The sequence below is a fragment of the Simochromis diagramma genome, unplaced genomic scaffold (genome assembly GCF_900408965.1).
Source record: "Simochromis diagramma unplaced genomic scaffold, fSimDia1.1 OVJJ01000079.1, whole genome shotgun sequence".
Classification (NCBI taxonomy): Eukaryota; Metazoa; Chordata; class Actinopteri; order Cichliformes; family Cichlidae; genus Simochromis; species Simochromis diagramma.
Genome location: NW_024387075.1, coordinates 2077183 through 2134444, shown reverse-complemented (window position 1 = coordinate 2134444; position 57262 = coordinate 2077183). Strand labels below are relative to the sequence as shown.

The 57262-nt window shown below is 38.8% G+C and overlaps 3 protein-coding genes across 3 annotated transcripts; 1 reads left to right on the top strand and 2 right to left on the bottom strand.

Annotated features, from left to right (window-relative positions):
• The first annotated feature begins 7382 nt into the window (after nucleotides 1–7382).
• LOC120742300 (mucin-5AC-like) lies at nucleotides 7383–10947 on the top strand. Its single transcript, XM_040045557.1, has 5 exons — nucleotides 7383–7551; nucleotides 8844–9635; nucleotides 9729–9791; nucleotides 9881–9959; nucleotides 10049–10947. Exons 1-5 carry the CDS (start codon nucleotides 7479–7481, stop codon nucleotides 10224–10226), a joined length of 1185 nt encoding a protein of 394 aa, XP_039901491.1. The 5' UTR covers nucleotides 7383–7478; the 3' UTR covers nucleotides 10227–10947.
• A 721-nt stretch (nucleotides 10948–11668) lies between these two features.
• Nucleotides 11669–27232, bottom strand: LOC120742299 (excitatory amino acid transporter 2-like). Its single transcript, XM_040045555.1, has 11 exons — nucleotides 26878–27232; nucleotides 23990–24129; nucleotides 22091–22243; nucleotides 20056–20306; nucleotides 19852–19960; nucleotides 19121–19247; nucleotides 18347–18580; nucleotides 17424–17618; nucleotides 16851–16985; nucleotides 14213–14423; nucleotides 11669–13303 (listed from the first exon to the last, which is right to left on the bottom strand). Exons 2-11 carry the CDS (start codon nucleotides 24117–24119, stop codon nucleotides 13232–13234), a joined length of 1617 nt encoding a protein of 538 aa, XP_039901489.1. The 5' UTR covers nucleotides 24120–24129; nucleotides 26878–27232; the 3' UTR covers nucleotides 11669–13231.
• A 9301-nt stretch (nucleotides 27233–36533) lies between these two features.
• Nucleotides 36534–54222, bottom strand: LOC120742336. The gene is made up of 11 exons (XM_040045612.1): nucleotides 53740–54222; nucleotides 52445–52615; nucleotides 52150–52275; nucleotides 48637–48751; nucleotides 47899–48116; nucleotides 42234–42431; nucleotides 41919–42113; nucleotides 41596–41662; nucleotides 40647–40912; nucleotides 39233–39573; nucleotides 36534–38668 (listed from the first exon to the last, which is right to left on the bottom strand). The coding sequence occupies exons 1-11, from the start codon at nucleotides 53822–53824 to the stop codon at nucleotides 38093–38095; spliced, it is 2358 nt and encodes a 785-aa protein (XP_039901546.1). The 5' UTR covers nucleotides 53825–54222; the 3' UTR covers nucleotides 36534–38092.
• Nucleotides 54223–57262: the final 3040 nt, after the last annotated feature.

Here is a 57262-nt window from a genome sequence, read left to right as displayed (position 1 = left end):
TGGGGAAGAGAGACTTCAAAGAGCCCTGTGGGCACTCTGTGAAAGTTCCCACATTGGTCACTTTTTAATCTGTCAGACATCAATGAGGGTTTTCCTCTAGCTGAGGTAAGTGGAGGAGTAGGATTTGTGCAACTGTTACCTAAAAATGGCCAAATAATAAATACATAGATAAATGCTCTAAATACCATTAGCTAGATATTTGATGATCTTTCCTACACTGACCCAAAATATACAAAATTTATACACTGAGACTTTCCTGGGTCAAATATGATCCATATTCATTCAGATGGATTTTAGAACCATCACCGTGGAAAAAAGGTGGCAATAGGGAAGCTTGAAAATGCAAAACTACACATGCCATGTCTGTGAGTATCTTTTTATCCAGCAGTGGTGACAGAGTTCACTGTCATGGAGTATAGGAGTGATGATATATGATCATGTATTATGTCATAAGGAACAGATGTACACTGTATTGCCAAAAGTATTCACTCACCTATCCAAATCACTAGTAGTGTTCCAGTCACTTTCGTGGCCACAGTATTTTAATGGGAACGAAATATCTAACAATAATATTATAGTATAATATAATATTGCCAAGCAAGCTAGAAATGTATTTGAACAACAAGGAAAACAGAATTCCAACTTAATTAAACAAAAAGGATAACATGTAAATATGATAAGATAAAAAAAAACTTGTTCTGGGAATTTATTTTACATTATAACCAAGTATAATCTTTTTTTTTTTTTTTTGACTGAGGGAATTGTTTATATGCTGGCATAATTCCTCCATGTTAAACAAGATAAAAACATGATTACTGTGCTATGCTACTTATGCATAGAAATGTATTCTATGCATAAGTAGTTTTTCATTTTCATTAACCTAATCCTATATATGACCAAGCAAGAGTAAAGTCAGACTATCCAGTAGGGTTTATTTTTTATTTTTATTTTTTAATAAAGCAGAAAGCCTGTGAAAGAAAAAAAGAATCAATGGAGCAACTTGACTTTTGTGACATATATGAACAAGCACCCATTGCTTGTTTGCTTTAAAGCAGTACTTCTTCATAAGGTGAAATAAAGTAATATACAAAATTAACTTTTTGTTTATGGTCATTTAAGATTTGGTTGCCTAGTTGTGAAGTATGATGCAATTATCTGTTTTACTACCAAAATGCTCCTACCGTTCCTATATTAAAGTAAGCACAGATGTTCTAATAATCCACCTCTGGGTTTTGGAGCAGTGTTGTTATGCTATTATAAACACAGAAGCAAAGGAAACAGTTTAAGTCATTTTTAATAAAATCATCAATCAATCACAAAAAGTGATTGCTTGCGTTGCTTTTATGTTGGAGTATAACCACAATGCAACCAGCGATGCGTGAAAAAATGCAAAGAAATGTGTCACAAACGAGTTGACTGATTGCACCATCTGATTATTTACAAACTCTCACCAGTTCTCTGAGGATGTGTGCAGTAAGCCAGTGTTGTAACGTGATCGGAGACAGGTTGCTTCCCGCCAGGTGGGAACAAACGTGGCTGCCCAGAGGCTGAGCGAATTGCATGCTCAACCTTTGGTTGAGCCATTGGTTGCTTGCTGCACTTGGTTGCCAGATGTGAAAAAGTGCAAACCAATCATTAAGATGATGCCACCTATTTTTACTCTTGTGTGACTTTGCCACGAATAGCAGAGTTTTAGACAGTATCATACACAACATGTATTTAATCATTAGCATGTCTCTTTATAAGAAGTACTTTCACTCGTTCTTTTTCCAAAAGGGTCATCACAGTGGCATAAACTTTACACCAAATGTTCCTGATGCTGTTTTCCCAATTCCCAGGTTTGGGTCTCTGTCCATAATCAAACAAAGGCTCGTTCACTCGTAAAGCAAATGTGTTAACCACTACACCACAGAGCCATAGTGTTTGTATGCTTTACTGAAAAGCATTGCTTAAAAACATAATCTGTCCTGTCTTTAAAGGGAAAAAAAGATAATCTCTTACAAGAAAATACATATGATGAAAACACCTCAATAGTTTTTAGGGAATTCTGCTGATTAAGAAAACATGAGGAAAAATCTCTGCCGCATTTTAAAAAGCCTGAGCCAGTGGAGCAGAGGTTTGGAAACAGGGTTCCTACGTGAGACCATAATAAACAAGCTTTTTACGCCAAGATCGAAATATCTTTCAAATGCAGATAAATAAAGCAGCAAAAGAGCAGACAACTTCAGATTTGTCCAGACTTGGCTCCCTCACCAAGTTATGAGAATCTGAAAATTTCATCACGCATGGCCCCCGCAGTCTTTGCAGTCCAAAAAGAATATTAGAATAAAACACAGTTTGCCAATAAACCTCATACCAACTGTGAAGCATGGTGTTAGAAATTCTATGAGTTGGAGTCTCTTTGATTTCACACAAACTCCTGGCAATGTTGGGACAATCAGTTGAGGATCTTGTCAGCAGCTGTCCTTTCTCACATGTAGCTCACAGCTCACAGATAGTCTGCTTTACATGCCTGGATAGAACCCGCAGGAGGCAGGACACATGACGCCCACTCGCTCGCTGTGAATTCACTAAATGGACAATTACCTGGACTATTTTTACATGGGTTCAATTAGACATCACACAGACTTTGAAGTTGTGAGCTGGCGAGGGGAAAGACCGTTTAATGTCTGAACCAACTGAGTCTGACATTTGCATTCTAACATACAGCTCTGCTGGGTAATGTCTGCAAAAGTTCAAGGCTGCAGTGCATGTGTGAAAGTGGTTTCAGGTACTGGTCCGTCATTGATTCATCTATAAATTAGGCCTCATATCAAAGAGAGCTTGAAGATAATGCGAGGCCATATTTTTAAAGTATTTGACTGGAGCTTTCAGCAGAATAATGATCCTGAGCACACCAGCAACCAAGCTACAACAAGAAACATTTTTGAATCACACTGAAATGTTGTGGGATATTTAAAACCTTTAGTACATGCAAGAAAAGAAAAAAAAAGGGAAGGAGGAATGGCTGAAGATGTCAAAGTCAAAGGTCATATTAAAGATCTATAAGATAGTATGTTTGTTAAAGGGCCTGTCTCTTGATTTTATTTATTTATTAATCAAATATTCCTTTTGGTGTACCGACAGTAACAAAGTGGACTGGCTGTTTGTTTGTGCAGTTTCCATGATGTGATGACTTTTCCCATGTTACTTTACAACTTAAAGGAGTGGCACCCTACCTGCCATTTTTTGTTTCATGCCAGGTAATGTTTCATCACATGTTCAGTGAAGCACATAGTCGGCCAATTGCATGTTCAGCACAAAAAAAATAAAAATAAAAATGCCTGCCTAAACAGAAACAAAAACACCATTTAGTAATTTAGAACAGGTTATATACATGTTCCTTTTTCTGAAACATTTCTGTACATCCCTACCTAAATAAAACTACTGGCTGGTTGATAAGGAAGAAAATTATTTGGCAGAGTCCCATTCTATCTGCCCTCCAGTTAAACTGCTTTCCTTCTTGTTGCTTCCAGGCAATATGGGGCATCTCTGAGGTTGGAATGTCATCCAGATAGGGTCACAATTCATAACTGTGTACTTCCTCAGAATTGTTAGCAGGTCTGATCCGTTTTCCAGCGAAGATTAACCCATATAACAGAATTCCAGTCCAGAGCTGAACAAGGAAGTAATGGTTAGACCAAGCAATAGATTTTTTTGTTGCAAGAGAAATGTGAAACGGAAGAGGAGAATGTCATTGCCTTCAATATACGGCACTGTGCAAAAGTCTTGAGAAATCCATCATTTCTTTATGAGCAATGCTTTAGTGAAACTTGCAAACATTCAGGGAAATACCGGAAAACTGGACAGTAAGGTGAAAACTACACCTGTAGATCAATACTTGTAAACCTACAATAATTTGAACCAGCCAATCTGTGAGAGACACATGAAACTGTTCACTCTGGTGGCTCAGAGACACTGCCCAGTGTTATATAAACAACACAGAAAAAGGTGATCTGCAGTGTGTCCAGCTGACATCAGCAGCAGAAGCTTGAAAGTCAATATTTGGTGTGATCAGTTTTATTCTTCAGCACAGTCTGAACTCTCTTAGGCAAGCTTTCTTGTCATTTCTCCATGTTTTCTGAAGAACATTCAAAGCTTTTCTTTTGATGTTGGCTACCTTTTGTTCCCTTCTAGGTAGATGTTCCCACACTGCATCAGTAATGTTGAGGTCCGAGCTCTGGGGAAGCCAATCCATGGCTCATATTGTTTCACTGTGTGTGTTTCTATCGAGGTATGCTTTTACTGCATTGGATGTGTGTTTGGGACCATTGTCATGCTAAATAAAACATATTTTTCTATGTACAGAATTCCATTAATTTTGACAAGATCTCAAACCATGACAGAGCTGAGAAGACATTCACTGTAGTACCTCATTCCCGACCTCCTTGATACATGCTGCAGATGATATGAGCCAACAATTTCTCATTTGGATTCATCACACCATGGCTTTTTGAAAGCACCCTTCCACTGAGGCCACTTTCTGATGAGGCTGCAGTGAACAGTAGATGGATCAACTGAAGAACCAGTGAAAACATTGTTCTGTTTTCATTTCCCTAAGGACATGACTTTTGCATCTACTGTATAGAAATTGTTTTTAGACATGACACTTTTTCTTTTGTCATATGCTTCTCTAGTTACCTCAAAATTTTTAGAGACAGTTGTAGAGACTCATACTCTGACTATAATAGGCCATTGAAAATCTCCATTCTGTCCCGGCTAACAGATGGATCCAAGTGCAGACGAACACGGGAGGTTCAATGTTCCAGCACCGACTACTCTGTGCCGCAGCGTTAAATAGTCCAGAGGGACGCTGCCTGATCAGCAACAGGTGTAATAATCACTGCTGGCACGTGGGCCAAGGGTGAGAGCCCACAATGAGCTCCACCCAGGCAAGCAGGAGAAAAAACAGAACAAACTTGTGGCCAACATGAGCAAGCCAGAGAGGCACAGGGACCATGACACTTTTTGGTGCATAAATCAACTATCAAATCAAAGTCGACTGAAAAAAATAGGAAAAATATTATTTTTTGAAAGATTACTTGTAATAAAGTGAAGTTTAAAATTTGTTCTTTGCTAGGCTTTCTGTTATGTGTAGAAACAACAGTTGTTCATCCATTTAGTTGGGTAACTTTTTTATGCATGAAGGATTTCACAGATCAGTCTTAAGTGGCTTGAAAACAAAAAATGGTAAAAGGACTGGACAGAAAATGACTGAAATAGTACTGTCCAAAGAAAAACTTTGAAGCGCCTTCAGAAAGCCTGGAGAATTATTTCTCATGGTCATTTTAAACAGTATTTTTTTATTTTGATGAGCATGTACACATAAGCAAAGTTTTTTTTAATTTTACAAATCTTAAATTCACAAAGTAAATTTTTATTTATTAGAGGGAACAAAGAATGGTTGCTAATTGGTCTGCACAAACCCAGTGAATATGCCACTTGAAAAAAGCCATGCTGTTTTGTAAGTGTGCTACTGTTTGTCCATTCATGTATCCCCACCCCAATATTAAGGGCTCCTTTAATATTGTCTTAAGGATGATGAAACCCATAGTTGGCTTTCATAGGTGTGCTTCAACGTTTTCAACATTTTGCCATTGCTTCAACTTCTCCAGGATCCTTGGGCAAGATGCTAACCTCAAGTTGCACTCAGATGGATACATATTTGTGTGACAGAAAGCCCTTACATAGAAAGAGCATAGAAAAAAGTGCTGGTGTGAGTGGCTGAATGAGGTAAAGTGCTTTGAGTGCTCTGATAGAGTAGAAAAGCGCTATATAAGAACCAGTCCATTTACCATAGCTAAAATCTGAAAGCTCAAAATACTCTTAAAAGTTCAACTGAACAATTTAATCGTGACTATAGTTCTATCAAACTATGTGAAAGACTAAGGCTTCCATGCATTGTACCTCATTATCATTGAATCACTTGCACCGTCTGGTTTGTGTTTTAGCCTGGTGATTCTTCCTACTGTGCATCATAGCTAATAAATTGTGAAATTCCATTCTTAACAGTAACAGAAACAAGCCTCTACTGGGTGTGGAATACAAGTCTGGACAAGAGCTCACCCACACATGCTGAGTAATTCATGACGAATGTCACAACTTCACGAATGCGCCAGAACACCTGAGGCAATAGTCTTGCTGTGACGCATGCATCAATTTCCATCAGATACCAGCATATCACAAGTGCTATTATATACAGCACACACTGCCTGCAGGAAGGTGATATTCAGCTGAGATTGTAACAAAAATCTTCCTAGTGAAGTCAAAAATTGGATATTAAAACTATGAAACCAGGCCAACAATGTATTGCCTTGTTTTGTTAAAATGCCAGGCTTCTTCTGTGACATGGTAATGGAAGATAGAATGATAAGAAAGCACTGATAAAAGATGATGTGTTGTCTCATGCATCTGTAGAACTGCACATAATGTATCATTTGTCTAACTGAGTCTTGAGCAGTTTCCAAGCCTCTCTTCTGTCATCAACAGATTTTTCCATTTCTGTGAAGGCTTTTTTACATGGTACCCAGAGTTTCACCTGAGTTTCCCTATTATTCAACTGCTGGTTGGATTGCATTACATAACACCCGAGCAATCAGTAATGATCCCTTGTATGTTTTTCTTTTCTCTTGCATGCTTCTAGCCTGCATTGCCTGACATGGAGAGATGTAATCTTACACTCATACACTCCTTTCAAACAAAGGCAACAATGGCTAACTTTATTAGGCTTTTAACAGATTCAAATGTGTCAGAATAAGTTCCCGTGTGTATCTTTCTTGTTAAAAAAAACATCCACATGTCATACTTAAATGTAGGTCAATTTAAAAAAAAAAATTGCACCTACCCCTTTAGTGACAAGCTCAGGTCCTTGCAAGTATTTCATGCAAACTGTATTTTTCCATTTCTTATATAATCTTAGTAGGTTTATAGATTGGGATACTGATACTGTTTTGGCATTTGGTGCATATGTTTGTGCAGCACTTTCTTTCAACTTTTTCTGGCCCCTTTTAAACACCACCGAAACATAACAGAAACATATGGACTACTACACACTAAAAAATGTTCTTGTTTTGCATTCATGTGATACAGCCCGGCAATAAATGATAACCGAATCCCATCATGCAACGCATTTGTTAGAACTTTCACTAGGCAAGGAAAATCCTGAGCAGGAACTTTACATTGATGTAATTTTGACATGAGTGCTGTGCCTGAGGGAGAAAAAAACCGTGAGAAAGTGGAGAAGGAAGAAGGCGTGTCAAAAGGTGTGTCTGAGCTCTTGTGTGTTTCTGTGACGCTAGCTTTTGTGCTGTTATGACCTGCTGCTGTATAAAAAGGCAAAGGCATGATTTATCTGGCTCAAAGTATCAGTTCACTGTGCAATATAGTCCCAGCTGGCTCTTAGTTACTTCCAGTCCTTGATTTTAGCACCTTTCTCTATTATGAAGATGAGGAATCTTCTTTTGGGAGTTCTTCTGGGACTCCTTGCTGCTGTTCATTCAACACCTGTTAATAGTAAGTGGTATTTTTTTAATAAGTATTGCAGTAAATTGTTTTTAGCAGAATTTTCAGCTTTTTTATTTCAATGTGGATTTGTCTTTGACAGTTAAACTGTAAAAATAACCACAACAAAGCTATTTATTAATTGATGATGAATGATGCTGTATAAAAAAGATTCCATCGCAAGATTTAGGAGCAAAGGGTGTTCTGTCTCAGACAAAGTAATTTCTTTATATCAACTGAAAGTTCACCACTTCCTGTCGAGCCTTTCTCTTTACCCCGTGAGTCAGCACTCTCCTGCTACTACCTAAATTTCTCTTTATATTTGAAGTATGGCACTTCCTTAACGAGTCACATTTCATTGTTAGTGCACAGGTCTCATTGGCAGAGCTCAATTACACACAGAAGTCTTTGTGAAATGTTCTGTTCCAGGAGGTGCATTAATGAATTTGTCTTGAAACCAAAGATCAGCGGAGAGCTGTTACACATGTAATCTCATAGGGAACACCAGAGCTGAATGTGACTGGGCAGAAATGTAGAGTGGAGATGTGTGATTTGAGCTGAGCCGCTTTCTTTCATTCATCCTTCCTTTCTTTCTGTATAAATCTAAACTATACATAGTTTCATTGGTTTACTTACACTGTTCCATCAGTATATAAGTGGCATTTAACAACATAAAGCATTTTAAATATGGGCTACAAGGTTAAGGGGGACCTTTGGTAGTAGAACTGCTAACAACTCAATTCATGCTCCAAGATACTGCTAATGTAAGGTCTACTTGAAAAATACCAAGTAGTTGTAGATGTCAGGTAAATATAAGAATGAATTAACTTATAAAGTATCTTAAAATAGAAATATTTGAGGAAAGAAGCAATTAAATAAAAATTTAAATGTTTTCTATTCACCAGCGATTATAATGGTTTACCAGAAGATATGAGACTTCCTTCCTTTGTGACACAAAATCCTAACAATGGCTTAATACTTTTTGAAAGACAGAAAGCAGTTATGTTGGCCCCGGTTTATTTGGCGTGGTATTAAAACTGATGCTTTGATGGAGCTGTCTCTCTTTTGTTAACACACTAATACACGAATAGTCACCTAGGTTAATTATTACTGTCTCTCACCACACCTTATCAAAGCGGGTCACATAACAAGCTAACACAAGACTTTGGGCTGAAGCAACATAAGCTCTGTGTGGTCCTTTTGTGTTTAACAAAGCTTGGTAACTTTCCTCCCTACTCATGTCAGAGCCAGTAGGTAAACACTTAAGATGATACATGGATTTTTTTCCTTTTTCTTTGTCCTAGCTGTGACCCAGAACCCTGCCAACCCTGATGCAGGCTTTCTTGAGGATGCCATAACGGAGGGGTTCATTGTTGGTCCATCGCCTACGCTTACAACTGAAACACCCAAAATAAGTGCCACAGTTCAAGCATCACAGACACCAGTTTACAACTCTGAAGATATGACCGAAGGAAGTGCTGCTGGAAAGATCAGTGACATCTTAACAACGTCCATCTCACCGCATGAAACCACAACGCTGAGTATTTCAAATGCTCAGACCTCTGGATTCATAGAGAGTGCTGTGAATGATGGCAGTGGTTTAGGAGAGACCAGTGACGAATCACCGATCACCTTCACACTCGATACCACAACAACGAATGCCACAAATGCACCGACTTCTAACTCCACAGACAGTTACATGTTTGAGGGGAGTGCTGTCGAATCAACAATACCCATCGCACTTGATACCACAACAGCAACGCATGCTCCGACGTCGGACTTTACAGAGCATTACATGTTAAAGGGGAGAGGTTCAGGATATACCTCACCTTCCCTCTTTAGCCATACCACCACAACATCAGTGACAAGTGAAGACCAGTCAATCAACACTTCAAACAACAACGTCCTCTCGCAAACTACTGATCCTGCTGTCTCTACCAGTGACGTCACAACAAACCCGGATTCTGGTTCAGGGTCTGAACTGGTTTCTAAAAGCACCACTATGACATCTGGCTCGAGTGTAGAAACTAGCACTGTATCATCAATACTATCAAAACAAAATCGAAATTTTCTGCATCGGGAGAACAATATTAAAGGTAAATATTTTGTAATTAACAATAAGTACCTGTATGTTAAATTGTTATGGTGTATATGGAGAGGTTTACAATTCTATTTTTATGTGCAATTAGCACCACAGACACAGACGCAGACGACAAACACTGAAACGACACACAAAGGACACGTTACACCTGGTGAGTCAGACAAAAACCACACTTCTGCACAATTAATACACGAATAACACTCATTCCACCTTTATAACACACCTCTCCCATATGACCAGATTGGATCATCATCCTTGGCTTTATCGTTGGTGTTGCAGCACTTGTAATACTCTGTGTTGCCATCGCAACCAGACACAAGTAAGACTCATATGTCAGAGAAACAAACAACATATCTGAGTAGATCTTCTCAAAGCACAGAATTTTAATTAATGTTTTTTATGTTGCAGGTGGAATGGACCAAACCAGGCAAATCTGACAGTGGCTTCAAATAACCTCTCGAACCAGAAGAGGGAGCGAGAGATGGAGACTTTCCTGCCTAATGAGAAACCCAAGGAGAATGGACATTCAGGGGAGTACACTGTCATTCCCCTGGAAGATGTTCCAGAAAAAGGTCGCTCATACTGAGATCCAGAAACAAACCCTCTGAAAAACAGAACCGTGAGACTGTGTTTCAAGCACAATAATTTAAAAGAGGAACAAAATTGTCCAAACTGCGGAGCAAAAGGGGATTTGTGGACTCTCACACCTCTGATTCCTGTCTGAATGACAACAATATGTCTTTTCTTTTTTTCCCACTGACTTTGAAAAACTTTGATGACACCTTTATAGTTGCAGTAAATTTTGATTAGTCTATTTATTGCATTATTAAGTTTTTTTTTCTTTCTTTTTTAATTTTTAAATTATGTGTTGGTCAGGTAAAGTGTGGTAATGTCATTTATTTCAAATGGAGCTAAACTCTCTACAGTGTTTCTTTCCCAGTTTTTCTTTGTAATTCATGTGGTTTCCTTTTTTCCAGCTGGCCTTTTCTTTTTTTTGTTAAAAGTGTCATTTGTTACAAAGCTATTTTCTGTAATAATCTTATTGTGGACTGTAACTTATATTAAGCTGCTCTGTTGTTTTTGTTGTGGAATCTTGGAGTACTGAATGGTACTCAGCTCACTGAGTCTAGTTCCTCTTGAGAGCCTGCACAGCACTTCAGCAGTGGTAACATGCACTTACTGAACATTCATATGCTGTACTGCATCCTGCCTCCTATGAGGAATAATCACAATGGTAGCTCATCAATAAACATTTATTTGCTTCCAATAATCTTTACACACATGCATTAAAACATTTATACACTTTCGGTCCATTTTTCAGACGAATATTTTTGCTCTTGTGATGTGATGGTGAAGCACAAATCCCTTCACTCTTACTTCCATTTAGCCAGTCAGAGCTTAGCATGATGATGAATGTCAGACACAAGAAAATATTTAATGCATTCTCAGACAGACATGTGTACAGAATCCCAAACAAAGATACAAAATAGGAGTTTAATCATCTAAAGATGGTACAAGTCTTACATCTTTATAGAAAACACTTGCTATGGTAGGCCAGTTGACTAATAACATATCATCAACTAAAACAATGACCAATAATAAATTAAAGAAATGGAGAAGCATAAAGAAAATCAGTGACAAATGACTGGTCTTTCCCTTTAGAGATACCCATATTCTCACATACTGAAAAACCCCCATAAGCTTGCTCAGAACCCTTAAGCAACCAAATATGCAGTGGGTCAGTAACAATTTCTACCCACACTGACAAATAGTGGACTTTTTTCCCAGAAAACAATTTGCAATCTTTCTTAAAAACAAACACATGTAATGGATTCTTTGTTAATGAATAACCCTAAGGTCACAACCTATTGAGATAACTAATGGCCCGTTAAATAAATAAATTAGCATTGTTCTAGCATAACTGCAAAGTTGTATATCATTATGGTCATTATATAAATTTTTTAAATAGCAAAAACCATTATGATGACAAAAATATCAAGTCTATACATTTGATTTGTACACTTTTTACCTAAAGAGAGTATATACACAAAGTGCAAGCAGGCACTTTTATTTATATATATATATTTATATAAGCTTCTGCTTATATGAAAAAGAAATGAATAATCCAGTTTCATCTAGTTTTGAACACCAGAGTGAAACTCACAAACATGTACATACTGAGCCAACATCCAATGACCTTGTTGTTACAGCGTCAGATTTATGCGAGTGCTGGAGGCAGAATTTAGCGTGCACTTGCTAAACAGACGTGACCATAGCTAATTAACTGTAGGTGTAATTACAAGCTTGTTATTTCTATCTAAATCTGTTTTGTAGATGCTACAAAACCTTGTGAAGAAGGCCCAGCCATCCTCACTCACAAAACTTCTGTTACTCTTTTCTATTCTAGCGCGACAATCCATACTAGCTTTCATCCAGAAATGCTTCAGTGATCATGATCATACTAACTGCACTCTGCAGGTGACATCATCAAGGCAAGGTTGTCATATAGTAAAGAAATAAACGGTTTGAAATAAAACACTGGACAATGCACTGGTCTGTTGAGAGTTTGAGAGACATCCCCACTTCTTCTCATTAAACCTCCAGTTTTTTGTTCCTTTTCTTTTCGTTAATCTCCCCCACTCTCTGTCAGAAACACACTCGTACACACATGATTTCTAGGACACAGCAGACTTTTGATTATTAACAGAAACTCAGTTATCCATACATTAAGGGCATACATACAAAAAACAAAGAAACAAACATATGGATAAATAACTGGGAGGACACCCTTTATGTAATCTATTTGAGCTTTACTCTCAGCAACACATTCTGTACTTTGTGTTGCTACATTTAGAGGCCACACTCTCTGCTTTTAAATCCTAATCTTCACTTATCAGCTCTGACCTTGTGTGTGACATCAGGGAATAATCCCATGAGCTGAACAGTCAAAGGTGATTCAAGGTTTAACTGCCATGACCTTTCTCTGCAATTCAACAACAAGACACTCTTTGCTTTGGTTTCTTTTCTTTTCTTTGCCATAAGCTTACAAATTGTGAAACCGCTGATGGTATCAACAATTCAGCAATAAAATCTGTCAGATTCTGATGCCTTTTATATCACATGCTCCTCGTATATAAGTTGAGCAGCAAGGCCATCAGTCACACACCCTCCTTTAAGCTACAAAGAAAATGGTTTGGTACAAAAGAAACATGACATGTTGCACAGAGTAGAAGAATTTGTTTGCGTTGACAGGACAGGTAGCTTGCAGCAGCACCAAGTAAGGCCCTGAGTGTTGTCAACTGAATGTTGTCTCTACAAGTGCATGGAAGTTTATTACAGTTTGTGCAGAAGTTATACAAACACAAGATCTGATCTAGGGTGAAGATTTGATCCATTCAGTTACCCAGATGGATAAAGGTATTTTCAAAATCTGTCCGACTCCTGTTAACCTCCCCTTAATGCTTTCTTTTCTTTTCTTTTATGTCTTCTTCTTAATATGATTGCTTTTTGTCGTTGCTTGTATTTTTGCAGTTGTGTCGGCAGAAGGTAAAAGTAATACTCATGTAAGGTGCAGCGGCATCTGAATCTGCTTTACCCGCATTTCCATGGGTCTTCCTCAACAAGAGAGAATTCTGCAGTGTTGCCATTTTTGCCCATGGTGACCTGTAAGCAATTATCAAGAACAACTAACTGTTGTGACCAAGGCACTGTTACTGACAGACTGTCAGTGGTTGGGAGCAGAGAAACCATTGCTTCATTACATGTTGGCCATTGACCTTGGGGCTGAGTTTAGTTAGTCCCCGACAGACAAAAACACGTTGTCATGCAGTGATAGACAAGTACATTAAGTCATTTTTCCAGAGTTGGCCATGTATTTAATGGATTCTCTCCCCAACCAAATTACAATAATGATATTCATCACTATACAGGCAATGAACGTGAATAATTTTTTTTTTCTGTTGTTTGTTTAGAAATCTAGCTACAGTATAGACAGGAGGCATGAAACAGGCATTTCTTAAATGAATGCATCACTTTGGATGATTGATGATGATATGGAAAAAACAGCAGTCTTTATGTATACCACTGGCTAAAATCACTTTGAAAATATGGTTAAAAATGTAAGAACTAATAATTTGGTCAGGGCTACCATAAATACATGTCCAATTAAGTAAGCAAATGAAATAAAACAGAAAAAAAATGCCACATGTACGAGACAATGAATTAGATTAGTGTTGAGCCTTTAAAATAAACTGATTCAGTTTTTATAAACAATAAGAACAATGTATGATGTAGAAGTGAACAAATTTTGATAAACCTGGTATCACAAAAACTGCTTTTTCATATGATCAACAGGTGAATAAATAAATATAAAAAAAATATTTATTTAGCTTTTCACCACTTTAAAGATGACATTTTTCAGTCAAGAATGACTTTTACTATTCACACAGACACCAATAAGCCAACATAGGAAGCCACAGAGAAAAGAGTAACAGACACAAAAAGAAAGACAAACACACAGCTGGGAAGGATGCGCTACATACAGGTCTCTATGTCCGTTAACGTGAAATGTACCTTGCAGTCGTCTATCAACACTGAGTTGTGGTGAGCGTACATATTCTGGTTGGTGTTATTTTCAAAGAACGATTGTGTCTTTGCCATCTCAAAGTCGTCCATCCGGACCTGCTGGGCGTCAAAGGTGTCAAGCTCGTCTTTGGAAAGGTGGTACACGATGCCTGCTCCATAGGAGTCCCCAACCACATTAACAGAGGTACGGAAACGATCCCTACATGTTAAAAAAAACAAAAAGAAAAAAGCACTAGATGAATAAAAACACCATCCATGCATCCATCCATCAATTGTCTACTGCTTATTTGGGGCCAGGTTGTGGGGACAGCAATCTAAGCAGTGACACTCATATCTCCCTCTCCCCAGCTACCTCCTTCAGTTCATCTGGGGGAACACCGAGGCATTTACAGGCCTGGGTCTACCCTGGTGCCTCCCTCGGTCCTCACCCAGGAGATGCCCAGGAGGTATCCTTGTCAGCTCAAATCACCTCAGCTGGCTCATTCTCGAGGAGTAGCAGCTCTACTCTGAATGACTGAACCAGCCAGCCTTCATAGAAAGCTCATTTCCTTACTTGTATTTGTGATCTGAGTTTTTGTGACAACACAGAGCTTGTGACCACAGGTGAAAGTTGGGACGCAGAGCAAATGATAAATCAATAGTTTTGCTTTTATGCTCAGCTCTCGCTTCACAACAATGGACTGTTACAGCAGCACCAATTAGTCTGTCAATTTTCTGCTCCTCTCTCCCACCACTTGTGAACAATACTCCAAGATTCTTAAAATACTCCATTCCTTACATAAAATCACTTTATTTTGTTTTTAGGGAGTTTTAAATGATGATTCCTTTTATCAAGGGAAAAAAGCTAAACCTAAACCTAATTTGGCCTCTATGAAAACATAACAATTCCCCTTGCTAAATCATGAATTAAATGTGATTAACCACATTTTTGGTATAGCAGGGTTCAGTTTCACTAGTCAAACTGAGGCCTCATTCCTGCCACTCATGATAAATCAAGAAAGCTCAATAAATAAAAGCCATGATATAAAGAAGTAACTTAGAAACAAAGTCACTGACGCCTATCAAGAGTTCCAAAGCCATCTCTAAGGCTTTGGGACTTCAGTAAACCACAGTCAGTGTCATTATCCACAAATGGAGAAGACTTGGAACAGTGCTGAAGCTTCCCAGGAGTGGCGGGCTGACCATAATTACCCCAAGAGTGCATCAACCACTCTCTCAGGAGGTCATAAAAGAACCCAGAGCAACAGCTAAAGGACTACAGTCTCCATATGCCTCAGTTAAGGACATAGTTCAAGTTGCAACAGTGAGAAAAAGGCAAAAATGCCATACATGGGAGAGTTCCAAGGCGAAAAACGCCTGCTGACCAAAGACAACATAAAAATCATCTTGATGAAGACTTAAGAGAAAATATTCTGTGAACTGATGAGATGAAAGTCTTTGGAAGCTTTGAATCCCATTGCATCTGATATAAAACTAACACAGCATTTCATAAAGAGAGCATCATACCAACAGTTAAACATGGTGGTGGAGGTGGTAGTTTGATGGCCTGGGGCAGCTTTGTTGCTTCAGGACCTGGACAACATGTCATAACTGAACCATGAATTCTGATCTCTACCAGAAACAGGAGGAGAACCTATGGTCCATCAGTTCATGCCCTGAAGCTCAAGCTACCTTGAGCAGCACCTCTGAATAACTAAAAAAGAAAGAAAGAAAACAACCTCTGAATGCAAAATGAAGGCTCTGGAGTGGCCTAGTCAAAGTCTGGACTCTTTAGATGCATTTAGATGCTTTGAAATGATCTTAAACAGGCTGTTTATGCTCAAAAACCATCCACTATAGCTGAATTAAAATAATTCTACAGAGAAGAGAGGGCCAAAATTCCTCCAAGGCAATGTGAAAGACTCTTGCTGTCAAGGGTGGCAAAGCCAGTTATTAGGTTTAGGTAGGCAGGTAGATTTGGATAGCTTTTTTCTTCTTAATAAATGAAAGATCATTTTAAAACTACACTTTTACTCCAGTTATCTTTGTTTAAATTTGTTAAAGATTTGAAATGCTGAAGTATGACAAATCCCCCCAAAACAAACAAACAAACAAACAGACAGACAGACAGACAGACAGACAGACAAACAAACAAACAAACAAACAAACAAAAAAGGTCTAAGGAAAGGGGAAAATACTTTTTCATGGAGCAAATGTGTAGGTGCTAGAACTTTAGACATTTACTGTGGTTTACTGTGGTTATGTGTTTTCTGAAACAATACAAATATTTCACTGTGTGACTCAATTAAATGATTTTCATTAAAAAACTTAAAACCATAACAACCACCGTTATAACAGTGATTACACATGTTAGAGGCCAGTAAAACAGGCACTCTACTCTTTTAATATTAGCAAAAATGTGTACATACAAATTAAATGATTACTTTAGCATATATGCTCGGGAAATTTACAAAAAAAAAAGATTACTTATTTCACTACACGTGATAATATATAGCGGGAAGGATTTGTCCTTATTATTGTAACATCTAAAACTGCTTACATAAAATTTAAAAAGTAAGAACATTGAATGGTGTTAGAATATGTCTGCATGCTTTTGTCATGATAGCAGTGTTGATGTGGCGCTCACAGAAGCCAGTCGACAGCAACCAGGAGGCTGATGTCCTGAGTGGGCAGCCCTACTGCTGTTAGGATCAGAAGCATGGTCACAAGTCCAGCACTCGGGATACTAGCTGCTCCAACACTGGCCAAGGTAGCTGTCATGCTAAATAGGAGAAATTTTCAAGTGTAAGGTTTTAATACACACACATCCTTACTATCTGTACACAGCTAACACCCTATACTATCTCTACAAAAGGTTTTATGATGACAAAAGTATTTTGATAACTAAGTATTGAAACTGGGAACTGTAAGAGTGTACACTGTCTAAGCAAATTTAAACCACAACCTTATTCTACACAATGACTTTTCCTGTAAAGTGCAGGGGGATAATGCAATAAAAGAAATAATGTGTTTTAGTAAGTTTGGACACCATGCCCATAGGACAAGCTTTTACAAGTCTGTGGACGTTCTCCCCTGTCTCCCCAGTTTGGGTTGAGAAATGGTGACTGTGTAGGCTACAGCATGACTGACAATGCTTTTATACTAATCAAAGAACAGAGGGACTCCTTGTGTCCTATGGATAGGAGGACTGTAGGCTTACCTTACGGTAACAATCTGGCCCCAGTCGAGGCTGATGCCATTCATCTGAGCGATGAAGATGGCCGCAACAGCCTCATAAAGAGCTGTGCCATCCATATTGATTGTAGCTCCCACCGGGAGGACAAAGCGTGTCACTCTCTTGTCAATGCCCAGGTTTTCCTCTAAGCATCTGAACGTAACAGGCAAGGTACCAGCACTGTGGCAAATAAAACAAGACAAAGCTTGTTAATATGACATGAGAATGAGATTCAGCTTGGAAACTGTGCACCCAATTTGGCACTAAAAACGTGTAGGAATAAAGAACTCTGCAACAAATTATAGACTGTCTGCTGAGAATTAATTTGCCTGAATCACTCTTTATATTCCATTGACTTTTAAATTTAATTGCACCATTCTTCCATTCAAAATGAAAATAATTTACTCCAAACTATGGTAATTTGATTCATATAAGGTCTTTCAGGCGTTTTACTTTTGAAAACAATCAAAAACTTTAACTTGTTTGAATTTAAGACAGAATATCATAGAAATAACCACAGCTGTGACTCCAAACTTGCTTGGCTTCTTTCTTCCAAGGTTGTGGAATGGTGAGCTGGAAGGAACTGGGAAAAAGCTGAGCTCACCTCTGTAGAGGGAAGCGTGTATCTGGTGCCATTAATAAAACATGGAGATATTCCATGTGGAGGCAAAGTGAGAAAGTGTTGCTAGCAAGCTAATTCCATAGTTATCACTCCAAAAAAAAAAAAAAAAACGGTTGCCCTGATTATTTAGCATCTGTGATGGAGTATTTATAAAAGTATTTATAAAAGCATATATCACATTGAAAAACAAAGCCTGATTTCTAGACAGGGATACTGTGGTCCTCTGAGGGTCAGAGAGTCTGAATTCTACAATGTTCAACACAAACAGATGCAAAATTCCCCATACCTGGACGCTGTTCCCAGTGCCGTGATCCAAGCCTGGAATATTCCCATGAAGAACTTGTAGGGGTCTTCTTTTACTATTATAAAATATATCAGTGGAAGAAAAATTCCTCCATGGATGATAAGGCCCACTATCACAGTAACCATGTACATTCCCAGTTGTCTTGCAACCACCTCCAAGTCAGCAATAGAGATGATTTTTCCACAGATGAGGCAAGCAATACCAACAGGGGAATACCTGAAGACAGAGTGTGTGTTTTGGTTACAAATATGTCAGGCACAGGAAAATATAGTATATAGTATTCAGCTTAGATCCTACAACAAGTTGCTTCATGCTGTACAGATATATATATATATAAGAGAATAACTTGTTAGGAATAGGCAACACAGTTTTGCTTTGATTTAGCAGCATGTTGTTATTCAAGTGGTTTGATAGTGTACAAGGCTCCTGTATTTACTCGAGAGTCTCTTTTCAAGCTTTAATGTTCCCCACAATAGAAGCTTTAGGCCAATCACTGGGCTTTTCAATCCAGATAATGAAAGTATTAAAGAGCAAAAATACTTATTATGGAAACCAACGCAACCTGTTGAAATGCATTAGGAATATCCCTTCAGGGAGTGGCGTTTTAGTGTTAGGGGCTTAAAATGGAGTGGGGTGAACTGCAGGTGGGGGGCATCTACTTTCAAGTTCTGATAGCTTTTTTCTACCTTTTAAAAATTGGGGCCTGCAGCTGTTTTAACCTTGTGTGGAACAGTGCTTGTGATGAACTGAACTTACCACATAATTGCACCAACGAGCCTCATAACAATCTCATTGAGTACGTTGAAAAACTCCAACATTAGCTTGGCCTTTTCGCCCATTTTCCCCATAATAACTCCAAAAGCAACAAAGAATCCAATTAAACCTGTAAGACACGGAATATGATAATTTTGTATAAATTATTAGAAAGTTAATCATTTTACTTGCTCGGAGGAAGAATTATTCAGACATATTACTAGACAGCAAAGCAACATTCTGCTATGTACAATACCTAATTTTAGAATATATAAAGTACATTTGTATGTATTGTAGACTAAATCTAAAGTGACAGGCAACCAATCATTCATTTTAAGTACCGTACAGAATGAAAGGCTGTCCTAGGTGTTGGGAATGTTCAAAATACCAAACTAGAGCATTTAGTTATAGCACTAATGAAATGAAATGCAAACTAAATACAAATTAAAGTGTGTAAAGAAAATTCAGCCAATGTAAAGTTATAAGTCTGTCCTAAGTTGGTAATAACGTTAATAAACATGAGCACAATGGAGAGGGAGACACCCTACATCAGGCGCCCTTGGTGAGGAGCTCAAAAATCTGTGTTTGCAGACACAGATGCCAATCGATGCCTTTGTGTTATCTGAATGTTTCCCTTTGATGATGGAACTTTTTTTTAAAACAGAACTTTTGTTTTACATCAGTAACCCTGCTAAGTGATTCCATTTATGCACTGGGCGTGCTTTCAAACCTACCCAGGACATTCATCCCACTCTTGAACTGAAGTGACCTTTTGACTGTGAACTGCGGAGGTGCTCTGGTCCTGTTAGTGGGTACTGGTACTTTGGTGGTTACTGTCTGGATCTGGACAGCAAGCAAAGAAAACAAGAATCAGTTGGAGGAACTGACATGTGAATCACATTTTTGCGGTGGACGAAGACTATCTGTGAAACTCCTACCTGCTGGAAACAGGCCTGCACTAAGTTCTCTGGGAAAAGATTTCGGATGAGATCAAATAAAGCATCCACACTGGACACCTCGTCGTTCTTCTTTCCCTGTCCAAGATTGGCCCTAAGCTTGGGGTTCCCGGGATGGATGGCCAGCACCAGGACCACTCCTAGGACAGCCGCAATCACCGTTGTCGACATATAGTACACCATGGCCCTGGTGCCTAGTCGCCCACTGGATTTGGCATCCAAACCAGCTAGTCCTGTTGGCAAAGTATGTTTTACAGGATATAATAATATTTACTCAGAATGACAATAATGAATCAAAATAGGCGCTAAGATGTCATTAAATTAATCTGTTTAAATTAATCGGCTACTGTAACCAAATTGCTAAAGTCCTTCCAATAAGAGCAGCATGTGGCATGTGAGCTCTAAAGTCCACTTTCAGATACATTAGGATAACATACAGATGGGAAATAAATCAAGTGATTTAAAAATATTAAGTATGAAGTCCAGCAAGGAGTTAGGTCACAGAATGCCATTAGAACAGCTCAGCTGCGCTGTGACAGTCTCAAACTCTGAACTTGCCAATGATTGATGTTTAAATGAGTGCAGTAAAGAGTGCCATCTAGCATGACATGTTTTCATCATAAGATAAAGGTGAGGACTAAGTAACTTTTTACTGATGGATGCGACTGCGGTGGCAAAATCAGGAGGAGTGTAGGAATAAAGGGTTAATGTTCTTACTGTAAAACTGCCATTTAAGTATGAGCAAACTTACAGTGCTTAACAAATTTATTAAACCAAGTATCATAAAACTAAGAAATCACAAATATTTCAGACATCTGTAAAAAAACACGTATAAAACATAATAATTATATTGCTATTTGTTAGGCAAAATACAAACTGAATTCATGTTTTTCTACCCGAATTTGAGCCAAACTTCTCTGAGAAGTCTGACATTATCAAGCATAACATTCAACCAATAAAACTAAAGTTTGCTTTTTAGGAATGGAAGTAAATAAATGCATCTTGATATAAAAAAAAATAATGATAATAATCACGTGCTTTATTATTTTCTGTATGTTTACTAAAACACTAACATCCACAAACAAATTATTAGATTTTATAATTAAAAATATAATTTGGATTTAAGAGCATGCACACACTGGTGGATTAACCATTATAGAAACATAAAAACTCATTTGATTTATTGGTATTGCTAGTTTAAAGCAGCTGTGGCCATAATAAAAGCACCGTATCAGTCTGAGAGAACACATTTTGCAACTAAAACTAAAACTTGGGGAAACATAACTGCTGTAAATAATGATGGGGTGTACAAAAACAGACATTGTGCCACAGAACTGAATCTTTTAACTAGAGACTGATACAGTATCAGTTTGCTAGTATTATTTGCTAATATATTGGTCAGCAATATTTAGTTTTCTTAAAAGTAATTTGATATCTCATGTTGTAACCTCGGATATTTTTGAAATGAATAAATATAAAGCTATAACACAACTATAAGGCATAAAAAGGTCAAACACAATCCTATATTACAGTCATTCTGCTCAGCTTGTTAAAAAAACACCTGGCTCACAGGGAACTTACTGTAACTGTGTCTCTATGCTTCACACCAATGCGACTTTCAGCTCTATTTTTTTTCTTTGCACAGTAACAGACTGTGGCTCATGCATTCACTAAAAATAGATCCCAGTGTAGAAAAACAGTAACACCTGTGTACTTGTGCAGTATGAAATCAACAAAATCTGTTCTGTGGCTCTTTTTCCTCCCACTGCTCACCCCCCCCCCCCCCCTTTTTTTTTTCTTCTTCTTCTTTTTTTTCTTTTTTTGCCAAAATGTAAAAAAAGCAATTTTAAGATCATTTTTTCCCCAGTTTACCAGGAAAAAAAATACACCCACTCTCACATCTCTGCTGTTGCGACTCAACTCCAAGGTAACAAGTAGCACCGTTGACCTCATTTCACGACAGTTGTCAGCAAATTCAGCAGAACATCGTATGTTCGAGTTACTGTGCCTCACCCACCTGTGACCAGACTGGAAACAACAAGAGGCAAAATAAGCATCTTCAGCATCCTCATTAGGATCTCTCCAGGAAAAGCAATGATCATTATAACATCAGGAGGGAGAGGTGATATGTGCCGCAGAAGCATTCCGGAGATGGAACCCAGAAACACACCTGAGACAACAAATAAAAAAGAAAAAAATCAAACACAGAGCCAGTCATTTGTTTAACATCACCTGTCCTCCCACAGTCACTGTGTCATAGTATTACTTGTAGAAAGGTGATAAAGTGTGACAAAGTGTGAAAAATCAGACTTAATAAGGTTGCTTATTTTTCACCTTACAGCAGCTAATAAAGTAATGACACCAAAAATGTTATCACCTTGACTTCAGTCTAAATATTTTTCCAATTACCGTACATCTGTAAAAAGTTTGCAGGGAAAAAGCTCCAAAGGATGACATAAAAGTTATTGAAGCTTGTAAACTATTCTTCTTATACACTGAAATTACGTTTCAAAGTTAGTTCCTACTTTAGCGTTTTGCACGGCAGTCTAAATGCAATACAACCTAGGCTGTCATGGCTGCCTGCTAGTTTAACATCAAGAAAGAAGCTGTGAACATTTATGCATTTAAATGGCACTCAGGAGCACACAGTGAGAGCACTGATAGAGCAAGAATTAAAAAGGGAAAAAAGTATTGGCTGCTTTTTTTACATTGAGTGGAGGGGATTTTTTTCCCCTCTTTTTCCCCAAAGGTGATTTTCTTCTAGAAATGCAGTAAAGGTCAACTGCAGCTGCTTCACTGGTCGGAGCCAGGTGTTGCCATTCTCCCCTGACTGCGTAACCTCGGGGCACACGATGAGAAACACCTGCCTCTTATCTGCTCTAACAGCTGATCAGATGGGGGATCAACAACAGGAGGTTCCATTGAATAGAATTGTATTTATTTATTTAATAGGAAAGGTATTGATTTGTTTAGTTGGATTTTGTACTAAGAAGGTAAATAGACTCTGTGTACTTTAATGGGGACTTCTGCTAATCAGAAAATATCTGTGAATGACGTTAACATGGCACTGTGCTTGTGGCGTCTCTTGTTTGTTTAGTTGTTTTTCAATATTTTCTTTTTGCCTAAAATTTCCTTTACAGATAGTTCTCAAAAAGTGCACAGTACAGTCTACGATAGTTCCATTTACACAACACAAAGCTTTTGCAGCATGAGGAGAACAGTGATGGCTATGACAGTCGAAATATCCTATAGCTTTTTTTTTTTTAATATTCTTCCATCACGCACCAAAACATTGGTCTCATAAGAAAAATGGAAGGAAGAAGTTCCTTCTGTACTCTCTGGGCAGCGTTTGGCAGTTGACACACAGTGATGGATTGGTATGTCGACATACCTTGCATGATGATCCAGATGAATCTAAGTTTGTGTAAATACCATCATGATGATTACACTACCTATATATATTTTAATAAGTTCCCTGTCATAGAAGAGCCCAATAAAACAGACTGGAAAAAAAAAAGATCTGATAACATTTTATTAACCTGGCTTCATACCTTACAGGATGTGAGGCTTTATTTGCTTTTTTTATTTATTTATTTATTTATTTATTTATAGGGTCACTTCACAGGCTATAACAACTGCTGTAAACTCAATCTTCATTGCAGATTTCTATCTTTGCCCTCCTGCTGACAACACCTGCTCTTTTCCATCTGCACTTGGAAACCTGTCGTTCATCTAGAACACAATTTCTCTCACTCTGTTTTAAAATCACCCATGAAGCATGTATCCAATAGGGACAGTTACAGTGTTTTTTCACATCTGTAAGCTAAAGGTCTTGGACAGCCTAAAACTGCACAGTGTAAATGTAACCATGAATAAAAGCATATTGTGGAGGAATGAATGTAAATAAATAACTTACCAAGGATGGTGAGAGTGAGAACCATGTTCTTCATAATCTTATCACAGAGGGTTCCACATGGATTCTCAGGTGGGTCTACCCCTGGTCCCAGATGGCTCTCATCCATCCTGACCTCAACTTGCTTCTGCATTTTGTTGGCACTGGAACAGGTAAAGAAGGAAGATGTTATAATAATAATTGAGAGCCATCACGACATCTCCGCCACACTACTATATTTTTAGTGTAAAGCAGAACAAATGCTTAGTAAACAAAACTGCATTGATTTGTAGCTAAGAGAACACATAATCAATGTTTAGATTGCACTCAGATAAATTGTAATTATAGCTGAAATGCAGGAACACTCAAGCGCGATGTCCGCACGTGTTAATGCAATCTCACATACTGAAAATATATAAAAACAGTAGTGTGTGAATAGATGAGAAGGCACGAAATGTCCTTGGGCTGGTTAGTTGAAAGCCACTTAAAAATAATGCTGTTGTCACTGTACTAGCAACTACTGCTAATGCAGTAACGGTCAGCACAGATGACGATGACGATCTATGAAACTCACTGTCCCCCCACATCCAGTAGCTCCTCATTGCAAATGATTGACACCGTAGAGGGGGCTCATGCCCATCTACTGTATACACTCAAGTTTCAACAGCCAAAGGAAGTTGCAGTTAGAAGAAGTAACATGAATACAACCCAGTGTGTTGCAGGTTCAAAATCTGCGAGGAAAAGATGGCAAAATAAGGAAGAAATTGTGCTTGTAATTGATATTACACTTCTGGACAAAAGCACTGGGTCACCGACACACTACACCCACAGGAGTTGCTCAGTCATGGAAACGCATACCAGAAAGCACCTGATGCACGGTTTTTGTGCTGATGCTAAAACCACAGGAGGTTTTATTAGTCTGCATTTAATGAGTCACCAGAGCTGTGGCGACTTCACTGTCCACTATGTAACTCAGCACTCTGTGTGTTCTCCGGCTTTGCAATAAGACCACTCACAGTTAACAGAGAGTATCTGGCAGGGAAGAAATTTCACAAACTGACTGGTTGCAATGGTAGCATCCTTTTATGGTAACTCACTCAAATTCAGTGAGCTCTTTAAAATGACTCATTCTTTTACAAAATTTGTAAGGGCAGACAACATGGCAAGAGGGTTGGTTTCATCAAATGGTAGCAAGAGGACTGAAAACACCTGAATTCAAGGACTAAGCCCAAGGGTGACCCAGTATTTTTGTCCATAGAGAGTATGCTGGAATACTATCTGATAAGAGAACAGATGGCTGGATGGATTGATGCTTCTATGCTTCTGACATGTTTCTTGGTTCGGCTCTGCTGGTCAGTCTCTTGTCTCCAGGAGCTTTTCTATGTGGAGTGTGAATGTGCTCCCTGTGGCTGTGTGGGAATATTCTAGTTTCCTTTCACAGTTGGAAGACATACATGCTGAGTTAACTGGTGATTCTATTCTGGGTAAAATACTACCTCTATATTTAATTTAAACAGAGAGCAATGCTCTGTTTAAATATATGAGTAACTTTGACTTGAGGTTTAAAGGTGTTTGAGTGGTCAGCAAGTCTAGAAAAGAGCAAGTGGCTAGCTAAGTGCTGGAGTTTTCTGCAGCTATTGTATAAAAATACAAAATGTATATATTTGCTTCACTGATTCATTTTTAGTTTTGAGGATATTTTCTTGGACATGGTGCTTTGTGTTAATTTCAGATAATGAGCTCATCCATCTGACTATGTACTTCTTTATTTTACTACCTTTTGATGCCTCTGAAGCAACAAGTATCTCAGGTTTGTTGTGGTCTGGAGTAAAACCTCTTTGACTTAAAGATCAACTCTCAGCTGTACAGCCTTTAAATCCTGTAGAGCACAGACGTACACAGTTATGCAACAGCGCGTGCCTGTGTCATTTGGGCAACCATGACCTTGATGACACGAACAACTGGAATGATGTTTTAAAACAATAAACTCTAGAAAAATCCCTTTTCACCTACTAGTTAAAGTATTTTAAATATCCTGCAGATGAAAATTCACAGGTAACAGGAAAGACAAAGCTTCAGTAATGTGTCATATATGTATATCTGCTAAATCAATAGCATATTTGATGATTCATTATTAAAAAAAAGCCCTTCTGTCTAAGACATGTAAGTGGGCAGGGAACATGCAAGGTAAGGACAGAACAACTGCTAAGTCAATCATGCCTGTCTGATACACTGTGCTCTGGCATTAATGACATGTAAGCCTTTTAAAGAGGATAAATTTAGCACTTCAGGCATTCAAGTGATTGAGTTATGCAACAGACAAGGGCTTCCCAGGAAAAGTCAAAGTGTCACCACTACCTACCTAAAACTGTTATGCATGCATGTGAATGCTAACTTAATTTAAAGCTTGGTATTCAAAGCGAATTTCTTCTTTTCTGCAGAAGGAGAAAATCAAAAGCACAGGACAAATAACTGGATGTGAAAAATGAGTAAGCAGGGTTGGACAGTGACCTCACAAGTGAAAGGTCTTCTGGAAAGTGCAGGCTAGGTAATAATTTTATGCTTTTAGCATTAAAAGAAACACACCCCTTCAATGTGAGGTTGATTCAGAGCGAACTGAAGAATAGAACAGCAACAATGAAAAACAACGTTATCTACTAAAACATCACCAAGGACAGCAGGACTACTGTAGCTGTACAACAGACAAAAGATTGTCCCTATAGCTTTTGTTTCTTAAATGCACTTACTGTATAATGCATCAAGCCCATGCATAAAGTTGCATGATCCTTTGGAAAGTTTCACAAAAATTGCTAAAAAACATATGAAAAAGTATTTTGAAGGCACACCGTTCACTGCCGTTACTCATCTCATGAACTACCACCACATCACTACATCCTGCGAATTGTGCTTACCAGTTGGTTTGTATGCTGCTTGAAGTTGGAATTGTACTTGTAGAGAGGCACTACACAACTACTGACTTCAGTGAAAAAATTAACAAAATCATGGCTCATGCATTGGTAAATCCTCCAATCAAAGCCCCACAAAAGTATTTTTTTCTCCCTTTACACAAAAGCACCTTCAGTGCTTAAAATTCTGCAAATGACTTCCTCTTTAGCAATTGATGTACATCCACAATCACAGATGCCCGTTTATTCAGCTGCAGGAAGGTGCATAAAGGTGACTAACCTGGAGATCTGACAGAAGCCTCCCAGACAGGAGGGGTGGAGTCACCTTGCTAAGATTAGCCAGAGAGTGGAAATCCTCGTCGCCATCTTTATTTTGTCCCTTCTATTTTTGCATTTTTTTTTGTTTTTGTTTACTTTGTATTTGAGACAGAAAGGTTGCATGTATAAGTCCTTGGGGCAATGCAAATATGCAAAGTCTATTCGAGAGTATATAATTAATACTTTCAGATTCAGGGGCTGCACAAATGCCATTCTGTACAACCCATTTTACTCATAATGACAGTACTGTAGATTTCATCATTCAAAGCCTGCTTTTCATGGCTGACACCTTTCATAATAGGAGTACTTCACAAGCTCTATTAACCAGTTTTTTAAATGTAAATGTACATTTTGGTGGAGATTAGGTAAAATCATAAGCATGGCCGTTTCACATAAGCAGTGCTGCTACCGTCTTTTCCCCTTGAAATTTTCAGCTTCATATGGCTCATGCTGCTATGTATTTATATCAGGTGCTGCATTTAATAATGGCTAATCAAATGTGGCCCGCTTATTAGTACTGCCTTATGGCTTGTTGCAAACTGATTTATTTGTAACATGATTTCGCTTGAATGTTAATCGCATGCTTCATTAGTACATTTGTTCAATAAATTGAAGGGTTTATGTCACATTCTCAATTAATATTAAGCAAGAAGTTTAGAGTAAACAAAAACTTCCAAATTAGTCAGCAAAAAAGCTTGAAGGAGAAGTCATTTAGCAGAATAAAGCTGGTTTATTAGAGCATAACGGAAAAACTGATTGCAGCTTTCGTGTCATTTTCATTTTGGAATATTTAATCAGACACAAATTAACACTCGTGTTTGAGTAAGATTTTGTGTCTCTCGTCAATTTTAAAGGCAGTTTTAGCATGCAGGGAGCGTCTGTCGGAGTCACAGCTTAAAAACAACAAGACTGAGATGATTTTATGACTTTGTTGAAGGAAAAAGTAAATCAAAGTAAATTAAACCCTATATATGTCTGTTATAATCCAATAACATAACACTGAATGTTTCTCTAATTCTACCGTGTTTAAATCAAGCAAACTTAGCATAGCAACAGCAGCAGCAGGTTATGCGTTTATTTGAGGTATCTGCAGAAGCTCGTGTGTTTAACACAGCTTCGACATTGATTGGCCCCAGTCTGATTGTTCTCTTGCTAAAAGTTCTTTTGGTCTAACAGGGTGACATGGACATGTTACATGCACTCATTGGTAGCAGGACTCCAGCCTTTATTTTAACAAATTAAAAAGAAAGATAGAACAAAAGTGTTGGAGTGATTGACTTTAGGTGGAAAAGATGATTACAGAGATGTGCATGATATCAGAGGAGCATTTTAACAACTTTGATAGTCGTCACGCTGGCGAGAATCAAAGGAGATTTTTATTCAAAGGCTACATAGCTGTTCTAAGAAGTTGGCCTATTTTCCGCGCAGTTTGCAGAGTTGCTGGTTATAAGACAGAGTGAGGATTCCAATTACGGAGCTGCTCTCAGAGCATGAGCCAGGAGAAGAGATGGAGTCAGAGCACATGGCAAAGCATTTGTTCGTGCAACTCCGGACCTAGCCCCGCCTTTTTCTCCTCTCAGCAACAAGCCCGCCTCATGCCGCAACACCTGACAACACAAGCCACGCTTAGACTGCAGGTGTCTATAATTAACTAATCTGTCCTGAGCCGCCCTAATCCAGTGCACATACACACCGAAATGGATCAGGCACACTTGGAGAGCAAGTCTTAAGCTGTCATAGAATAAATTTTATAAAATCATTAAGATATCTTCTTTGAATTCCACAGCTATATGGTAATATTATCAGATTTAGAAAAAATAATAATAGTAACACTCACTAATTATAAAAAAGAGCAAACTAAGAACACCAAGCCCCACCCTTATCACAACTACTACTGCCCCTTCCAATCTACACAAATACCAGCCATTCTTACATTTGCATTCACTCCTGACTGCAGTTTGCAGTGCAGACGCTGAATTTCACCGCAAATAACCACAAGTCTGATTTTATTTTTAATTGTAATATTTGGTTTTGCAATTTAATGACATGCACGTTAAAATTCAAGCAATTCCAAGTGTCTACTTTTTGCATTCAGATGTGCTAACTATATTTGTGCTGACCTCAGCTATCTAAAGACAAATTCAGTAAACCAAATGGCCATTTTATAATTGAATAAATGTTTAACTGAACAACTTATTGTTTGATGAGCAATAACATCAAGTGCGTAAAATTTAGAACAGCTGTTTCTTTTAATCTGATGAAAATAAAGCAATAGAATGGTGTGCACAGCTTGTAAGAGAATTACTATCAAATGGTTTCATTATTGGTTTAATGTTCATTAGTTAATCAGGTAGCTATTGTGCATATAACTGAAGAGGATAAATCAAAGCCCAGGAACTGTGGGTTAGGGTTTAGCAGTAATTGTTGTTGTCGCTAATGGGCCAGAGAACGAATGGCACAATGAGCTTTGGAGTATTTATATTCAGTTGCAAATGTGCAACACAAGATGCATAAATGCTCTTTTTATGTTTTTTTCTGGAGTCTGCATGGAACATGCAGGCTTAGGTGGTGAATTGAAGTTTAAGGTCCGAGCAGAACACCAAGTTGGTTCATCATCAAGTGATGAAGTGTGAGATCATGGGTATATACTTTGTCATGGATCCCAATTTCACTGTTCAGTCAGGCTAACAGTAGCAGATCTGATCAAAAAAGTAGACAATTACATCAGCAAACAGTCTGTATTTATTTTTTTTCACCCCAATCACTTTTAAGGTTTGGTTGAATGAGTATTATGGATAAAGCATGGTGGCAGCATGGTGGCTGGTGGTTGCAGCGATTAGCACTGTTGCCTCAAAGCAAGAAGGTCCTGAGTTCAACTCCACCACCTGGCCAGGGTGTTTTTGTGTAGAGCTTGCATGTTCTCCCCATGTTTGCGTGGTCCTCTCTGGGTAATTAACTCCCACAGTCCAAAGACATGCAGTTAGTGGCATTAGCTTAATTGAGGATTCTAAACATGCCCATAGGTGTGAATGGTTGTCTATCTTTCTGTGTTAGCCCTGCGTCAGATTGGTGACCTGTCCAGGGTGTACCCCACCTCTCACCCTATAGTAACTGGGATAGGCTCCTGCCTCCCTGCGACCCTGATGAGGATAGGTGGAAGAGGATGGGTGGATGTGAATAAAGTATGCTTTTAACTAAAACCAAAGTCATTGCTACACAACTTATAATAGGACCCCTGCTAGTATGTTCTCATATTTACGGGACATATTTTAAGCAAATTAAGAAAGGAGGAATAATTGCCTCTTTTTTTCTTTGTAAATGCTACAAGGTCAAAGGAATACAACTCCCCACACGCACTGAGGCCTATTACATACAGTAGGCACGCAGCAAGAGAGCAATTTAACTATTTTTTTTTAATCTCACAAGTGAGAAAAAAATAAAATTTCATCTGTCTTAAAGAGTACTGTTCCAAGATTGTTAACAAGTGTAAGCTTTACTGTAGTGCTTATTTCTACAAAATACACATTAAGTGAAAATGAGTAATTTCAGTAGGATTTTTTTTTTCTTTTTTCTTCTTGGAAGAAAATAAAGTCCTGCACAAATAGCGAAAGACTAAATGTCTCATCGAGACAGATGGCATTTTTACTGAATCACATTGCAATGTCCGAGATAGATATGCAGAATCTGTTCTATTCAGAGAGTCAGAGGAATACTAAATCAAAGCACTTTATTTCTTTTATGCACCAAGAAGAAGTAATGAGGTAAGTTATGTTTTTTATTTGTCCTTTGAATTTTCCTTTACTATTGTGTATGGTTTTGCCTTGACCACTCATTTGTATTCTGAGCATTTTCAAACTAATAACACACACAAAACAGTCACCACGGTGTTCTGAAAAATAGCTTTGACACTTCAAAGATATAACAGCAGCACGAGACTTTAGTGTATAGACACCGCCAATCAGTCACGTCTGCTCACATCCTGCAAATACTTTTATCAAGAGATTCTGTGTAGAGAGCAAACCAGACATAGTCTATGCAAAATGTTCACTTAATATCCAAAAACATGACATCTGAGAAATCCATCTTGTTTAAAATATGTGTTGTAAATAAATAAATAAATAAAAATAATAACTTAAATCAGTTCATGGTAGTTTACTACTGTAACATCCTCAATTGTAAGTTATGATTGATGGACTTAATGATTTATTTATTATTTGTTGTTTTTTTTAACAAAGACATGCCTTCAAACTGCAACAAGCTAAATGTCATATAGAGTGAGTGTTGTCACTGGCTAACAGCAGCCCATCATGCTTTGCATAAGCATGGATTGCAATCATGATGTACCACTACGACTGATGATCATATTTCAGTGATGATTTTAATGACACGTGTCTCGTAAGAGCAGGATTTCAGTTGGATCCGAGCCAGGGCTTTACTCCAGCTCCTGATTATGAGAGTTAATTGCTCTTACTTATGCAGGAGATGTACAATTAAAACATTTCAGATCGGATAAGGGGCTCTTGACTGGCTCTGCCATCATGCCCTCCACTTCAGAATGAGAAGCAGAGGAGGAAATGCTGTTTCTACTCAGACTCATTTCACAAAGTCCACTTTTCCCTCATCGCACAAACTCAGGCAAAATAAAGCTAAATTATGCACATGCGCTTCTTTCCTGTTCTACCAGGCGTTGGACAAGAAGACTGATATTATTTTTTTTTGTCACTTTGCATTCAGATGCTGAAAGTGTGTAGTCTGGCACTAGCTGCAACTGGCACTGATAATAAACAACCCATTCATTAGCTCCAAAATCATAAGCATACCATGTGTCAGGTTTTGTTTTGTGCTTTTTCTTTTAATAAGGAGGCATCATGAATTTAGGAGCTGATGAAAATGACTTACACCTCTTCCCACGCTGCACCGGTGTGACGTGTTTTATAGACAGTGATGACATTTTCAGTATCGCATCTGGTCTTTTAAAATCATTTCAACATCTGCTACCAACTGCACAACTGAAGTTCACTTATAGAAAAGTGGGGAAAAAAATCTAACATGAGTGTTTGCATCTGTAAATTATAGTATGGCACATGTCAAAGTTCCTCTTGGTGCTTTTCAGCCTTCCTGTACTCTCTGTGCCTACTGAGAGTAATTGCACTTTTAAAGGTTAACAGTTTCCCTTATGCCTGGGGTCCTGAATAGACAAATGGAAGAGTTGGAATTTTAAACCACCAAAAAGATTTTAACTAGGTGAAAGACTTAGAGGTATTGATTTAATTGTAGAGTAGAGAAGGTAATTCTACCCATTTATGAAATGATTAAAAACAGATTATTGTTTCATAACCAGCTCACTTTTCTTTGCTATTGTTTTTTAGTAAGTCAGTAACTTCTGCAGATGCTCATCCGAAGCATCCCCATATCGTAGCAAAGAAATGAGAGATGAAGCTCTGATCCTTTTGCATCTATGGAACTTTAGTTAGGTTTAAATATACAGTAGCTGAGCGTCACCTATAGGAAAAAGATGATGAAGTTCTCAGTGATTATAATAATACTACTTGGAATCAAAGGCTACTTAAATCTTTCTTGAAAATTTCACACACAGCGTTAAGAAAAAGGAAGTTGCTACTCTGAATGGTTTTAAAAATGTAGAGTGTATTGCAATCTGCTTCAGCTCGAATGTGCTTGGACATGTAGTCCCAGACAGGAAATCCCTGACAGTTGTATCTTCGGCTTGATCTTTTACCTGTAAATGTCATGGCATTTACAAGGGCTGCCAGCCAATAGAGAGTCCTTTAATAATACTAAAACAAATGAATATTAAAAACTAATAGAAACTAATGTATAACAGCCATCAAAACTACTGAAGCCACCCTGGACAGGTTTGGCAGTCAGTCACAGGGCTGATTTATAGAGACAGACAACCATTCATGCTCACATTTAGACCTACCTTTACAATTTAAAGCTGCCAGCCAGACTTCCATGTCTTTTAACTATGCCAGAAAACTAGAAGAAACTGGATAAAACCAAACCCAGGACAGGGGGACATTTTAAGCTGCATATATGAAGGCTCCAGTCTGCCAGGAGCCAACATAAATGGGCAGAATTTAAGGTATTTGCATGACTGCGTTCAAGTCTTCTGTTGCACCAGTTGGAGGATTTTTATGTATTTCAGCGTATTTTCATATTTAATCAAATACTGCCACTTTGTTAAAGGCACTGGCATCTCAGAGATGTGCCCAAGATATTTCAGCATATTCTGCGTAGGCGTTGGTGCAGTAAACCAGGTCTTGGCAATAGTGAGATGGGTCTGACTCCAAACTCATCACATTTGGATGCTTGTTGAGCAACCCCTGGCATCATGTTTAAACACACTTTGTGGCCTTAAGTGCAGAAGAAAAAGGGCACATTTAAACCTAAACCACTAGAATTTTCTTAAACTTAACCTGAATGAAGAACAGTTTAGTTAAAGCTGTAACAGCAGAAGCCACATTTCCCTCCCTCCAATGGTGATATACTAAAAAAAAAAAGTTGATAAATATTTTAAACCAGACTATTCTACAGCACTTTTGACCAGGGCCCACTACTGCTTCGTCACCCTTATTAGCTTACACTCCCTGACAGAAGAATTTTTTTTTAAATTAAACTAAAAATAGAAGTGGGATTTGCAGTGTAGCCCTTTGGGATATCCTTCTGAACGTCATCCCCTTGCAGCCCTGTCTCGAGTTGAAGAATGTGGTGGGAGTTAATCGCACAGAGCAACAAATCTTTAATAATGCACAGTTGGCCAAAAGCAAGCAATTTTGCATTCCTCTAAGAAACTGTCAGCTACATAAAATGCATTATGATTTGTTCCTCTCTTGAGATGTGAGATGTAAGTGATTCATTTTGTCTTTTAAAAGGATATTTGTTTGTGGCTTAATTCAAGTCTTTGTGGATGGATGATTTTCACTGGCTAGGCACTTTGTCAGTATCCACTGCTGACCTACAACAAACACTTGCCCTAAGAGCAGATGTGGGAATACAACCAAGCACCAAACATTACATTTAAAGTATACCTAGGACTCTGTCACAGCACTAAAAAAAAAACAGTTTGCAGATTTTTCTTGCCAAATAGTTACAGACAGCTTACCTCACTGTGACCAAAAAGAACTTTTCCTGACCTTGAGTGGACTCCATATGTAGTGACTTGTACACAAACCTGCTTTCCAGTTATATGCCTATGAAAATTTCCTGTAAAACAAAGGAGGGTGTTATTATTCACCTCTCCTCTTCCTTAGATGTAAAGTGCTCACCTGTGGAAGTCTTCTCCTTGATACATTTATCGCCTTTCCTGCTCAGCTTCCTTGTAAATTTCTTTAAAACTGAAGCAGCATCAAGATTCTTTGGAGAAAAGGTAGCTGCTTCAGTGGGATCCACCTACTCTAAGGTATGGAAATCCAAGCAAGCTAAACAAACACCCTGCACATGCACAGTGAGCGCACTGATGCACGCACAGAGGGCTGTGGATTTGAGATTAGAGGTCAGTACCTCCTCTCAGGTGTGGCTGTGGTGTTCTCTCTTCTAAAGAGTAACAGATGAGCAGACTTTCCACCCATTTTTAGTCTCATGACATCATACAGTAAAATGGAAACCTTGGGAGACCTGTGACATTGCAAAACTCAAGGTTTCCAGTTAAATGTAAATAATAAGAGAAGGGGCTATGAGTGCATTTGCAATATTTGTTGTTGAGTAGGGTGGGTTTCTCGACAATTTCTGAATGAGCAGTAGATTCTTTTATGCGTTACTGTCTAAGGCATTATAAATATGAATATTGCATTTTCTCTGGTATCTCAAGATCAGAACTGCAACCATAAATAAGATGGCCAGCAGTTGCTTTAATTCTTGCAGTTCTCCCTGTAAGTTGCAGAGTCCAACTACTGTGCTGCTCACTGTTTAATTGGCCAGCCTGAAAGGTGTCCTGCACAAAGCTGTAGAGAGCACAGCGGATGTCTGTGTCTCAGGAGTAAGAGCTAAGTTTAGCAAATCCTCTCAGTGTGTTTCTCAATGACAGCACATGTTGGACGGTCTTCCAGAGAAACTCACGAATGCATAACCTTACATGCCAACATGCTGCAGACACACAGGCACTGCTCATAGCGTATGTGCTGTGACAGATACATGCGCACACAGTGTGCTTCCATGCATCTGAACACATGCACAGATTGTAAATAAGTGCAAATACAGGGAATTGTTTCTCAGTGCATTTTCAAGTACTGATAATGATGACGTTACTAAATTTCAGCTACGAAAAAAAGCAAACAAACGCCTATTTGCACAGCTACACTCATCTTTAAGATGGTCAGAGGTATTGAGCCTTAAGGTGGCAGAGATTCAGTAACTTGTCAAACTTTACTTGGGTGAAGAGAGCGAACAACAGGGTGGAGATTGTAACTGGGCTCTTTTGCTTTGAGAGACGTATTGAAGTAGCTCTTATTTCAAACTCCTGATTTGTGACGGTCAAGTCCATTTGAGTTTTGAGACAGACTCTAGAGTTTGATAGAGAGAAACATTTTCTTAAGATGATCTGTGAATTACAAAAAAAAAATAATAATAGCAATTTCATTTTTGTCGGTGATAATGCCAATAGCATGATTATACGCTACACTATAACCAAAGGCGCCAATATTCTTACCTGTGACAGTCAAATAATACTATTTAAACATCAGAAAGTATCTTAACCCTCTCTGCCTCTGGTATCAACACAGCCTGAAGGTATGCCTTTTGTCATTTCTCCCAAGTACATCATTCTATTATTCAATTTTTTATGCCTGCCAGTGGAGCAGGGCGATATGACCAAAAATATTTATCACGATATACATTTGAAAATTTGCGATAACGATATAACTGACGATATAATTGACACTAGACAAAACACTTTACAACTCCACAACTTTATTAGTGCAAAAAAAAACCCCATCAATGTATTTTCACTTAAACAAGCAGCTGTTTTTTAAGTGCATTAAAGTTATATAAAAAGTTTACAGTGCAAATGCAAATTCCTTGCTGACAGTTTAACCAAAAGGCATTTCCACTGGAAATTGGCCGACATATCCTCAGCATAACCATGTATAATATCCACAAAACTTAAAAAGAGGTTATACACACAATACGGTAATATTATGTTGAAGCACAGTACGTATCACTCCGTGAGGCTCCTGCCTACGATAGCCGTAATGCTCCGACAATCCATCAAGCGGTGCGGGTTCGTAGCTTAGCAAAGTCGTATACGACTTTAAGTGTGCCGTATTTTCCAAAAAACACGGTAATAACGACGGCCCGCTAGTATGCTCTACCAAAAATAGTGCTTTGTTGTGTATCTGACAGACGAAAGCCAAACCAGTTCCACACCACTGAAGTTTTACAAACCAATTCTGGTTCATCTGTTTCATTCAACGATTCGCTTTCTCCCTTCTTGTTCTCCGTCGTCACCATGCTTTTTCCGCCATGTGCGTATGAAAACAAAGGCCGTGCACATTTTACCCATATTCTATCGTGATATTTTATTTTCTTATTGTTGCCCAACATTATACTGGTATTACCGTGAACGGTATGATATGGCCCAGCCCTAGCTGCCAGTCAGTTTGTTCCTGATAAGTTAATATAGGCTAACTATTTCATTTGCAATTGAAATAATTCTAAAGTACTTTATAATGACTGAAACAATGTGCAATAAAAATAATAATAATAAAATAATGATAATAACAATAACAATAACTTTATTTTTGGAGCAGTGTGTTTGAAAAAGTGCTCATATGTGTCAAAACGTATAAAAATACGAGCATATATCATACACTCCTTCCTGTCACACACTTCCACACATTAGATGTGAAAAACAGCCAAGAATATTGGGTGAAAGATTAAGAAAAACCTAGAAAAAAAAGAGTTATCAGCAAACAAAACACAGATTCAGCCACCTTGATAGGGTAGGAAGGCTCAATCTGTGTGCAGATGCAGCTACAACCTTAAAAATGTGGTGGCCAATGGTTATAAAATAAGAGCATGGAACAGTTAAAAGACCCATATTCAGAGAGGCTGATAGGTGGAATTGGGTCTCAGCAGGTTTACTGTATATTTGTTTGTAATTAATGAAAAATAAAAATGAATTTTGAATTTCACTGGAAGACAGTGATGTTAGTTTTTGTTAGCAGCCTACTTGGTATGTTCTGGACCAGATGAAGATGGGAGGACTGCCAAATGTGAAAAGTAAGTGAAAGTAGTCAAGAAAGCACTGGATGAGCTTTGAGATGTGAGATTCAAAATTTAAATGCTGGTCAAAAGTACTCACAAGGTTCTTTGCAGATGATTTTTGTGTCAAATTGTCAGATACAATTATTTAAACACAATTCATTTCCTAGTTGTAAATAGATTGTAAATATAACACAATTAAAGTTTACTTGAAATGGCAAAAAGTTAAATGATGCAGAAATACACATTTTTAATGCATATTGTGCAATTTATATTGTAGAAAAGCATGTTACATGTTTCACACAATATACTTTATAAATCAACTAGCTTTACTAAAAAACAAAACAATAACTGCTTGGAACTAATGTTTTAGATGTCAATAATTACATAACCACCCATGTTTTGAGAATAAATAGGTCAACAGTTGTCTGTCTTTTTTATTACAGCAATTTATTCTTAGAAGCATGAGGATGTGTTTTATATGGGAGTGATCGCTGCAGGTGCAAACACATAATCGAGTTCTAACAATCACATGGTAGTATAGGAAGTAGGTATGCATTAGGTGCTTAAAACCAGTTTAGTTTAGTTTGTTTTGCATAATTAGCAGCACTGAAATATACAGAACTCAGATTTAATTATTAACATGGCTGAAATTCTGCCTTTTATAAGATTGTACCAAAAGCACCTATTTCACATGTTGCTCTATCCAGTCTTGAAAGTTTGCAATTTGTGTGTGAACTGTGTAACTCGGTTGGTTGCAGTTGTTTTTCTCAAAAGATGTTGCTCTCTCTAAACCAAGCAGCTGCCAGCCTGCACTAGAGGCTCGGTGAGTATCCTCGTGACCTGACAAGACAGTCCTTGTGGATGAAAACACAGCTGGCATGGTTGTGATGCCTGGAATAACAATTGGGCAGGCGCTCTGAGGACTGGACGGTTTGCTAATGACACACAATGAATTGTCACTGATCGCTGTGGTATGTGCCCCTCCTTGAGCAAATTCTCTTTCACAATGAGTAACATCAGTCAGCTCAACAAGTTTTGTCAGGCTCAAGGTTGCAGAGTGGCCCAGGTGCCTCGGATTGCTTGGTAAAATCCACCTCGCGGTGTAAGCCTCCTGTGCAGTCACCTCCCCTCCTTGCGTTTTGGGTAGACACACAGGCAACACGCGCTCTCTGATCTTGGCCTTGTCTTTTAGCTTAAGCACAGCCACATCAGAGTCTGGTGAGGAGAAAAAATTTGGATGGACTACTATCTCTGAAACCTGCTGGGGCAGAAAGAGAAGATGAGGGAGAATTGGAAGTGAGTTGCATGCCAAGTTCTGTTGTTTTTGGAATACACATCAAGATTAGATTATATGCATGCAAGATGTGCAGAACCAAAGAAAATATAGCTGCATTCCATGTAAGCTTTAAGTGCATATCAAATATGCACCTTATCCACTTTATACATTTACAAACAAAAATATATCCAGAAAATAACTTCAATTTAATTAAGACTGATTTTTCTTTTTTTTTTTATCAACTGTTGTGATGCAGAATTTATAAGCATTTCACTTTATGACTTACAAAAAAAGAAAAAACTAATGTAAGACCACATATTTATGAGCACTGTTTGGTCATTTTCAGGCCAAATGGTGGCTTCTAGGTTTAATGTGGGGTGAAAGTGAGATGACCATTTGCCATATAACCTGACCTGCAAAGGATTTACTGATATAAAAAGGCATTAATGAATATTTTTTATTTGCATATTACATGCTCATCCATTTAGACTGCATTGTTTAGGCAAGTTTAAACAGTAAAAAGTTGTCATGCATATGGGACTTTACCCTCAGGTGGTGCTGGCTTTTCAACACATCCCTGGGTGTATGGTATTGCTTGCCTATGACAACCTTCACATGTTCAGGCTGAATGTGCTGCTGCTTGTTCTTGTCTACCACACACTGAGCCACCACCAGGACTCTATGCTGGGCGACAAGAGCTCCACTGCAGGCCAGGAACCAGAATGTGGACTCCTCTGAGGCCCCCTGCTGGTCTGTTATGATCCTTCCAGGGGACGTGTAGGTGCTCACAGTGTGATCAGGTGGTGAGCGGATATAAATGGCTGCGTGCCACGGCCACTGAGCGTCGGAGAGGTTGTGTCTGCTGAAAGCGTCAAATTTGCCACAAACTGTGACATCAGAGAGGACAAAGAAAAGAAACGTATTAAATTTTACAGTGCTGATGTGAAAGTGGCTTTAAAATTAGAATCTAGCCCCTAAAAACAGACAGACAGGTAAGAAAGATGATCAGTTGACTTCCAGAAATGTCAAAGAATTACTTCAAAATGAGTCTGCGTAATTTTTTTCTCAATAAGATGTCACTGTGACCAAGATGATTCATTTAAAAGTGTCGTGTAACTGCAGAAGAGTCACAAAATTGCAATATAAATGTTACAGAATGAATCTAATATCTGCGGTAGGTTGCTTCTGAACCCAAACAGATCATCATTATTTCGTTTTAGTCAAACTACAATCTTTCAGGTGTAAGAGCTAAGTTCACACATCAATTTAGCTTACTTAAGAATATACTTCTGAAATTTGCTAACAACGCTGGAATGTATTGGTCAAGAAGAAAAATAAAGCCAAAAAGTGCAGTTCCTCAAATGACCACTTTAGGTTGGCTTTTAAAAAAAACCACCAAATTCCTACCATTTGTTTCTGGAATCATGTTATGAAGCCTCAAGATGAGCGTTTCCACCATCACCATCTTTGTTGCAAAAAAACTTGATATTATGAGGAAAGGCTAACGGGTAATGTGTGGTTAAAACTGGTTAACTGTATGTAACTAACAGCCTGCCAGATGAGTCTATTCCTCTATTCCTCAGTCAGTGAAACTAATACTTTTTCTGTACACAGAAGTACAAAAGTACACATTTGTCTTGCATGCAAAAGATCCCTGGTTTGAGACCAGGAGGAGACACAGGGTCACAGGCTAGCATACTCCTGGTACTGTACCAGCCCAAAGCCAGGATAAATCAGATTGTTGCTTCAGGAAGGGCACTCAGCATAAAAGCATGTGCAAAATCAAACATGTGGCTCCACCTGCTTTGGTGACCCTTTGCAGCTAAAAGTATCATCTCCATAAGCACGAGTTAGCTGGTATTTGTGTCTGTGCAATGTACCAATATGGTGTTTTATATTTCTCTGTTTTTTAAGAGAGATTTCACTTAACAAGCCAGGCGTAAACTTTTGCTGATCTCACCTGGTGAGCAGGAAACATAGTGCCCACTCCACCTTCCAGTCTTCAGACAGGTGCGTCGAGAGCTTCCTTTGTTTCGATAGAGAGGTGAAGCACACTTGTAGTCGATGCTAGTGTAGACTGGGTGAAAACCTCGAGGTATCTCGGCCAAAGAGGTGTCATCATTTTTCTCTCTGGACAATCCACCGGATGTTAGTGGAATAAAGCCAGCGGACAACAAATCATCCATGCTGTATCTGGATGAGAGGTGAGTCTGGTCTGAACGCTGTCTAAAAGAAAGAGATAGTTTACCTTTAAAGCTCATCTTTTCAGTGTGATAAGCATTGTGAGTTTTTATACATATACATACATCTTGTTTATCTTTTATTTACCCATATACAGATTTGCTTATTCATTGTTTCAAACTGATATTTCCAATATTTTTTGAGCCTCCAAATTCTACCAATGTGCTCCCACTCATGTCCTTTCTTATTTTGTTTTAGAGCTAAATGACATTTCCTTTTCAATGTGTGGATTTACTCAATCATAAAACCAAGAAGAGAATAACCTATGTTTGCTTCAAGTTCTACTAGTGCTTAGCATCTGGGACACAATAAGGGGCATAAATGACTTCTTCTCTCACATGCATGCTACATTGCTTTTTTTGAATATGCTGCACTTAAGTGCGCGACTCTGGTCTTTGAAGCACCCATGGCATGAATATGAACAAAATTCAAAGATGTGTCAGGGCAATACACCAGATAGCTACGTAAACTGCTCTCACTGCTATCAAATCAAAGAACACGGAAGAGGAAAGTCTGTCGGATTGTTCAGTTTTTTTCCTCACAAAGTAAAACCATCACAGCAATTTGTATAATGACAAAGTAACATAAAAAAATCCAAAATAATAACTTTAAGTGTGCAAAGCTCATACATACACACATATAACATAACGCAGTATCGCAAAATTTACCTTAGCAATAGGTGTGGCTTCACAACACTTTGCCGTACAAGTTCAGAAACTCTGGGTTCTCGACAGACTGTGAAGGTAAATCAAGCAGGTGGCAACAATAAGTAGATGTGTATGTAAATGATTCTGCTTAAAAATATCAGGGACTTAAATACTGTAGTGACAAACACATAAGAATGTCTAATCTTTCTTTATAAACTTCCCAGTTTACAATATATTACAATGTAATACTCTATACTCTATATATATTTTTTCCTCATGTAACAACGAGGAGGAAAAGCAGCTACAACCTAAATCTTTCTTCCTTTTTTTTTGAAAACCGTTACCTCTAACACACTTTGGTGACCTGCTACTCCAGGATCCATTAGAAAGACAGGTACTCTGGTGGTTTCCACTTAAAATGTAGGAGGTTTTACAGAAAAACTCAATTGTCTCAGCACCTCCAGCTGAGTCAAGAGCAGGTCTGTGATATCCGTGGAGCAGTTTGGGTGGAGGAGCGCACCGGACCAGGCTTGTTGGACCTGTATGCAGTTGAGACAAAAGAGAGAAAAATGTCTTTCCTAACTGTCAATAATAGTGTGCAAACACCATAACAGAACACAACAAGCACCATGGGAGGAGTTAAAACACACAAAAAAAACCTTTTACACATGAGGGAGCAGTGCCACTCCATGTGCCATTAGGTAGACAGGTCCTCTGCTGCATGCCAATCAGCCTGAAAGGTGGATGGCACCGGTAGTTTACCAATATGAGCTCCTCTTCTGGACCATATACAGGCAGCAGGTATCCATTCACTGGTTTGTCTGGTGCTGCGCATGCTACATTCTTGATGGCTGACACTGTAAAGAAATTTTCTGACTGTGATAAATGAAAGATAACACTGAATAACCAATAAACATAACATTTATAAGGGTGCACATTATTATATTGACATAATATAAACAGCTAAAGTAACTTATATCTATCGATAGATAGTATCTATCTGTGTAAATCTCTTAGATAGATAGATAGATAGATAGATAGATAGATAGATAGATAGATAGATAGATAGATAGTAGGGGTGCAACGATATTCGTATCGATATTGAACCGTTCGATACAGTGCTTTCGGTTCGGTACGCATATGTATCGAACAATACAAAATTTGTAATTTATTTTATCCACTTTCCTTCTGACGATGCTGTCTGTGTTGAGCACTCAGTGAATCTGCGTTCGACTACTCCGCCTAGGCTGCACTGTCGAGCGCAGATCCACTGAGCACTCAACACAGACAGCATCGTCAGAAGGAAGAGCGCAGGGCAAGCTAGCGAGACAGAAGTTAAGCTCTACTTGCAACATGGCAAATTGAACCTCCCCCACCCTCATTCAGATCTGGCGTTTGGAATTATTTTGGTTTTCATGTGACGTATGACCCTGGCGCGTCATGGACTAAAGTAAAACAGTATGTTGGATGTGCCACGCAATGCTCAATTACATGGGTGGGAACTAGTGTGTTAGCGCAGTTAGCTCGTTAACGTGTTGGCCGTCTAGCCCCACGCACGGGGCGATCAGGGGTAGCTTGTTAACGGAGATTTGCCGTGTTGTGGCGTTAACGTCATTTCAACGAGATTAACGCTGACAGCACTAGTGGGAACACAACGAATATGACTGCACATTTACACCGACATCGTCCTAGTGCAAAGACAAGTGGAAGCAGACAAAAACAACAAGCATGCATGCTACAAACTTTACCCGAGTCATTTAGACAGCCGTTAGCACATGATTCTCCTTATGGGGACCTGATATGTTTAATATTGTGGCGAGCTCAGACAAGGTGGAGACGGAGGTGTCGTTTGGTCTTGCTTCCCGTGAGCTAGCCAGGGAGCACAGCCGTTTATTGACATCTGCAGAAGAACACTGCCGCTAGCTAACTGCTCAGCGCAGCAACCGCACAGCAACAACAACAACAACACACAGGGCGCCCTCTGACCCCGGAAGGACACACCGTCGCAGCAAGAGGGCGTCACCCATCACTATGGCAACATAAACAAAACATAACTGTACAAACAGAACCCCGAACAGCCCTGACCCGCTACAATATGCTGCTGAGAATATAGCCCAGAAGAAGCATATAGTATAGCTTTTATTTTGGAAAGAGCCATTTCTCTGTAATAAACTCTCTTTTCCAAAGATGAGTGATTCCTCAATCAGATACAGGGCTTGCAAAATCGCTAGCCCGACATCCCGGGGCTAGCGATTTTTCCAGTCGGGCTACCAAAATCTATCTCTGCCCTGCCCGTCGGGCTATTGTAGGAAGGAAAAATATATGTCAATGCTTTTGCATACTTTCGGAAATGTAGCTGGGTAATTATGTCATTGGCATCGATGAGCCACTGTCAATATGTGACATATTGAAATCACGTTTGAATTTGCGCTTGTTTTTTGCTTTCACTTTGCAATCGCGCGAACTGTGTATAGAGAGCGACAGCACTGATTGGTGAGTGATGATAATTTGCGCACCAATTCCTCTGACATCGTCTTATCAATCGTTAGCTTACTATGCAAACATGACAAGTGAAATCTCCCGCAGCAAGCTTAAACATGTGAGAGGTTGATCGCGCAGAGAATCGCTGACCGTTATGTGTGTGTGTGTGTGTGTGTGTGTGTAAAAGCAGCAGGATATATATTTTAGTTCTGCTGAGCCAAATAAGACAGGTCAGGGTGAAGAAGTGACAGTCAAAGAAAAGCTTACCACAAAACGGAGAAGTTATGACAAATCAGACTATAAGGCAAAAAGAAAGTGCAGCTTTATGGTTTCTTGGACAAAAGAATTTCTGTGGCTGCAATATGACGAGCTAAATAACCAGGGCTGCACATAACTGCTCGCAGGTGCGCATTCGCTGTCAAAAAAAAAAAAAAAAAAAAACGCGCACAAGATATGAAGTTGCAACACGTGTTTGCATACATAAGATTTTCTGGAGGAGGACAGACATTTGTTTAGAACTCTTAAAGATGTCGAAGAAGCAAGCTCCTTTAAGCAATTACTTTGGTGTTCCTCCACCTCCAAACAAATGTCAGAAGGAGTCCGAACCACAAAAGAAGCACGTATTCTCGGAAAAGTGGTTGCAGGAGGTGAGCTGGCTTCAAACAAATGATGAACGCACAGAGATGTGGTGCGGAATGTGCCGTGAAAATCCCACTCTAGCGGACAAAACAGTGCCTTTTAAATGGACGCAAACGCGCGTTGCAACTTCTTATCTGGTGCGCGTCTTTTATTTTGACAGCGAATGCGCACATGCGAACCACTTATGTGCACCCGTGTAAATAACATAATGTTCTGCCGGGTGTGTTGTTGGTTTTCTCTCGATTTCTGAGTCGACAAGCGCCTTTGTTACTGGGACCAGTCATTTTAAGAAAGGCCCCCATTAGAACCCGTGAGAAATGCAAGAAATGCATTATTGCTCAGTCTGCAATATCTTTCCCAGAACAAACACCAATTGCAAATAACATACTAAAAATAAACCTGAAAAATCTGTTTAGAACAGTGTACTATGTTGCAAAGAGTGAACTACCACTGGCAAAATTTAGCAGTCTTTGCAAACTTCAAAAAGCAAATGGCCTAGATCTTGGTTCCACTTGTCTCTTACCCGTGACTTCAGTGGAAATTTCAAATTCAGGATCTGACACAGACTGATTCATGTTCTACACAGTTCTTACAAGTTCATAGAAATTTCTGTTCAATTAGAACCAAGTATTTGAGTTGATGATTGTAATTTTTATACAATGTTGTAATTTGTTTTTCAACAATTTTTTGATTAATGTTTTGTTTCCTTTACAATATTATACTTTAATGTATTATATTGTAAAGGAAACAAAACAGGAAATAAAACATCAATCAAAAAATTGCTCTCTTTTTTATTCGGGCTACTTAAATTTATTTTGGGCTACCAAAAACTGAAGAGTCCCTGCCCGAAGGGCTACCAGGGATTTTGAAAATTTGAGAGCCCTGAGATATATTTATTTTTTTAATTACTTTTGTTTCAGCAACATTAAATTTAAAAACTGTACTTTTGAGTTAAAATATATATTTATACTTTTAATAAATGACAAATTAAAAAGGCATGAACATTTTTTTTGTATCGAAAAAATATCGAACCGTGACACCAAAGTATCGAACCGAACCGTGAATTTTGTGTATCGTTGCACCCCTAATAGATAGATAGATAGATAGATAGATCTTGTAGGACTATGAAGCTCAATGTTGCACTAGAGATTATTACTAATAATAGGGCATCTTCTGCATACATGAAAAAAATCTTAAATCATTCTCTGGATACTTCCCTCTATTTTTTTCCAACAGAATTATTACTGAAGACTGCCATAACTCTCATTCATGCCATGGTGCTTTGATATGTTGGGATTAGGAAACCACAGTTGATGCCCAATGAGGGAAAAGACTGTATAAATGGGACTGAAGTTAGATGCATGATTTGCTTTAAAGGCAGTAAATGGGGCAGAGAGGAGCAGGTATGATAAATCTGTGTCATTGACTGTCCGTCTCACATCACTGCCCTATGAAGGAGGCTGCACAGACACAGATGAAGAGTGAAAGTAAAGGTACGTCGACGAAATGTGCTGCATAGAAACAAAATACATGAATAGTGCCATGTATTTGTTATATGTATATCATAAAATAGACGCTATCAGTCCTAACAGCTTTGTACAGGTCTGCAGTACACTGAAAAAAAGGGATTGGCCACCTCTTGGATTTACATAAGCATCTTGCGTGTATTTAACACAATTGCCTCATGCTTTAAAGTTAAGTGTAACTATATAGTGTAGAAACTACATGATATGCAGAGAGGGTAGATTAAATTGTTCATATCATGTTCAAGTGAAGTAAGTCAATAATATAGCAATGTTAAATCCCGTGACACTGCACGGGTTTCAGACTCGCGCTCTTTAGATCGTGGTTTCAGGAAGGCATCCATCTCAGTCAAGTCGAGCAGCCACCACTATTGGGTGGTTGTTACATTAAAAAAGTCTAACTTGTAATTTGAACACAATAATTTCATGTTACTATGAACGTAATTAAATCATGTAGGATTTTCATGGAATTCAAAAACTTACTTTGTTCTTGTTGAGACGACCTGATACAATCTAGTAAGAGTGGTTAGTTGCTGAACTCATGAAATTCACAAGATCGCACAAGATTTCAAACTGCAGGAAAATCAGTGGAGTTATAAGAGGCAGAGAACTATACACGCACCACGTGCATGCTATTGCTATTTATTGTGGATGAACCTGTCAAGGACAAAAACAAAAAAATTCTGCATCAAACACAGGAAATCATAGCTTTCCTGTGTTTCCTAGATTGTTGGCATGGTGGTTAGTGCTGTTGCTTTACAGTAAGAAGGTCCTGGGTTCAAATCCACATTCTGGCTAGTTTGCAGGTTTCTCTCTGGGTATTCTGGTTTCCTCCCACAGTTAAAAGTCATGCAGTTATTAGAGTTAGGGTTAACTGGTGATTCTAAATTACCTGTAAGTGTAAATGGTTGTTTGTTTCTATGTGATAGACTGGTCAGCTGTCCAGGGTGTACCCTGCCTCGTAACCTATCATTTCAGGGTTATTTCCCAGCCCTCCTGCAACCCGGAGGATGGTAGTCATTGTAAATCCATTCAAATTTTATGGTAACCAGGATCTAGACTTTGTTGAACATTATGTAATATGAAGACAACATGTAGTATTTAAGTGACCAAGTAGTATTGGGGTAAACGTTATTGAATAGTTCATCTGAACATGTTTCAATCGCGTTTTAGCAACACAAAATGCACAGGTTTATTGAATATGAAAAAGTTGTGTTGATTTAACTCAGTTGTTTAATTTTCTGCCAAAGCAAAACATTTGTGTGCATCAAATGTCCATTATTGAATCAAGTAAATCCAACATGGCCTTTTTTTCAGTGTAACTCTTCCCTCTAATTATAATAAAAAATGCTTTTTCTCTAATTTGTTAACTGCCTGTGTGCACACTGAGCCTAACACATTTGTATTGTTTGTATTGTTTGTTTTGTATGTGGATTACATAGAGGAAAAAAACCCTTCACACAGAGCATACGCTGACTCATATACCGTGATAACAAAATAAAAGGCCACGTATCGTAATGTAATGTAATCCAATATAAATCCAGTCTGCCTCCATGGACAGGCTTTAAAACATTATTGTGACCAACTGTATTACGCTGCATTATAATGTTAAGTGTTTGTGTTATATTGTCTGTCCTGCGGCAGTGTGTATGCATTCACATTGCTTATGATTAATACCTACCTGAAATTTCCTGAAATGTAAGAACAAAGCCATCAAAGTTATTATAGCCATCAGAGGTGAAGAGAATGTGTAGGAAGTTCCCGGAGCTTTTTATTGGAGGAGGTAACTGATCCCCACAAAACCGACCAATCACAGGAGAAGTCAGACTGTCACCATCACGGACCTCGACGTAATCGTAACGACAGCTGTGGTCAGACTCCAAACTCAGCAGTGAAAATCTGCAGCAAAACAATACAGAAATGATGTTTGTCACCTGATGTGAGTTAATCCCCATGCCAAGTCTGATGTATAGCACGTTAACAGGACAGATATAAAGTGGGATGAATGAGTTATACTAGTTAACGGCAATCCAAAGTATAGATTTGAAAGAAATTTCTATATCTTATGTTAATGTTCTACTATGTATTTTTACTGAAAAGTACATTATTTTCCCAAACAAACAAAATGATACCATTTGTTTTGTAACTGTTACCCTGCTTTGAACCCAAGAATGTCCTCACTCTAAAGTACGCTCATCTCCAGCTCTTTTATTATTCCAACACAGTCAATTGCAACCACCAGATTGCTTGACTCTCTCCTGTATCATCTGCAGCTCAGCAGTTCTTTATTACCTGAGGTCACATTGATCTCTTCTGAGCCTTTCAAATAGAGACTTAACTAAATCTTTTCTCTTTGATCAAATCATGTGCCTTCAGTGTTGAATGATTTTCATATCAGATCTTTGGAAAAGTTACCTACCTGAGCTGGATACTGCTCCCCCTCTCCATTTGCACTATCCATTCACATCGAGCATTTGTTGGGTAACTCTCCAGGGCTATGTGACCCTGAGCTCGCTGAATGATGCCTCCACATGCTACCAACAAGAGAACTATAATTACTTATACTTATACCCATTAAATGTGTACTTATCTCAGTGGCACTGAGCATTTTGACTGTTGCAAGCTAAGCCCCATAATTTGACATGCTGTGTAAGAGGGCAGATAATACCAAAAAAAAAAGGAAAAAGAAATATACATATATGTGCGTGTGTGTGTGTGCGGGAGGGGTGGGGGGGGGGGGGGGATTTGGATGGTTCTGATTATCATCATCATGCTGCTATTAATGCTGTTAAGAAAAAGCAAGACGAGATACTAAAGCCATGTTGAATTGATGTTGACCAGTCTTCGCTAAGGGAATGGGGTTGTTTAGAATTTTAAAAAAATATCCCAGAATAAGATCATTCAGTCTATTCAAGGAGTTGGTCAGACTGTGTAGAACATTCTGTAAAAAGCCTGTGTAAGAGAGAGATTGCCCAATGTCCAAATGCCTTCTTTTGTGTAACTCAGAATGTTAGAACATGATAGAATAACACCAGAGTGGCAATTTCCCCAACGCCATTAAATGTAGAGAATGGAAAAGTACCATGTGAGTGAATAGGAGTGGCAACTAAGTAAACCTTTTTACTTTGCACTAATATCAGCTTCATGTTGCACTGAGTCTCACACTACAGTTGGTCTAAATTATTACGTGGTGGTTGTTGTTGTATCTGTATCTGTAGTTGTGTATATTCTTTTTTTTTAAAGTAGTATTCATCCATCTTTTTTTTCTTTTTGTGAACTTGAGCTCTAAGTAGACACTAGGCTAATAAAAAGCACTGTCGCCACCAAATGTCCATAATGTGTATTGCAACGAAGGTTGTGTCATTTTGAAAATTCTTAACCATAGATCTGATTATTAAACAGCTTTTCCTGTATATCCTTTGCTGCATACATGAACTGTACATACTTTGGAGATGCTAAAGATATTTATTTTACATTAAATGGTGGTGATGTTTCCTCTTGATGTTTTCTTCCCTTTACACAACACTCTGAGCCACAGGATGTCATAGGGTACCAGCATCTCAGACAAAAACAAAGGTTCTTATGTTCCTTGGAGACATGTATTAAGTAATTTAATTAATTTAATAAAGTAGTTTACTAAAAGGACAAGGTCTCAAGGTTATTAGCCCTGCGACAGACTGGCGACCTGTCCAGGGTGTACCCCGCCTCTCGTCCTATGACAACTGGGATAGACTGCAGCACCCTAACGCCCCCTCACCACAACCCTGATAAGGATAAGCGGATAAGAATGGATGCATGGATGGATGGACGCCTGTTATTCAGTCATAAGTCACTTTTATATTTTTTGTTTTACCTGCCTTTCAGCAGAATTGTTGCATTTGTGGCAACGAGCACTGTCAGCATCAACTCTAATGAATTGTAACTAAGGCCAGGGTCTGTCAGAGTGTGTGTGTGTGTGTGTGTGTGTGTGTGTGTGTGTGTGTGTGTGTGTGTGCTGCACAGTGCTATTTAGCATCCTGTACACAGCTTCTTCCACAAAAACTGGGCTCTGAGTAACAAAAAAGGAGAATTGAGGATTGTTTTCATCTTAGTCCAAAGAAGAAATAGAAGCAGTGAGATGAAATATCATTATGCACATGTTTCTGCTTGGCATTATTCGCAGAGCAGCTGTCTGTCTCTTAATATGATTGCATGTATTTGTACTTCTGTTGTAGTAAATAGTGTTAGCTACTTATCATGTATGCAGGGGGATGAATAATAGGACTTCTCTGCCTCACTGTTCCATGTAAATGTCAGATCATGAATATGATTTACTGGGTTAGTGCTCATAACTGGTATCCTGGTGCACATCTTATCACAGTCACAGAGAATGGAGCCCTTTGGCCAATAAAGAAAATAATTAAGTCAGTTGTTGTCTTAGTTATTTCTTTATTGGTTGTGATAGTTCTTTTTAGTATTTTTAGAGTTATTTGAATGAATTTATGTAAAGTCTCCAGGTATGTATACAGTTTGTATGCAGTGTATTCAACTGAGCACTGCAAACAAGCCGGATGGTCCCACTCTTCTTTAACCCAGAGGATAACAGCGTCCATGTTTTCCTAAAAGAATCTCAAATTTAGATTCATCTGACCACAGAACAGTTTTCCACTGTCTATTTTAAATGTGCTTTGATTCAGAGAAGCTGGGATCATCTTCACATATGTCTTTAACCTGTATCTGCAGATGGCACAGTGAACTTTGATTTCAAATCAAATCAAATCAAATCACTTTTATTGTCACATCACATGTGCAGGTACATTGGTACAGCACATGTGAGTGAAATTCTTGTGTGCGAGCTTCACAAGCAACAGAGTTGTGCAAAATACAATAATGTAAACAAGCAAAATACAAGAATGGCTACATCTGAAACTAATAAATATATGTACAATATATAATAGTATATGCATTTCTGGATGTGTATACTAAATATTTTTCTACGTGTGTGTGTGTGTACACATATTTTACAAATTAAATAGAGTAAACAATAAATAAAATATATAAAAATATACAGAGTTGAGACATGGAAGTGTTCTGGAAGTGTTCCTGTTGTGTGTTTTTAATGCACTACTGCTGGGGGCCAGAAGATCACAGGCATGCAATATTAACTTCTTGATCTTGTATCTTATGCACAAAGATTTCTCCAGATTCCCTGAATCTTTGAATGGGATCTTCTGACTCTTTACAATTTTACAATGAGCAACATTATTTTGAAATGGTTCCAAAATTTGCAGATTAAAGTTTTTGCAGACTGGTGAACCTCTGCCCATTTCAACTTCTGAGAAACTCTGCCTCTTTAAGATGCCCTTTTTATACAGATAAGTATAAAAAGTGAGAGTTCAGACTCTGTCAGGGATGTTGTCTTCATACAGAGTCATGTTACTGACCTGTAGACAATTAAACTAACTAATTATATAGCACGTCTCCAAGTATTTCTTTTTAGAACCAGTTACTTTTCCAGCCTTTTGTGGCCCCATCCCAACATTTCAAAATGTGCTAATCACTTTTGTGAAATAATAACTCATCAAAGTTTAAATATTTGATGTCTTCTATCGTGAATAAAGTGTGGATTCATGAGAGGACACATTTTTGCATTCTGTTTTGATTTACATTTTACATAGCATCCCAATATTTTTGACTAAATATAAGACACTACACTGGCAAATGTGACATAAAATGAAAATCCCTTAGAGAAAAACAACCTGGGATTGTAAAGATGCTATTACAAAAAAGATCAGCACTGCACTTATCTGTTCATTTTCACTTCATAATGTAGGCTTTGCATGATCTCTGTTTTCCTATCAGCAATCACATTTAAGAATATGATTCATAATATTAGACATTTCTGTAGCTTGGTCAGGCCTCACAGGAATACTTCATTAAAGCACTTACTCACTTTTACAATCCCCTCCACTCCAGCCTTGACGGCACTCAGTACAATACTTCCCATTCACGAAGAAGTCATCATTAGCTCTCCATGTTCCATTGTTGCAGGTTTTACAATTCTCAAATAGACTGCAGCCTGGAGAGAGACAACGGCAGAGCAAAAAGTAATAATCGAAAACATTTTTTAAGATAAATTGGAACTCCTAGTCATTTGCAGTATACCACAACAGCTCTGATATTTTTTCACAACAATATATCATGTAATACGTTTTGTTTAGAAAAAACAGAAAAGGACAAGAATTTACCTGGATGAACAATACAGGGGTCACATTCATCCAGGACATTGCGGCAGCAGGGAACAGTGTAGCCTACCCTTGTGCCTTTTGATGGACACCGACACTGGATCAGGTGGTACTCACAACACGGGCGACACATCACGTTCCACTGAGAGCTCGGGCAGTTGTCTCCCCTCAGGGCTGTGAAGGAAAAGGAAAATATTTAGATTTTAAATCTAAGAGCTGCCAGTGGAAACCTCAGCATAAGTAAAATAAGTAATCGTAAATTACGTGTTTGTGATTGTAGAAAAATAGTCAACAGTACCAACAAGTCCCTTTCAAATATCGTCTGATGAGGCAGATCAAACTTCCAAGAACATATCACATGATGGAATGGCACCATATTGATCTTTTACAGCAGGTAAAAAACATCAAAATCAAACAGGGCTATACGAGTATACAGTGTGTGTACACCAAATCTCAGTTTGCCCTTGTTTAACCTCCTAGGACCTGGCATCCACATATGTGGCCATCACATTTTGACCAAAATACTAAATTTTGCTCTACAAGGGCCTGATATCCACTTACGAGGACATTATACTGCTACTGTTCTATCGAAATTTTAAACAAATGTCCTCATATGTGGCTCTCATTTTTCTTAGAAACAAAAATTAGGTAAAAAAAAAAAATAGGTAATTTTGTTTTTACATTCATCGGGTCCCAATATGCCCAAAGATCAAAGAGAAATTAAAAATGCACGCTGTGGAAGAGTTTGGGTCTTAGGAGGTTAAACCTAGTGTCACATTGATGCTGATCACATTGAGCAGCTTGAGAACGATCCAAATACATCCCAAAATCCAATTTACAATGCTTCATTTGGAGCACTAATGACTATACCTGCTGTATAATGGTAGTTTTCTCTCAAACAGAAAACTGCAGTCAATCAGTGAACATGTTTCTCAGGTTATAGCTCCCAAAGGGCTACAAACAATTACAGCTTTCCCAGGTTTAAATCTACTCACAAAGGCAAATGAATTCAACTGTAAAAGTATCCCAGCTTTAGTCACTGGTATGCCTGATATCTGTATCTGTGTACGTTTTACTCTTGTTTCAGTAAGCCACACTGAGTGCATAGCATGAAGTGACTGAAGTCTCAGATGAGCAGAAGAAGTGACTCATAGTTATAAAATAACTCCACAATTAGTCAGCAACTCAGTCAGCTGGCTTATTTCTTGTTAAAACTTTTTTTTCCCATAAAGACACAAAAGTTCACGAAGACGGTCTCATTGGAATTTCAGAATCAGAATATAATGTATTTTACTTACCGTGTGTCCAGCCCATTAGACACAAACTGAGATTTAGGAAGAGGTGGAAGATTAGGGGGACGCTCTTTGTGAGGAAAGGAAGCATGGTGGCTGCCAAACAGCAAGAAACCTCCCGAGAAACTCCAAGAAAGGAGCAAAAGCTTGATGATATCCACGGTATCCTGGTCTGTCTGAAGTGTAACTGGCTATAGACGATTCATTTTCCTGTGTCAGCACGGTGGACGGAAATCTTTAACCCATTCCTTCCGTTGTGCTCTCATCTTGTGAAAGATTGCATTTGGTCTGAAGTTGTGCACAACTGTACTGGGTCTGCAAGCAGTTCCTGTTCCTCTCCTCTTGTTATGAGTCCGGTATGTGTGCTGAGTAAGAATGGAAAAATATTGGCAAAGGTAGTGGAAAGTGCATTTAGTGGGAATAAAAAGACGATAATGAGAAGAACAGCGGAAAGTGATTAAGAAAGTGCAGGCAAAAAATATCCATCAAGTCCAGTGAGGAAGGTTTTTAAGGGAATCTTTCTGAAGCTGCAAGTTAGACACTCAAAACCAGTTGTTTTTGCACAGAAACACTTCATGGTACAATTGCAGATTTTCATGTGCATCGAGCCAAATGCGTTTACTGATAGTTCATCATGCACCAGCTGTCATACTAGACGTGACAGCTTCACAACATCTTGGAAAACGAATAACAGATGTACTCTCTAAAGTTGTTATGAAATGTTTATGTGCCTAGAGCTATGAGGCTGACAGCTCATCACGCCTACTTTATGTCCAAGGTTTCTTTTCCATCGCCTAAGCTTTTAGTATTTCCATATTTAAGTATCTGTTTTCATGCTTTCCTTTACAAGCAGGGCGTGAACAGACAATTTGAGACTTTAAAAGACATGAGGTAAACTTGTTGTGATACCTAATATTCTAGATATTACAACAAATTTAACATTGCTATTAAATTATTTTTGTTCTTTTTTCTTTTTTTTCTAAATGAGTTAGCGCATTGAAATTATTCATCTTGAAGATGTGGATGATGTTGCCTTTCACTTCTTTTATTTTATAAATAACAATAACAAAAAAAATGGTTTCATCACATATGTTGATATTAAGTTGATCTACAGTACTTTGCATATATTTTACATGTCATGTTTGAATGTTTTATGTTCCTTTTAGTCGCTGTAATGGTTTTTGTATAGTTGTCTGTGGGACTTTCTAAAAGTGGTAAAGAGGAAGGGGGGGGGGGGAGAGGGAGGGAGGAGGGGGAGAGGAAGAGGGGGAAGGGAGGTAAAGGTTGAAAAGGGGAGAAGACAAAAAGGGAAAGTAGACGCGGGAAAGCAGACGAAAGGGCGAGCGATTTTTTACAGAAAATAAAAACCAGGAATCAGGTGAGGTTTATCTATTGTATTTCCACGAAAGATCATCAAATCTTCTTTTTTCCCCCCCCCCTTCTTTTTTCATGTTTTAAAAATTTTTCACATCATATCTCTCCTTAGCTTTCTATTTAGTAGCGAGAGTCTATACTTTACTAACATCAAACACGAAGTTAAAAACTTTACAAAAGAAACAATATTAAAATTACTAAAGAAAAAAAAAGTTTAACAGACAACCCAGCTTATTCGGACCAATTCTCGGGGCCCAAATGTGTGGTCAACGGCAACCAACGCCCTCCCCTAGAAGCTTTCCACCCAGCACACCTATCTCCGCCCGCGGCCTGTACATCTACTAAAATTCCCATACACATTCAACCAATTACATGTCAAAAATAGATGCAAGTAACTGTCAATGGGTCAACTTAATATCAAACATAGGTGATGAAACATGTTTTTTTTTATTTTTATTTATAAAATAAAAGAAGTGAAAGGAACAGAAGCCCAATCTCCACTATGAATAATTGTCAACAGATTCAGCAGTGAAACGGAAAGCATTCTAGTCGAAAACAATCAAAAAAGGGTGCGACAAAAATAATTTAATATTCAAATGTGAAGGGGGGGGAAGATCGAGAAGATGGTGGGATCGAACAAAAAGTTTAGCCCCCATGTCGGTGAAAGGCCAAAGGGGAGGGGAAAGCACTCGGGGAAAGGAAAAAGGAGAAAAAGAGACGAAGCATAAAAGGGGGAAAAGAAAGAAAAGCGGAGGCGAGGGGAAAGAGAGAAAGAGAGAAGAGGGGAAAGGAGAGGGGGAGAGAAAAGGAAAGAAGAGAAGAGCAAGACGAGAAGGGAAGGAAAAAGGGAAGAGAAAAAGAGGGGGGAGGGGGGAAAGAGGAGAAGAAGAAAGGGAAGGGAGGAAAGAAGAGGGGGAAGGGGGAAAGAAAGAGGAAAAGGAGGAAGGGGGGAGGGAAAAAGGGGGAGGAGGGGGGGGGAGAGGGAAGGAAGGGGGAGGAATGGGGGAGGACGAAAGGGGGGGGGGGGACAGACAAGGGAGGAGACAGAAGTGGAACGCGGGTACAGTAGATGCGGAGGTGGGTGGCACAGAAGCACTTTCCCCTCCCTGTGACCTAAGAGATTTAAATTATATATCCCAACATCCGGCGCGTTGAAACCAAAAGAGGAACAGGAACTGCCTTGCTAAACAGTACATGTTCACACGTCAGAAAAAAGGCAATCTTTCAAACAAGATAAGAAGCACAAGCGGAAGGAATGGGTAACAGATTTCCGTCAACACGTAGCTGCAACAGGACTTAGGCAGAGCTGCAAAGAGAAAGCGAAAAGAATACCGGGAGTAGATCACGGCTTGGACTCCTTTGCACGTGGGAGGGGCAGAGGGAAGTGGCTGAGGGGTGGGGAGCACAATATAAGTCAACGACAGAGAGGGATCCAAGAAGAGCAACACGATGGACAAGCGAATTTTTGTCGGGGGAGGACCCGTATAACGAAGTGGGAGGTCTGAAGGAATGGAAACCGGAGGGGGAGGGGGGGAAAGGGGGGGGAAGAGGAAGAAAGGGGGGGGGGTGACGACGAGGAGTGGGGGGGGGGGGAGGACAAAGACAGGGACAGAGAATGGAAGAGCAGCCACAGGAGCGAGCAATGGGAGCAGGAGAAATAAGAACGGGTGGCAAAGAGAAAGGGACAAAAGGGGAGAGAGAAGGAGTAGAAAGGGGGGGAGGGAAGGGAGGGGTGGCGGAGGGAACGAGGGAAGACAGAGGAGGGGGGACAATGGGGGGAGTAAAACAGGGGAACGGTAGTGGAACGAGGGAGGTGGGAGAATAAAAAAAGACGGGGTGGACAAGAGCGAGAAAGGATGGAGTTGGGAGGGGGAGTATGGGGGGGGGGATTTCCATACAAGACAGAGACAGGGTATAAAATAAGAAAGAACAAAGCTGGACAAGGGGGTGACTTCACGTGTGAGCGTGGGAAAGCAAATTGGACACCGGGGGAGGGGTTTGTGACCAGGGGTGGGTGGCAAGAAGAAAAGGAAAAGGGGTGAGCCGGACATGGAGGTAGGAGTGGGGACTCAGGAGGACAGTAACCATTTAGAGGGGACAGAGACAAAGGGGGCCAAAAGGACGACACAGCAGGGAACATGGAAAGAGGATGGGA

What these genes read in the sequence shown, in the direction of transcription:
- LOC120742300 (XM_040045557.1), top strand. Translation starts at nt 7,479, where the DNA reads ATGAAGATGAGGAATCTTCTTTTGGGAGTTCTTCTGGGACTCCTTGCT. An exon ending in CAAAGGACACGTTACACCTG is followed by an intron (nt 9,792 to 9,880) that starts GTGAGTCAGACA and finishes CCATATGACCAG; the next exon opens with ATTGGATCATCATCCTTGGC. An exon ending in GCCATCGCAACCAGACACAA is followed by an intron (nt 9,960 to 10,048) that starts GTAAGACTCATA and finishes TTTATGTTGCAG; the next exon opens with GTGGAATGGACCAAACCAGG.
- LOC120742299 (XM_040045555.1), bottom strand. Translation starts at nt 24,119, where the DNA reads ATGCAGAAGCAAGTTGAGGTCAGGATGGATGAGAGCCATCTGGGACCA. An exon ending in TCTCACTCTCACCATCCTTG is followed by an intron (nt 22,244 to 23,989) that starts GTAAGTTATTTA and finishes TTGTTGTCTCAG; the next exon opens with GTGTGTTTCTGGGTTCCATC. An exon ending in GCACTGGGAACAGCGTCCAG is followed by an intron (nt 17,619 to 18,346) that starts GTATGGGGAATT and finishes TATTTGCCACAG; the next exon opens with TGCTGGTACCTTGCCTGTTA.
- LOC120742336 (XM_040045612.1), bottom strand. Translation starts at nt 53,824, where the DNA reads ATGCTTCCTTTCCTCACAAAGAGCGTCCCCCTAATCTTCCACCTCTTC. An exon ending in GGGAGCAGTATCCAGCTCAG is followed by an intron (nt 48,117 to 48,636) that starts GTAGGTAACTTT and finishes GTTTTGCTGCAG; the next exon opens with ATTTTCACTGCTGAGTTTGG. An exon ending in CTATGTTTCCTGCTCACCAG is followed by an intron (nt 39,574 to 40,646) that starts GTGAGATCAGCA and finishes CTGATGTCACAG; the next exon opens with TTTGTGGCAAATTTGACGCT.